Genomic DNA, 71,747 nt, shown 5'->3' with positions numbered 1-71,747 from the left:
GCATCTGCGCGCAATAAACACACCTACTGTGTAACCTTGCAGGTTGTAGAGTCTTTTCTGCACGTCATGTGTCACTTTCCTTATTATCATTTAAAAAAAAAACCAAACCCAAACAGGACTTGCTTATTGATGATCATGAAAGGGACTTAGCCCGGCATTGGCTACGAGCTGCCGTTCAGGACTGCCAGGAACTGCCCCCCCCCCCCAAGCCCCTCCCAGCTGTGAGTGAGCGCAGGTCTCACTGCTGCAAGCTGGGGTGCCCCTGGGGTAACAATGCACAGGCCCAGTGAGGGCAGAGCTCGCTTGCCCTGAGGAGGAGCGGGGGGACAAGGGGAAGGAAGCCAGTGCCTTCTGCCGGGCGAGAGGGTGGCATTTCCCAGCACCCACTGCACTGGAGAGCTGGAGCAGACACTGGCAGCAGCACTGAGCTTGCAGGTACTGCGGGAGTTCGGAAGACAGGTCAGCTTCAAAGTGCCCGTGAGGTGGAAGAAGAGTCTGAGCTGAGCTGTGCTGTGCTTCCTCCCCCATTGCTGAGAAGCTCGGAGCATGAACCTGTCCCCCTGTCTCCCCTGTCCTGGCTCATGAACATAGAAGAGCGGTTGGCAGAGCAGACTTTGGGGGCTGCTAATGCTGCTGCCTCTGAACTCCAAGGGGGAGAGAAAATCAGATGAGGAGGGAAGAAGAGTGGCCTGAGGCGAACTGCAGAGGAAGTCAAGCACCAAGTAAACCGACAGCCGCACTCTTAAAGCCAGCCCTCTGCTGTGTTTCACCACGGCAGGGATTCCAAAAGCACAACCTTTCACCTTGAAGATTCTTTTTTCTTAGATGACTAAAATAAGGTAATCTACCTCAGCTGTTTGATGGATTTTTCACTGACAGCTGAGGATTTGAAACCCCCCTCTAAACTACAGAGCACTGAACTAATAAACTGCTGCTTGAAAGTGGAAATGGGAAAAAGATTAGAAAAGGCTCCGATCGATTAACACTGTGTTGTAGCGCGGTGCTCGACTGCCTTGAGTCATCCATGCCAAGGTGTGAGGCAATGGATGAAGGTTCACAAAGCCTGAATGCTGCCTACAGCAAGGAATCACAGAACTAATTCAGCTCTTTACAAGGTGCTTGTGCCTGGGGCAGCGACAGCCCCAGTCGAGCGCTTGCTTGGGGGGGGGGGGGGGGCAGGAGTTTGGGGAGCACAAGGGGGACCCAGCATTCCCATGTCCTGGAGGTACCTACAAACCGGACGGAGCAGCCGCTCAGAACGGGGATTTATTCCCACCCCACGCAGCCAGCACTCCACCAGAGTGCAGTACAGCTCGGGGTCAGCTGGGAATATCACACTCCGTGGCTCAGCCCAAGAACGCCCAAGTTTCACCATCGATCCTTTTGGCACGATGACCCCACTCACAGAGGGGGAACCGGCCCACGCCCGGTGCCCCGACCCTGCAACCACTCACCGACGGGCGAGGGCTTGCTCACGGACAGAATCTGCGGGGTCTCCACTCACCCAAGGCCCCCGGGGGGTGAGGGCCCTCAGCCCCAGGCAGCGTCCTCGGGCACGTCCCAGCCCCCGGGAGAGTCCCTGGCCGCAGCCCTGCTGCTCCCCGGAGGCCCGGAGTGGCTCCCAGCACCTCTTGGTTGGGCTCCGGCTGCGCCCCCTCGGCTCGGGCTGGGGTCAGCTCTCATGTGCTGGGGCCAAGTGCCAAAACCGTGAGGTAAACGCCATGATCAGATCTTACCGGCCGAACTCCGATCGTTGTCTTTGGCAAGTCCCTGTCAATGTTGGCTCTTTGCCAGGGCGGGTGCATCTGCCACAACCCACCCATGACCACAGCCGTTACTCAACTGGTTTCCTGGGAGCGGTCGTGCAGCCACCTCTTGCCTCCAGCGTTAAAAGCGAGCGTGACCTCGGGGAGCTTTCGTGCTCGCTGTGGATCGTCATTCCTCAATTATCCTTCTGTCCAACACGGACAGAACAGGTTTCAAGGGGGTGCACTCTACCGTTAACAGGTTTCAGTACTGCACGCCTACTCTGGCTTATTACAATACAAATTACAATAATCATAACTGCAGTCACCTAGTAAAATCCAAACATTCCAAAACTTTCCCCGACCCATTAGTCCCTGGTACAGCAACAACTGCCTCCCAGCCTTTTACCACTTTCTTCATTTCGTTGCTCTGATCCCGAGGTGGCATCGATACATCTCGGATGTGGATGCAGCCCTATTCCACACACTCCTTCTCCTTTGGTCACACAGCATTGTGTTCCACTGAGCACCACACTCGGCTGTTGCCCTGGGAATGTTGAAACGCAGGGTAGTGCCATTCCAGTCCCCACCCCACGGTGTCATGAGCAGGTAGGAAGGAATAAGTTCATCGCTCAGGTGAATCCCACTGGCATTTTTGCCACCACATGGTCATCCAGGTCCTAGTTGTCACCATGGCCAGCAGGGACACCAGGGCGATCCACTGTCCCTGTGAGACAACACGGCTGGCCTCAGCTTGGAAACTGGGCTTCAGGGTTAGAAGTCAGGGATTATCCACCGGCACCAATACGGTGGATTTCCCACTCCCATCTAGGGCTTCCCAGGCAAATATGCCTCTGGGTTTCGCCAGGGTCATGGGCACAATGCCGAGGGAGGGCAGCCTCACCATTACAGGTTGGCCCACGTATGTCCACAGTGTCCCTTTTATCATCTGGTACAGGGGCGATGCCCATCAATGGTCCCATAGGACAAAACGCTCAAATTTTGGGGTTTCCATGACGCCCCCAGCGGTTCTTGTCAATAAAGACCGCCTGTGGTGGCTGTACATCCCAGTTACGGTGTCAGACATCGGCACATCTTTCAATCAAACCACGGGTTCATTCGACTGCATGGTCAGCCTGAGTATGAGACCGTGGATGAACACCCACCTGATGCCCTCCCCTCGAGCCCAGTGCTGCACCGCTGTGGCCATAAAGTGTGGCCCATTGTCACTTTGGATGCACTCAGGAGTGGGTAAAATACCGTGCCTTGCCGGGCACGTTCGATTGCGGCAGCGCAGGAGCGAGCTGCAGGAGCCTGATCCACCCCCAGTTCCCGAAACCCCAATGCTGAGAAAAAATGTGGATTAGAAGGAGAGATGTTAATGCCATGTGCGGAGGAAAAGGAGAAAAAGGAAAAGAAACATCTGCCTGGATGTTGGGGGGCGACAAACAAGAGGATGGGCAGTTGCGAGTCCCTTCTTCCCCTCCCCCGTGTGACCCCGGTCCAAAGGGGAAGAGAGGCAGGAAAACCCAGACAGAGCAGAAAGGACAGAGAAGAAATGGGGAGTTCGGGACTGTTTCAAGCGGCACTAGGGGGCACTCAGCACACACACACACCCCCACAGGTGCCGCTGAGCCAGGCTGTCGGGGTGGATGCTGTGGCATTTTTGTTTCTCCCATCCCTGCACCCCCAAATCTGGTTATATTCCCACCTGCACCCCCAAGTCCAGTTAAATCCCCCACCCTGCACCCCTAAATATGGTTAACTCCACAACTTGCACCCCCAAACCAGGGTGTATCTCTCATCCTGCACCCCCACATCCATGGGTGCCTTGGTGCTGGGGGACCACCCAGGCAGGGTGAGACACAAAAGATGACGCGGAGGCCACGGCCTCGCAGGACGCAGCGTTTATTGTTGGCAGGGGAAACTGAGGCACGGGGATGCGGACAGACCTGTGTCCCACCCCCTGCCACCCCAGCCCGGGGAATGCACCCGTGCCTCAGCAGGCAGGGCCACTGCCCCCTCGGGTTAAATAGCTTAAAAAACAACCAAACCAAAACAAGCCCAAAGAAAAAAAAAAAAAAAAAAAAAAAAAAAGGAGATTTTAAGGGAAATAAAAGGGTGAGAAGCCCCAGAGCTCAGTGGGGACCAAGGCCGGGGCTCCCAGGAGCCTCGCAGGGGAAACTGAGGCACGCGGCGGTTTCACAGCCAGCACCCCAAGGGATGCGGTACCACACCTTCCCTGAAAGCCTGTTTAGTGTTAAACTGGGCAGACCGGAGGCTGCTGGCTGGACCTCCTCAGAACTAGCCCTTGGGGTGGGGTCTGCCCCACGGTCAAGGGGAAACTGAGGCACGGGGTGGGAGGAAAAGTCAGTCCCTCATCCCTGCAAATGGGATCCTACTTTGCTGTCAGCAGGGGAAACTGAGGCACGGACTCATCCTCCACCTCTCCAAGGTGCCCCAAACCAGCTCCCAACTGGAGAAACTGAGGCACGGACCCACTGGTGCTCCCCCTCCCAAAACCCCAGCCCTGCTCAGCAGGGGAAACCAAGTCACGGATCCACCTCCCCCTCACCTCCCCGCCCCCTCCCCCAACAACTCCAGCAGCCCCACTTCTCCCAGTCGCGCCTTGGAGTGCTCCCCCCAGCCCCGGCTGGTTTTGGGGCTCGGGTGGGGGTGACCCCTCGCCGCGGAGGGCCGGGCCGGCGGCTGCCACTCGCCGTAACGCCCCCGCCCGCCCCCCGAACACCCCCGGCCCGGCCGCGTTGGGCGGGGGCAGGTTCGGGCCGCGGAGGCGAGCGGAGAGGCGGGGCGGGGGCCGCAGAAGGGGCGGTGCCGGCGGCGGGGGCGGTGGTCGCGGCAGAGGGTCTGGGCAGGGCGGGGCAGGGCCCGCACCGGGCGCTCGGGGGCGGCTTCTTCGCCCCGCGACGGCCCGCGGCCACCTCCGCGCGTGCCAGGCGCCGCCGGAGGGCACCGGCGGGACCGGGGGGGGGCGGGGGGACTGGTGGTCGCCCCCCCGGGCGCGGTTTCTCCTCCCTCATGAGCGGGGGGCAAGCGCCAAACGGGCTACTGAGCCCTGCGATCAGGCTTTTGCAGCCGAGGCCGGTTGGTGGGGGGGTTGGCCGCGCTGGGATGACCTGATCTCCGCCACACTTTGGCAACCCCTGGCCGCTGCCGGGGCTTTTCAGGGCAGGGCCACGAGCCACAGCGGGGGATTGGTGAAACCCCCCACTCGATCGCTCTTCCCTTCCGACCAAAGCTCCGGTCATGCCGCCGTGTGGGGGGCTGCTCCAGGCGCAGTGATTTGCCACAAGAGAGTAAAATCATTTTGGACGTTGATACAACGGGGAGGAGTCGGTGCAGCTCGGCAGTCAGGAGCGCTGACCAGGATGATGCTGGACTCCCAGTTCATGGGGAGCGTGTGAGCAACCACGCTCAGCTCAGTGTGGGCACTTGCATCATTTAAAGGTCAGGCTCGCTGAAACACTTCCCTGAACCGAAGCCGCACTGGGTTGTGCCCTAAAAATCCCCGGGACCGCCCAGCTGCACCAACCCCAGGCGTCTCCACCGGCGCGCAGTTCCTTGCAGGCTGGCCCGCTCCTGCCAGCGCAAGCCCCGATCCCTGCTGGCTCCTCGGGACGAGGCGGGTCACCCCGCTGCCGCCAGCAGCACCTGCCCCAGCAGCGGGGCCGTGTGCCCAAACCTGGTGTTTCCCCGGCCATGGAAGTGCAGCTGGAGTGAGGGCTGAGGGCCAGCGGGAACTGCCAGCGCTCACGACACCCCTCTCGTCCGAAGGGTCTTTGCTGGGGCAGTGCTGAGGGACAGGCTCTATTTAGACCATGCACAAGGTGTATTTATTTTTAATCAACTTCCTTGCTGACAGGTGCACATTTCAGTGAGAAAAGATCATTAAACAGCTTTCTGTACCACGGAAGTCTAACCATGCAAAAGAAAGATTATTCTGTTTTTCCCGGAAGAAAACATAAACTCCGAAAACAAGTCTCAGCACTGAAAGCAAATTATTAATTTAATAGCACTGTAAAACCAGATCACAAAACCACACATGCAAGACATACGATTAGGATGTCTAACTTGGAGCCTCTTTCCCTTGAGAATCAAGACAAAAACAATTTTACTAGAACGGATGGGTTATTTCTGTTACAGCAGCAGTATTTGGACAAGGCAGGTGTTACCATTCTTACAGCTACAAAAGCAGGGCCCTTCAGGCTTGACAGCTCCCCACTACTGTTAAGGCCAGAGGACAAGTTCATAGAAACCTCTAAATTGGGCATTACAAGAACTAAAAACCCTCAGATGTGTGATTTTCCCCCTATGCCTATGCAGAAGAATCAAAGCCCAGACAGCGACCATCAGAAACAGCAACCACATTAAACAAGACTTCGTGAGGAATTTGTGAAGTAAAATTCTTCACCTTTTTTTTTTTTTTTCTTTTGGCAGTATACAAAGAGCCAAACCAAACCAAACCTCAACAGACTTATTTTGAGACCTGACTCTAAGATCTTAAAGTAAAATCAATTATTTTTTCCATTCTCTTTTTTTTTCTTCTTTATTTTAATTTTGCAAGCAAAGGCCTGTAACGTTACACGAACAATCCCTTTTCGATGTGACATCACGTGGCTATGTACTTCCCAGACTAATGCTCAGGAGCAACCACAGCTCAAACACCACCCCGGGGTTTTGTTGGGTTGGTTTGTTTTCAAAAACATTTTATATTCCTCTCCGGTAAGAAAACAACAACAACTTGCCTGGGGTCCTGTGATCAAAACCCCCAAAATTCTGCCAGTGACACAGGGCTCGGAGCCAGGTATTCATCTGATGGCTGTTCCTGTCTCTTCCCTCGTCACTCCCTGCAACTGGAAGGAAAGGAGAACACTACTTGTGTTCCTGATCCCTTCACCGCTCCTCCCAAGACCCTGAAGTCTCTCTTGATTGCCCTTGGACTTCTGGTTACAACTTCATCGCTGCCTACCTGGAAAATCAATCCCGGATAATGTACAGGGTACTAACGGATAGGCACACCCTAGGCCATCCCCCCCCCCCCCCCCCCCCAATACTTATAGTCACGCGAATTGGTGGGGTGAATTTCTGTTAGGCCATGGTACTGAATTTAAAGCAATCACTTAGACGTAAAATACAACTGTAACAGGCAGAAAATGTTCACCTCACTCTACAATGTTCCAGTAATTTAACCTTTGAAGGACAAGGAAGAGATAAATCACCACTGTTCCACCAAGTGAAAATCCAATGACCTATTTTCTGATGATACAAGGTAAGCACCAGACTGCAGTACTGTCATTCTTAAAGTTATCTTTTCAGGGAAACGGTCAGTATTTCTCCGCCCTCACTGAAGAGGGTATTTCAAGCAAGAGTTCATGCAGACAGCTGCAGTGCACAACCATCTGCATCAACAACTCAGCAGCCTTTTGCCACCTTACCCACTGTTTTCTATCACCTAAAACTGTTAGCTGTCCCGCCCTTTTCACCAGCAGGGCGGGACTGCAACATTTCCTGACTGCAACAGATCCAAGATGTTCACAAAACGTACCTCCTCAGGGGACACCACATGGGTGACTCTGACAGGAAAGGGATCTCCTGGACCAGGTAGCGGTGGCAACAGGTACGAAGGCAAACCAGGAACGTCTTCTTCGAGTAGCTCCTAGACCAAGAGAGGTTTTGGTCAGGCATCATGTTTAGTAACAAAATGGAAACTAGCTTTGGTATGATTCCTGGCACAAAGGAGTTATCTGAGAATGTAACCAGCATGTCTTTGATGAAAAAGATATTAATCAACGTTTCCAACAAAAACTTAAGCTAAAAGATAACAGAAGAGAACTAGTTAATTAACACTTTTAAAATAGAAAGCATCTATCTTTGAAATGGTCCTAACACTGACTTGCTAACTTGGCTGCTGTTAATTCAAAAGTGCACTGAATATGGCATTCCCTTTAAAGAGAGAAAATATTTAGAAAGAAAAACGAAGATAACAGCAATTTACCTGCACGGATTAACCCGAATGCTGTGCCCAAGGCTACTGCAGTTTGCCAGAGCAAGCTATCCCTTACGAGAAAGGCAAAGGATAATTTGACTCCTTAGCCGCCAGCATCATCCCACGTTCAAAACAGATCACAGACTTTGCAGGGTACAGATGCCCATTGTCTGGGCAGCACAGCACGCTCCGGTCTGTCGTCTTCTAGACCCTCATATTGTACAGGTTCAGCTCTACGTGCCGTGCGCTCACTTGGCTCAGGACAAAATCAACCTTGGCACATTCCATTATGCCTTTAAAGTAAGGATGGATAGCACATAGCTCAGCTGGACCATAGCTCCGGGGTACAGCTCCTGTCCTCTCTCGTACTTTAATGTCATACGTAACAAAAGGCACAATTTCTCTGAAATAATTTATTTTTCACACATCTACTTCTGCCCAAAACAAAAAGTGGAAGCAATCAGATACCGATAACTGCAAAATAAAACAGCTTAAAAAACCCAACAAACCCATCTTGATAAATACCGGTAAAGAAAGGACATCTAACTAGATCACAGACACACACAAAGTGCCAGATTTCTGCCAAACCACCAGGAATATTGTGACGGGCCACCTGACTGCACCTGGCTCTGAAGATTCCTCTGAAATTCCTGCTTGTTCCCAACAGAGCACTGCACATCGCCCAGCCGGGCACCTTGGTCACCTCTCGTGCGCGTCTTTGAAAGAAAAACTGCCCTCACAGCTCTGCTGTTGTGTTACCAGCCCTTCCTCGCTGCCAGCAGGGTGCTTACTGCCAGATCTGCCACACCGGGGCGTGGACAGCCCAGTTGCAAACACTGACCCTAAAAAGGTGTCCTGCCAAGACCTCTCAAGGAGCTACCCATTTCAAACGGCTGTCCCTCTGCCTTTCCGCCTTTCCGCCTGTTCTTGAAACACCTGAAAAGGCCTCACATTCCTTAATGCATCTTTGAAGCCACAGCCAAACCCCTGAATGTTTAATAGATAATTCACACATCACCTAACACTGCACACTTAATAAGGCAACACAGGAGCGCTTTTCAGCACGAGGAATTCAATCCAAAGAAAGCAAAGGGCAGGCTGCAGGGCAGCGTGTCACCTCGTACCTCCTTCACCACACGCAAAGCTTTGGCCTTGAGCAGCCTACATGAGCCCAGCCAGTAGGCTGAGGCATTAAAGACGTCTTTAGGGTGAGGAAGATCGAAGTGACAGTCCGGCAAGTCTCAGATTCTGTACTTCCCCGACACGGACAGGGTACCGTAGACTTCCCTCTCCTGTTGACAAAAGGAAAGCAGAAAGGGCTTTCTACCCAGGTGTTTGCAGAACGCCTTTCCACTGGACTTGTTGCGAACATCAGCCACAGAACAGGTCTTCTTGGTGTCACAGATGGCGGGACCCACGACCCACACAGCTGGCCTTCAGCATACGGCCACAGTTACGTGACAGCCCCGTCCTTCATCCAGGCCTGGCCTGATAAATTTCTAACAAGGAAACAACAGCTCAGGGGATCGGGCAGGTCTTTCAGTCGTACAGATCACCGGTTCCAGAGGGAATTAACTGCCTGTGTAAAAGTGGGGAACAGGGACAGGAGGAATAAGCCTTCCTGCAAACCGCAGGGCCCAACCACCTCGCAGTCCCAGTGCTGGGATCTGCAACGCTGCCGGCAGTGCTGCAACACCAACTGCAGCATCTGCTCTCCTACCGTGGAAGCCCACGTGGAATCAGAGGAGAAGGAACCAGCCCTTCGCACGCTGCTGCTTCTGCCTAAAGGGTTCTCCCTCTGCCTGAGGAGACGCTGGTCCCTCCTAGAACGGCTGGTGGCTGAACAGCTCCTGGTGAGGCTGGAAGCGCTCAGACGACTACAAGTCAGTCCCATCACAAACGGCTGTGCGTCAAGTCTGTTCAGCACGGCCTTGGCTGTCATTCAGAAGGCAGGGGCTCACTGAATGAACGTGCCCAGGGTGTCAACAGCAGTTTGAAGCGCAGCTCTCCTCCGACCCGAGCTGACGGACTGTTCCAAAAGCCAGCATTGCCATTTCCAGGGGCAGATTACAAGGGACCAGGCTGGCCAAGGGCTCGCTCAGATCATGAGCTTAAAACCTGCAGACCTCAAGTACCTCCCTACGGAGGGGCTGACAGGCAGCGCGGTTAAATACAAAAACAGGCCGTAGGAGGAACTGGGGACTTATTTTGGCTCAGACGCTTGGAAAGGGTTTGTCGTCAACTGCTGTAGAAAAAGTAATTCTAGAAATGACGGTTAGTTAAACCTCAGCTCAGAACAAAGAGATTAAAAACTCGTCTGTCAAATGAAGCAAGGTCACAGTCCCCCAGGCCTGAATCTAGGAGCACAAGGCAGCACCTGTACCTACGCGTATGCACACGAAGACACGTTCACGTGCACACGTTCACCCAGAACGAGACGAGACTCACTGCCGTGAGCTCACCACGCCTGGGGTTCTGGGGTGCTCTCCAACACCCTACTGCCTGCCAGGGAATCTCCTGGCTAATGACTAAGCTGGGATGGTGCTACGGTAACAAAGACCAGCTCCTGAACTCGCCTGTCAGCTCAGCAGAAGCGCATCTCGCAGACAGGAACACACTCTGAAGCAAGACACCGGTGTAGCGGGCTCTGCATAAGCAGCTCATTACCACTGTTAACAGCACGACAACACTCCCAGAACAGACCACAGTCCTTACCAGGTTACCTACCCAAAAACACGCATGTGAAGCAAGGAAGTAAAGTTACTATAAAATAATAACATGGGTAATGGCTGTACTTTACATAGTAACGGTATCCTTCAGCCAACGCAGCGTAGCAGCTGGCTTGTGAGGATGGAGGGCTGCTGAGCCTCTCTGCAGCTAAACCCAGAGCTGATCGCGGCTGAACATTCTCAGAGCTGCAGGCTTCCCCCTTCTGCTGTTCCCGAGGCTCGGCTCCCGGAACCAGCTCGAGCTCTGGACGCCTTGCCCTTTTCTGGTCCACAAATGAACACCTCCAACACTCATTTTCTTACACAGTCTTCTGAACCGCTTATTTCTGGATCGGGTCTGCTTAATGCTACATGCCTTGCGGAGAGCATTCCGGGCTTTCCGAACGCTCCTTGCTTACAACCGCCTTACGCAGCTTGGTGGCTGTTTTCCAAATTTCATTTTTGTTCTAAGGGTACAATCCCATTTCAAGACAGTTTGCAGAAAGTCGCGTGTCACGTGCTGACTTTACCAAAACGCAACAAGAGACTGATTCACCATTGGGGTTTCACCGTTACTCAGTTCTAACGCACGCTGAGAGATTCTTCTAACTGCATCACTGCCATGCACGCCACGATTACATCAGCAGTGACAGCAGCGTCCTCTGAAGGGGAAAACGATCCTCTGAAGCAGAGACGAGCAACTGAGCAGTCTTTTTAATGTCAGAGGGACAGCAGCAAGAGACACACCTACACACACAAAAAAGCTCACCAGCTTTGTTATGTCCTGACCCTCTTCAGCAACACAGAACTTCTGACGTGCCATGAAGGAAGAAAGCGACGTTCCACCAAAACACAGGCTGACGGACAATTTGCCCCACGGGTTATCTGGTAATTCCTACTTACACAGGACAAAATAAGATTAGAACAGGCACAGTGTGACTGAGGTTTTAGAAACAGCGACCCGGAAGTTCCAACCTGTCAGTCCTACGCGCGCCCCACTCATTCGCCAACAGGACGAAACCCCCAAGGATGGTCGTTAACGTCAGGTAACGACACAAATGGGAACGTGCCCGTCCCTGGAACGGCAGCCCCGACCACTCGGTCCAACACCGAAACACCATCCCACGTTCGCTCACTCAGCGATAAACCCTTCTCTTCCACAATATACCATTAGAAATTAAATTATCTGAAATTGCAGGTTTTCAGACAATACAGATTATCTGTTTCCCTGTAGTGTCATACATTAATTTAAGCATGTCCATACTCGATTACGCCCAATTTTAATAACTTAAAATTGAATTGACAAGAATTTATGCTGTTGGTAGGTAGGTTGCTTGTCAGAACGACAACACAGAATACAAACAGCATCAAAAAGCATTTTTGACCTCTAAAGGACGCATTTCGGGCCTGAAAATTATAACAAAGGTAAAGTCACGGGAGAAAACTTTAGTTTGGGATTTTGATCTGTCTATGCAACACATTTACTGCTGTACTCCTTCACCTATTATTCCTGATGCAAGTTAAAAGGAAATTAAAGCAAGATAACAGAAAGTAAGCCTCATTCCACACCCGTGAATACATTAAGCTACCTGAACATGGATTTCAACCTCCTCATGTGTAAGTAGTTCTTGAAGGCAATCCACTGCACCTTGCTGCCAAAAGCTGCCGATCTGTTGGGTGAAAGCAAGAAATCGCCACACGTTAAGACGCTGACACTAAGCCCCACACCATCCTCAACACAGGGGCATGAAAATAGGCGACTACCATTGAAAAACTTGGTTGAAAACACCCATCACTGGTTTGATTTGTCTACAACAGTTTAAACGTTACCTGCTCTTTGGGACACTAAAACTTTCCGTGTGACAAAGCCCACCAGCCAGTTCAGACGCTGAAGTGGCTTAGAAAGAGACGCTGCTTGCCAAGGCTGACCTTTACCCCAGGCATAACAAGGTCTGTGCGCACAATCACCCAAAGCCGAACCCAAAGACACAGAATTACACTCGGAGATAACAGACAACAGGAAACACAGGACACTTTAAAGACTTCTGTGTTTCCCTGCAATATCTGTCTGCGTCCCAACCCGCAGGCCGATAAGCCTGTCTGTCTGAATCTATCCGTTGAACTGCTCCCAGCAATAAAAAGGTTTTCTTTAAGAACAAGTTCAAAAGTGACCCAGTCGTTTCAGTAATTCACCTTTACTAAATGCACCATTCAAATGGGACTAAGGTGTGATGACACCCGAGAACGTTGTTTACATACCAATTACCGACTAACAAAACCCCTAAACCACTCACTCCCATGAGCTGAGCAGCGGTAACAGAGGGTTTCCCTCACAGCTACCTGCAGAATGACAGAAACGCTTTCGCAGGACTTGAAGACTGACAATTTTCTGGCTATTTTGCATTAAGAAATCCAGGCCCCCCTTCTTCTCGCTGCTACTGCAAAACAAACTACCACTCCTGAGTATCATCCTGCCAACTACCGCAGCGCCCCCTCTCACAAAGATTTAATTCCAAGGACAGCTGCTCCTGAAGCACGGTCACTTCATAAAGTAATCCAGCAGCTCCTGGTAAAAGCCTCCCTTGCTGAAACCATCCTCCAGCTGTTCTCCCCATCCTCGCAGGCAAGAAAACACGCCAGCAACTAGCCTCAACCTTGGTGGGACTCAACAGCGTACCAGTTTCAGTAACTATCAGCTAAAACCTCTTCCAAGTAACCGTTGCTCACCGGTACTGTCTTGTGGAGCTCACAGGGTATGCAAAACGCAGGAACACCAGCATACAGCGCGGCTGGATACAGAAGACACGGAATAACCCTCTCCATGTAACCATGGTCTATGTACTGTACCTATAGGAAAAGAAAAGCTTTCCTGAAATAATTCAGTCAAGTTTACTCAGAGAACGCGTTCATTGACAGCATTCACTTCTCTGGGGGAAAAAATAACGGTCTGCTGAGAGCAGGTGATGTGATGAGGTGGAAATGAAGGAAAGGATTAAAAAACCGCTATGGCAGGTCAGAAGTTCACTTTCCAAACTTGTCTTGCAAGAGACCCCACGTGTTGTGCAATAACCCACAGCAGTTTAGAAGTGAAAGACATGAAGAATGCGTGAACCAGGCTGGAGTCAGACTTGCAAATCTACGTTGAAAGAGCGCAAGCAGACTCAAGAGTTTAGGTAGGATTAACTGCTCATTCGAAAAAGGAGCTCTGTACCTGTGCAGCAGAAAGCATTCAAAACACACAGCCAGCCCCGACTCTCTGGGTGGGGGGAAGCTAAACCCAAGTATTTTCAAAGCGTTCCCCACATGGTAACAACAACAGCAAAAGAAGAAAAAACCTGCAAGGGATTACTTACAGGGGATCAAGGGGAGCTTTTTACTTAAGAACATTTATCATCACCAGGAAAACTACGGGAAAGATTGTGACAACTGAGATAGGTACGTAGAATTCATCTTTAATAGAAACGTTAACATCCAGACAGTTACCACACTTTTAAGCAGAATGAGCATCTGGAAAGTCAAGTCAGCTGAATGAAAAAAAGGTGTGATCATAAACTGACGGTAGACGACTGGATTATTTGCCTTTTTTTTTTTTTTTTAACATACACGTGCGCCTGTTCATACGCACATGCCCCCTGCCCCCATATAATCAAACTTACCTGGAGATAGGCACTGCTGAGTCCTACAACTCTACCTCGATACCACATGGCATCTGGTCCTCTTACAACACAAGCTTCTCCCTTTGCCCAGCAGTACGGTTGCAGAAGACCAAGGCACTGGAAGTTACTTTGTATGTCAGTCATCAATTGGTTTAGTGCCGTTTCTGGGGGTGGGGGGAGGAATAAAAAAAATCAATTCAAAACAGTCTATAACATAGTAGTGCAAATGATTTCAGTCACCAAACCCCAGCAGATTCAGGTGAAGACCTGTATAAACAGAAACCACACGTGCTGCTCCAAAGAATATTTTCCAACACTGACACAATCTGTATGTTCGACGTCCAGCATATGCAAACACGCTACTGCTCAAAACAAAAAGCAAACTGCATTTCCAATTGGGGAGCCATTAGTATTTCTGGACTCTCATCTCAGAGAAGGAGAGTCTGTAAATTTTGCAATCGACACCTTGACAGCACTAGTACAAGAGCCTCTCCATGAGCAATGCAACAGATTGCCAGAGACAGCAGCAGGACACCATGAACCACCACCAAACACACGTCCGGACGACCCTCTGGAGACCGGGAAACTGGGTACTGAGCTCACGCAGAAAGGGGAAAGTCCAGCAGTAGCTGAGAACCAGGCTAACTCCCAAGCATCTTTAGGCCTGCACCTTCCTCAACAGCGGCAAAACGTACCACCAGCTCCGCGTTCCAAAGCCAAGCACTCGCTGCCGCACCCCAGACTGCCCAGAGAAGAGGTGAGTAACCCGCCTGTCGAAGCGCTTGGGCCTCCTGGATTTCTAGGGCGGGCGGAAGGAGGGGAGAGCCCGTTGGGGTGGGTGTCAGGGCACGGCAACTCCTCCGGGGATCAGGGTTTCCTCTGCCAGGGAGCTGCCGGAGCTCTCCCCACTGCTGCAGCGCAGGGGGTGCACGGGCATGCAGCCCTCGCCCCCCCTGCCAAAGGCCTCATCGCCTCCCAACAGCAATCCTCCCCAGCAGGAACCTTCCAGAGCCGGGCTCTGGCACAGAACGCGCACACCAGCACACAGAGCTGCCATGTTCCGGTGCACCCAAGCCAGCAGATTCACAGGCACAAACGTATTTTCTTCTCTGGAACCTTACCGGAGGATTTGGGTATTATATAAATAGTTCCATCGCATCCAACGCAACTCACTACAGCTTGAAAAGTCTTCGCTTCAGGTATAAAGGGGGGTTTATAGATTTCACCCATTCCTGAACGACGCTGTGACACACGTGTTTTACACGACTGTTCTTCACTCTCTGAAACAGCGATGTGGTCCTCCAGAGCAGCGCTGGTTTTCACACGTGCCGTTTCTGAACCGCAGCCGTCCAGTCGTGTGTTCCCTTGCTCTAAATGTACTTTAAGATGTTCCTTGGAGACTGAGCGAGCCACACCAGCTTTATGAGTTCTAGCAGATTCAATCAAAGCACATCAACACATTAACTGGCAAAGAACTTGAAAAGTGCAAAAGAACAAAATAACAGAAGTCAAAACCCAAACACACCAAGATGGCAAATGCTTGTTAAAATACTGCCCAACATCTCATCTACCAGCTGAGAGAACTGAAACGTGCACTGGGTACAACTACGAACGTTATAATCCAAGTAGTTCACTGCAGATGGAGTTCAGCTGCCACATGTGCTGTAGAGGACAGTGCAAACTTCTGGTTTACTCATTAGCTTATCACGATGCGAATATGAGAGTCAGAAAGAACATAAAAAGGAAAGTATCCAAACCTCCTGTTTTGAAAAGCCAAACCCTTTTTAACAAGCTGCTCTGCAATATCAATCAATTCTCCTGTTTCATCTTTGCAAAGAATTTTCACAGGCAATGCACCAGCCACATCCCTTTCCTGGAGAAAATGAGAGAGATCGACAACATATTACACTGTGCAGCTCCGCTAACTACCGGCGTTTTCCATTGTACTGGTACTGGCCGCCAGTCAGACGTCGTTGAACAACTGGTGCCCACATCAGAAGACAAAAACCATTTGATCTGAGTCACAGTTCCCATCGTTTTACCACCTGTTCTAAACAGGTCATTTAAAAAAAAAAAAAACAAATCACAGCACAAACCCTTGCTTAGTCCCTCAGCTCTGTCACTTGCATGAGCTGCCAAACACCAGTTTTCCTCCAGCAGGAGCTTTAAGCCCACTTGTAACCACCTGTGCTCACCAGTGCTGTCACTTCCAGACACACTGTAAAGCCTCGCTGGCAGCTGCCAACGGACACTGAATCCATCAACTCCCACAATAATTCCGTTTTGTTTTACCGGTGCAAGCACTCAGTGACTAACGATGCTCGTACAGCATCGGACTCGTTCTTTCCATTTCCGAGCAAACTTGAAAGCTAATAGAGTGGCTGCTGAGACTGTTCTCCTCAAGAACGTGAGCATCTTGCTCACCTGTCCATAAAAGCTGTCAGCATCCAGTGATCCCAAAGATGTAAATATTATTCTTCAGTAACTAAATGTAGCTCAGACTCTGTTCTTTCCGCCCCGGGGGCCAAACTGCTCTAACGCACCAGGGAATAACGAGAGTAAAGCAGAAAACAGAAAAAGCCCCTTTCTCCCCACAGCAAACACCACCTTTCTCCCCACAGCAAACACCACCTTTCTCCCCACAGCAAACACCACCTTTCTCCCCACAGCAAACACCACCATCTAAGCAAACTCCATTCAGGACTTTTTGAAGAGTAACAACATTCAGAAAAAAGAAATAAAAAATTAAGAGACAACCTGACAGAAAGTTTACAAATCCTGCTGGGTTTGGTTACAAACCTGTAGGATCACTTTGACTCGTGCCCCAGCTAGGTAAGAGGATAAACACTCGCATGCTGTTGCTGTCCACTGCGGGCTTCCACCTGCTGGTCTGACACAGAACAATCACGATCCCTTTAGTACAAGAGAAGTTGGCATCTCCTGAGCTTAACCACAAACCCTGCCCTTTACTCGGCTTTTGAATGTTTTTTGAAACTGCCTGAACTGTCAGGGGGAAAAAAGACAGTTTCCATTACAGTCAACAGGAAAAAGAAATGGTTATTCACCTCTGGATCTACACGACAGGAAGAATTCAAAAATCTAACCCCAAAACTTCAAAATGAGGAGCATCAGGAGGTCCAGAAGGATGACGCCTGTCTGAACAGAACAAAGGAAAATCCATATGTCATCTGCAAATTGGCTTTTTATAGTCATTCAGAGAACCGGTTTTACAAACATGATTATTTTTTCTTCACAGCACAGACGGCACATAAACAAAGGCACGGGACGATACCCCGGTTCTCTGACCTCCTGCATGTTTTCACGAGACCAGATTCATCTCAAACTCTGAGACAAGGAAAAAAGCACTCAGTGCAGTCAGAAAAACCTCTACCATCTGCCCACTATTTTAGAATTCATCCTATAAGTATGCTTTCTTGCTTTCTATAGCCCCGTTTCTGCTTTACTGGTAAGTAGCTCAACCCTTCGGAAAAAAAAAACCTTTTTATAGAGCAAATCACAGCTGCCATCCCGTTTCTTCTTTATTCAAAAAGCAAAGCCCATCCAAATCCCAAATAATCAGTGCTAACACAGAAAAATACTAAGTTATGGCATTATTAGGTGTCTAAGACTGCTACTCCGTATAAGCAAAGGCTACCTTATATCTGCCAAGGAACATTCTGTTGCCAATGGCCTAATGATCTTCAGATTTTCCTCGAGTCTTCTTAGACAGCTGATATCCACTGTTTTTTCAGCTCCAAAATCATAAAGCATTACCTGTTACAGATAAGAAACACAACAGAACAGAACAAAACCCCCCTCTCACTCTTTGCTGTAAGGAACAGAATTCAAAGCATGCCTGAAGAGGTGAACAAAATTCAAACAAACAGTACCAGGATTCACTGAGTGGCCTTTGTGCTGAAGTACTTCCTCACACAACACCGGTGACCACCGCAGCGGGCCGAGAGGACAAAACACACACAAACATGCTCAAAGGGGGTCCAACAACTTTACAGGGCCTGTGACTTGAGTAAGAAAAGTTCTTCTCCTGTGCTCCAGTTACGCGGGTGCATTTCAGTTTGTAAACCCAGGAACGGCGGAACAGCTCCTCTCCACCCCCCGCTTTTCACTCCGAGGTGGTTAAAGAGCTGCTCGAGGGCTCTTTGCCTCAGAAAGCAGGCGACACAAACCACAAGTAGAGAAGGTCGCACCGCTGCTCCCAACTACCACCACCCACGGGCATCAGCTGACGAGGGTGGAGAGAACCCATGGCAATCCAGCCCTGGATTATCTGCAGGATTAAAAAGCCACTCTGACTTTTGAGGCAAGTGGTTATCTATTCACAAAATGCCTCTTCTGGTGCTCCTCCCTCTTTTCAAATGAGCGCAACAACACGCCTGTTTAAAGCCGCCCTGTGGGAGAAGCTCCCGGGGAAAAGGTTACCCCTGCTCGGCCCAGGGCGTCACCGCCCGTTTAGGGCCCAAGCAACAGCAGGACGGCATGGGCGCTGGGGTGCTGCTCTCCCTTCAGTTGGCTCCCTCGTTTACTTTGGATGAAGCGTGAACTACTGGGACCCTCAGGCTCACGCAGCTGGAATCTAAGCTAAACCATTAGGCTGCAGCTTGGGAATCTGCCATGGTGCAAAGCATCGCGTAAACACCCGCACAGTCAACCTCCTGAGCCCTCCGCCACGGCCGGGCCCCTGCTACAGGCACCTGCGCTTTGATCAGACAGAAAGCTTGTCTGCAGCAACGCACAACAGAACCCGACCTCTCGACAAAAGCAGGAGGCTGGATGAGACTGTATTAACACAGAAGTAAGCAGCAGAGATTTGACATTATTTCAATCAGCGCACGCTTACAACCTTTAGAAATCAAAGCACGAACCCTCCCCCGGCAAGAGGCTTACCTCTGCACAGCTGTCAGGCACAGTCCTGCTTACTCGACCTCTCTGCCACTGTTTCACCTCACAGCTGTAAACAGCACAGTGCGTGCCACGTTCCCACTTCACGGGCTGGGGCTGGGATTCTCTGTAGGTGGTGGCCATCTTCTCCTGCAAACTAACATTCAAGGAAACCACGTTTCTAGTGGCCCAGTTTTGTCCGGCGAATGAAGGGGTATTTAGACCACCACTGCCCAACTAGCACACAGGACAGTCTCAGTGACCGTTTAACAGACACACAGTATTGTTGTTTTTCTTCATGACACGTTAGAAATACCTGAAGTGGAGCTCCCAAACACATGCCGTACCTAAACACCTGCCAAAGGCAGGCGGATGGATACACCATGTCTAGAAATGGCCTTCAGACTTTCCTAACAGCCTATTAGAAGCACCTGGAAAGAACGAACTTGACTGAAGCTCTACAATGCAAGATACCGGGATTCTTTAGCAAGATTTCTAACACGGGAACGTGGAGGAGAAAAGAAAGAGCAGAAAGATTTCATCTCTTTCTGGACAGTGTGGCATTTATCAGGCCCCAACATTTACTACACTAGAACTGACCAGAAATAGGAGTTCGACATGTGCTTAATTTGGAATCCCAAATATTTAATAAAACACAACATAGTGCCAATCTGCCTTCCGGCCCTAGACTTTCCCCAACAAAGCCAGGGGAGCCCACAGCACCAGAGTTTGCTCTAACTACACTTTACCAGCTTGTCCTAAGAATGCTTTGAGAAAATTCATTTGGATTTCAGTACCTTTTCAGTGTCCTTTCTGATGACAGCCACTGTAGAAAGATTTTACTGGGAGATACAACATGACTAATTCTCGCTTGTAGCTCCTGCTTAGAAAGGGATTTGAAATCTCCTCCGTCCATGGACTCCACGTCTCTAGGATTTAAAGCTTCCGAGGCTTCAGGAATTTCTAGAGGAACATCCCATATTTCATTGGGCCTTACACCAGTACTTTCAGGGCACCTGTAAAGAGCATAAAGTCATTGGAACGGGAAGTTTAAAGCCATTTGAGACAACACAAAAAAGAGCTCAATCAACAGTTCAACATGACGGGAATCACTCAACGCGGAGAAGAGCGAAGAACAAGTAACTTAGAAAAGCAGACAAAAAAAGGCAAAATCATTTCTAAGTGCTGAAACACTTGGGAGAGTACCTTGCTTTTATTCCCCTTCAGAAGGCATCCTTGCACATTCTGCTGAGAGATGGCAGCACTACACAGTCCAGGCTGCCAGCAGAAAAGCAAGCCTGGCACAAACGGGCTGCTGAACATTCACGTTTGCGTCTGGCTTAAAAGACATCAAATGACCGACATCAAGCTTCTGGGAGATCAGTGTTGTCTCCGAGTGAAAGCTGCAACATTCTGCTTCTAAGATGTGTAAGTATTCCTTCCAGACACGAAGATGACGAACGTCAGCCAAACATTTACCTTTCTAGCGGTCCCTGAGCATACAAACGCACCGCAACCGGTGCCAGCACTGTCCTCAGCAGAGTCCCGAGTGAAGTCTGGTCATGCAACACCTTGACGAAAACTTGTTTAAATGGCCTGAACCGGATAGAACAAAGCCCAGCAGCAACCCAGAGGTGGCTGGTAGGTACTTTGAGCCACAGCCCGGCTCAGGACAAGCCTGTGTGAGCTGCGCCAGCTAGAGCCGTAAGAGACTGCAGCTCCAACAAAAAGCTGTGAACACAAAAGAACTGGCTTCTGGTAACCACCGCTGACCAAAGGAGACGGCAAGCGTGAGTTTAACTGTGGGCACTGCTGGGCCACCAGGAAGAAGCTCTGTTCTCGGAGATCTACCACCCGTCTATGCCTTCCTTCACGGGAAGGAAACAAACTGCTCTGGCAGAGAGAAATTCCCTGAAGCTTTGACTCACCCGCTGCCCACTGCCCCACAGTTATTTCTGCAAACCTGCCTGGGGCAGGCGTTTGGAAACCAACGGGTAAAACAGCCGCCTTGTAGAACCAGGGAAGAAAGGAACACCAAAGCTCACAAGCAACGCTTGCCGTGTGTCCAACCAGCCTGAACTGGGAAACGGACAGAGGCAACGTGCCACAGAGAGCTCTCCCAAGTGAAGCACACGTTACGAGTCCTCCAACACCCTCTCTAGTAACTCCAGTACAGCAGTATCACTGCACACCCATCAGCAAAAACCATCTGTTTGGAATGAACTTCAGGCTCCAAGGTTGCTCCCCGGAATTCTGCATGGACTACTTCCTATCCCAACGCAAGAGCGAGGTGACTAAGGTTTGCTGGCCAGCAAGCCAGCTTCAGCGGAGCTGTGCTCTCCCGCTTAGAGTCTCTTCTACCAGTTCAGGGCTGGCCTGGGCATCCCCCAACAACAACCTTAAACACGGAAGAGTAATCCTAACGGGAGCCGGTGGCACCTCTCCTTTCCTGAAGGGCAGAAACGCCAGGGAGAGAGAGGAGGGAACAGAACAGAGGGAACAGAGGGAGAAGGAACCAAGGTCAGGAGAGCAGAGGGTATTGGGGGGGGCAGAGGCACACTCCTGAAGGGACCGAGGCCTGCGGAGGGCCCGCGCTGAAGCACGGGAAGCAAAGAGCACGGAGGAAGGAGCAGCGGGGAGAAACGGCTGGTCCTGGCCCCAGCCCCTGCCCTGCCCATGGCCTCACCGAAGGGACTGAGGGGAGCCGGGGCATCAGGGGAGGAGAGGGGCTTGGAGCAAACTTGCGCTGGGAAAGGGAGAGGGGGCTGCTGTAACTGTTTGGGTACAATGCTTGCACCAGTCTTGAAGGATTTATGCTAATTAGCAATAAACTAAGGTAAATTGAGTCTGTTTTGCCCACAACAGTAGTCGGTAAGCAACTTCCCTGTCTTCTGTCAAGTTGACCCATGAGATTTCTTGCTCCTCTTTCTTCTGTTTCCTCCCCAGTCCAACCAAGGAGGGGGCAGTGAGCGAGTGACCACAAAAATCCACATTAGGCAAGCCACCAACTTTAGACACTTACAGTAAAGTCACACGGCTGCTTGTTTGCAGCTGCCACACAATAAAACACCCCAGTGACAGTGACAAAACAACTCTGCTGTTCAGGTTTCAATAAAGCTCCTTCACTTGACAAAAACCTGACTGAAAAGCGTGACCGGTAAAGAAAAGTCTTCCTAGGACTTAGTCGTATTTCTGAGCTGAGAGACGAAAATCCACTTACTTGCTTCCTCCTGAAAAAAGCAAATTCAGAAATTCCCTTTCGGAATCAAAATTTTCTACACAGCAATCTTCTTATTCTCATCCCTATTCAAGAGTTATTCACGAGAGAGTAATGACTGTTTTTCACAAACACAGCCCACGGATTAGCCTTCCAAAAAGCCAACAAACTAAATGCAGCCCTGTCATCTCCTTATCAGCCCCATCTCCCCCAGCAGGCTTCCCAACCCTTCTGTCTGTGGCTGTCACAGCTGGTTACCTCAGTACTTCTTCTCCAACAACAGACCTTCCACAGAGACGACTCACCTCAGCTGCAGGTCCAACACACAAAAGGGGTATTTCTTTCCTTACTACAAGGGAAGGGGAACCTTCACGATAACCAGTTTGGGAGGACTGGGCACTTAAGCACACTACAAGTACGATGCAGACATTTCATCTCCACCTTCTCCATCAACTACAATTCCAATACATGACGTTGGTCAAGATTCAGCTGGAGAACTCGATCACGCCAAACTGCAGAGTTACACTCTGTACCTCACATCAGCTGAGGAATGTGACTTGTCATGAATTTATCACAAATGTGGTAAGTTACAGTCACTGGAGGCAACATATTAAAGCCAGAAACTTTACTACACAAATTCAGTATCTCCACATACTTTACGTTACGCACAGAGTACTTACCCCGTTATGTAGGACGCCAGGTCTTCTTTAACTAGCTGGCAGTTAATACTAAAGATTCTTCCAGGAGGAGCAGGGGAGTCCACGAGTTCAACAGACAAGATGTTCGCCTCTAAAATTTCTGTGAATGAATAATATAAACAGAACTAGAGCCACCCAATGACAGTATAAAGACTACTGACGGCTTTGGAGGCAAATGGTACTATAAAAGACAGAATTCTGTAAAATGACATTTTGTTTATAAAGCAATTGATTCTGAACATCAACAAAATGCAGAGGCTTAGCTTTGCACGTATCTACAAAATTTAACTTCAAATACACCAATAATTACACCATGTTTTTGTACAAAAAAGCCAACTGCTACATGTCATTTCATTTATGAGATGGGCTCCAAACCACCATCCCCCAGGCGCTGAAAAATAACGAGCTACAGGTTAACAATAAATGGTGTTGAGAAAAATCCTACTAAGGCATAGATGTGTTAGCTGAAATTCTTCTTGCTTGTTTCTTCTTTTTGCGATGCTTTACAGCCGCAGCGATCCCACTCCCAGCTACCAGTAAAGTCAGAAGAGTCAAGGACAGCGAGCACTTCTGGAAACAGGCCCCTCTTAATAAACCAAGACACTTATGTCCCTCAAGGCTGGTGTGGTCCGTAAGAGGAGCCATAACCAGAGCTTTTGTCAGCAGTCATCATCTGTTAGGTCTCCTCCAGCTGGCTCATGGTGAGAGACTCTCACTCCAGGCCACCTGTCACAAGTACGAGCACAAGCGCTTCCAACAAACACTATCTAAAACACGAGAGTGCATGTTTCAACGTTTGAGTCAATTCAATCATACTGAAACAGAAACTCGATAACTTACCAAAAATTGAACACAGCAGAATTTTACCTTCAGTCATTTCTCCAAATCTTGCCTTGGCTTCTCTGTTCCACTCGTCTGCCCCTTTGCAGGGCTCAATGCCAGCCAGCCTGCACCTGATCGCCTACAGGAGGACTCAAGTTATCAATCTCCCATCACGCACCAAGGCCGTCTCACCACAGCCCCGTCACAGCCTCTGCTTTGCGCTCACGCAGGACAGCGAGACAGCGTGACCTCGGCTTCTGCTGCCACGTCACCGCCATTTGATTGGATCTGAATTAAACACACACACACTATACAGACACCTCCTCACCCCAAGGCAGCCTCAGATTTCATTTAAAACTGGATGAAACTGGATGATCCAAAACCAATTAAACGGGTTTTCAATGTGACAAGGAACTGGCTTAACATTTTATTTACTTCTGAACGTTAACAACCCTCGCCTTCTTCTTCCATCCACCCAGATTCTGTTTATTTTGAGTATTTAATCCAGGCGAGCTCTAATTTACCTTTTCTGGAAAGCTCAGAAACTCCTTTTTGACTCTGCGTATGTCTTTAAGAGTTAAGGTGGCAACATTGCCAAAGTCAACATATTTCACCAAAACTGCTTGATGACTTGGCAGCCCTTCAAGAAAAACAGCCCAAGTTATTAAAACAAAAAAATGAGTATCTGATACAGGTTAAAGCACTCGAATTTCAGAGCAAACCCCACATTTACACCATACAATCATCAAATATCACAGCTTCAAGTGTCCTACAACCCAGTTCCAAAATTCTGTTCTTTGAGAGTCAGCTCTGTCACGTTCCTGCAACGACAGAGTTCGCAGTTTGGTCCCCTTCCATCTAACCACTTCATGAGACCCTGGCACATCAAGTATGTGCCCAGGAGACACGCGAGCACACAGGCAGGCGGCGCTGCCCACACAGGCAGCACAGGAGCCAGCACAAGAACGGCCAGTCCCCTTCGGAATTGCCATGGGGAATAAGCGACCCACGCGAGCTAGGCTCAGAGGTTGGCTTAACAGACAAACCTGTAGTGCAAACTGTAGCAGTAACAGAAAAATTATTTAAAATAATTAGATCATAGAATTTCAATAATATATAGAAAATGAAGTATACCGCTTCTCTTGATTTAAAGAAAAGTAAAAATGCATAACCCACTCCAGTAACAGCAAAAGGTCATAACATGCATTAGTACTACTGACTCTATGAACCTCCCGCCAGTCTAAGAACGCCCAGTGAAAACAACAGCTTTGTTACTGCTCACAGCCCGTGATCTAGAGCCACATCTGACTTCCCAACCCAGCGTTAGAGCGAAAGAACCAAGACTTCACCTAGAATCTGCGCTCTGTACCAATTCCCATCTTCCCACTTTGCCACGCAGGCTTGGCCTTCAACTGGGCAGAGCATCTCCACGTTTGTCCCATGCTCATGTCTATACACCTCCTGAATTTTCTTTGCAGGAGACAGAGAATCCAGGCTGTCTGTCTAAAATGAGAAAAACAAATCTCACACACACACACACACCCCCCCACACCCCCCGCACCCCTGCCCCGTGGTACTGTTGCTCTCTTAAGGGCCATTTTCTATAGCAATGTACTTCCTAGGCCTCCCCCAACATGACATAGCGGTTAGGAACACCTCACGTGAATCAAAGAGCCTGACAATTGTTGGATATTGCCCTGTCCAATCTCTGCTTGAAACAGTAAACCACTGCATGCCCGCATAGGAACTAACCATCTAACAAAACTGACCAAAATGTGTTAACCTTCCGGAATTCTAAGAATTCCTGGAATCAAGCTAGGATTGTAAGAATTCATCTCACCTACTAATTCCAGGAATCCTAAAACCGGTTACAAGCGACGGACAGTAGCTTATTTAAGGTGGACGACAAGTAGCCAAACGTTAAAAGGTTTGTTCAGAGTTTTATTTAAACAGACCTTATTTCTAAACTTACCCACTGCAGATAGAAATCACTCGGACTATTAATGTGAGAAACTACGACTGAGACTTCTCTCTCCTGTGGAATCCTAGGTGGGCTATACTGCAGGATGGTACTTCCTAACTGACGGGGAAGCTGTGCTCTAAACCTGAGGTAAATAAAATACAACTTGGAATAAATTCTCTCAAAATTAACTGAGAAGGAACCCTTTTCTATTCAAATGTCAAGCTGCCCGTTAAAAAAGTGCAAAATGATCTTATCAAAATAACTCGATTCGTGTTTGTATGAATAGCTTGACCTTCCCTTCCTGCAGCTGATGCAGCCAATTCTCTCTCATGCTTGTCCCATCACAAACAGAGCACACGAACGACACATGGCAGCTGGCTCCTCAAGACATTTTGTTATTTGGGATGCCCTAGCGCACATTTAAATTGTTAAAAGAAAGACAGTAAAAGGCTAGAATCCACTACCTTGCCAGAACCTTTGCCTTTTCCTCACTTAGGAGGAAAGGCAATTACCCGAGGAACACAGAGGCTGTAAAAAATGACCTCCTGCTGCTCTCATACGTCACACTTAGATGACGTGACTGCTGAAACAATAAACATCTCTATTACTTGTACTAAGAACGTGTAGATGCGGTGCTTAGGGACATGGCTCAGCAGCAAACTTGGCAGTGTTACTTTTACGGTTGGACCCGATGATTTTAAAGGTCTTTTCCAACCTCACCGATCCTAGGGAACAATCACAGGATCGTATCGTTAAACGCCAGCCACAGCTGAAAAGCACAGCACAGAAAAATCTCTTCAGCGACACGGGGAAACAGTTGGGTGAAGCACAAGTAAAACCGAGATGTCAGAACTGAAACACTAACTGGATGACCTGGAATGCCAACTGCAATACCAGTATCTGCAGCTTTGCTTTCTTTCATTACACTCTTAGACACCCACTAGCACACGCAGATTTTTTTTTTTCATTTTAAAATTTAATTTCCAATAAATATTTAACCATTAGAAGAACAGGTAAGTTACTGTACCTAGCCTCTTCATTAAAAAACAACAATACTTACTGCCCTGTTGTTCCCCATCCAATCATGCCCAAGTTTTTAAAAACAGATGTCACCTCATTGGTGTTCAGGAAGAACCTCGAGAGAAGAGAAGAAACGTTACAGAAGGTGATGTGAACACCTCATCACTCTGACAGTTTGCCATAGACCGTATTTTTCACCACAATATTCATCGAGGGACAAAGTAAGAGATTAATCACCTACTCCAGTTCCATTCCTCCCCTCCTATTAAGAACCGATTTGGTTGCTCATCTACCTTCACATTCAGACTTAAAAACTCTCTTGCCTTTTGCTTTCTCTCTCTCTCACGCGCCGAGTACTCCAAAATTCACTCGCTGAGTTTTCACCCCTACACCCAGTTCAATTCAACAGATCATTCTGCACGGAGAAAAGGAATTCCCCAACAGTCCTGAAGAACACCACCATAACTGAAGTCCAAAATCTACCTTCTCTTTGTTCTGCTTATCGCTACGCTCACGAACAGCCGCTTCTTTCACCGATGAAAGCCAGCAAAACCCTTTAAGTGCCTTCACAGTCAGACTGACAGAACTGCAAATGTAACTCCACTGAATCAAACCCTCGGCTCCGCTGTCCGGTTACAACAAGCAATTGGTGAAAACTGGAGCGTAAGCAGTACGGAACAGCCCACCTTCTCTTCTCCCCTCACCCCTTCAGGAACGCACCCACCCTTCGCTCTGCAGCACTTCATGTCTACAGAATGGGCCTCAACTCCTGCGCACCTCCTAGTTGTGACTTCTTTCACCTTTGCTGTTATTCGGGAGTAGCACCAGCATGTGAGGCCTCTACCAGATCTCTTTTTTTCCCCCCCTGTTCGAGTTCTTCAAAGGTCTTCCAATGCAAACGAGCTTGATTTTGTCATGTTTTAGCTTTCTTCTAGGTTGGGAGAGGTTGCCATTGTGCATTTCAATAGGCTTCTCCGACATTCTCATTCACCACTGACATCTTCAAAACAGCCCCTACCTACTAAGTCACCAAGTTCACTAGAAGATGATTATGAAGACTCCTTTATCCATATTCTAACGACTCAACTGACACAGCACAGGGGGAGTGGTAACCTTCTCAAGCACTGGAGCAGGCTGCCCAGGGAGGTGGCTGAGTCACCAGCCCTGGAGGCATTTGGCTGAGAGAACTGGGGTTGCTCAGCCTGGAGAGGAGAAGAGGCCGGGGAGTCCTTGCAGCCACCTTCCAGTGCTGAAAGGGGCTTATCCGGAAGATGGGGACAGACTTTTTAGCGGGGCCTGTCGCAATAGGACAAGGGGTAACGGTTTTAAACTATAAGAAGGCAGATTCAGACTAGATATGGGGAAGAAATTTTTTACCGTGAGGGTGGTGAAACACTGGCACCAGCTGCCCAGAGAGGTGGCAGAAGCCCCATCCCTGGAGACATCCAAGGTCAGGCTGGATGCGGCTCTGAGCAACCTGATGCAGCTAAAGATGTCCCTGCTCACTGCAGGGGGGCTGGACTGGATGGCCTCCAATGGTCCCTTCCAACCCAAACCACTGTATGATTCCACTTGTTTTTCAGCTGAAAAGCACCAAGAGTGGAGACTAACACGAGGGGGCTCCATCTGATGCCTTCGAGTTCAGCTGATGACAAAACCAGGACACAGCGCAGCTCTTTCACCTGCAGCCGCTTTGCGTTTTACCTGCAGAAGGTCCTGGGCAGACCCTCGCCTGCCCACGTCCACCTCCAGGCAGCAGCTCAAAAAGGCCTGAAACTCAGCACACAGTTGCTCGGGGTTCTGCAGCTCTGGTGTCCTGTTGGTCACTATCAGATCCATCGCCTAGAGAGACAAGAAACACGAGACTCCACCTGTTTCTTTCTTAGCCAGAGCTGCTCATAGGGAGCCTGTTTTTTAAGGTCCAGTCTCCAGGGCCAGTTTCTTCCCTGGCAGAGGGTTAGAGATGATTTTTCTATACCTACAAAACAAACCCCGATGCAGCCACAGCTACTCCAACATGAACGTGATCTTGCCTTGACAGCTGATTGCAGTGGCTGACCTCATTAGTAGGAACTACATCAGCAAAAGCACAGTTTGCTTCTCCATGCATCGACACCAGCTTTCCTGGCTATTTTAAAGAGTGAATTCGGGCCAGCTGTATTATTTCAAAGGATGATTACATAAAATGCATCCCTGCAGTGCTCACTGCTCCCTAAAGTACAGCTTCCTTAAAACAAACCTAGTCCAGATTTTTGCTCTATTCTAGATAGAAATGGTAAATGGATGAAATAAAAACTAGATCCATCAGCTTATTCCTTGGATAAACAGAAGCATTTGGAACCTCATTTCCAACACAGACATGTAAGCTGTATGCACAATTTTATTAGGAAGAAAAAACACTATTGGGCAGACAGGAGCCACCTGCAACTATGTCAGCAGTCTCCAAATTCCAGATCAGCAAGTCTTCCTGACAGACCTCAGGCCAAGGAATTAGAACAGAATTTTGCAAAACATGGGGCGAGCATTATCCGGGGCAGTTCACTTGGAACCAAGGTCTCACATGCTGAGAAGCTGGACAGATGAGTTCATTCTGCTTTTGTAAGACGTTCTTTAGAAACGCAAGACAAACGTTTTGAACTGTTTGCACCTAAACTTGCAGAATATGTCCCAAATATACAGCAATAATAATGGAAATAGGCCTAGGAGTCTTCCATACAAATGTCCACCATGACAAGAACAGCTCTGCACTACTGGCGTTTAAAGAGACGGTGGCCAAAGGGACTTTGCTCTTATCCTCTTAAACACAGAGGAAAAATTCCAGGCCTAAAAAGGCAAATGAACTATCCTAGAGTAAAAACAATAAAAGGAAGTTTCTCTACTTTTCCCACAAGAGAAGTGTCACAAAATCAGTCCTGTCCCGTCCCTCTGCAGCTGCCCTCAGGCACCGGGCACAGCGGTGAGCCGGAGGGCCTGTCCTCACTGCGGTTAAATGGTGCTGCCCCAGGGACATCCCTTCTCCTGCGGTAAAGGAACACAGCACCCATGGCAGCCTTGGGAATTTTATTCCGGCTCCATTCACCTGGCTGTGAAACAGGAGTGCCAGGACAAAGGGAGCTCTTTCAGCTGCTCCTTTCTTCACAGAACTCCAATCAGCAGAGTCATCTGTAGCTGGGTACTGCACCTTTTAAACAGTTCTACGACCACAGAAAAAGATCTAGGGGAAGCTGAAGCACCTTCTTGCCGTGTCTCTTTTGCTTTCCTGTGATCCAGCTGGCAGAGAAAAGCAAGGACAGTACAAAGGAAAGAAGTGTTTGCAGTAGCTGCAAAGGGGCAATAAGCTCATGGATTTCTTTAACGTACCAAGAAAGAAGAATGGATTTGGCATACAGCTGCAGTCTGTGAAAATGAGACCCTAAAGTCATCCGGGGCACCCAGATACATGACGGAACAACATATGGATGATTTAGAAGCCTGAAACTGTAGAAGATTCACAGCATTTGGAAAATATGTTATAGGTTTGAAGAAAATTGATGCAGTGTGGTTAATAAAGGAAAAAGCAAACAGAAATGCCTGGGATTTGGTTTGTTGGGTTTTCTTAAAACTGAAACTGGGGAGGTCCGACCGGCATTTCAAAGGATATTTATCGCACCAGTATTTGTCCCTCAGGCCCCAGGCATACGCCTGGTGGAAGGAAATCACAGTGAGAGAAAACAAACACTGTCACAGAAATATCCAGGCCACTCTTGGCTGGAAAATGGTTCATTCCTGTGAGTTCTGCATCGGCTGGGAAGAACTTGAGCAACAGGGGATGCGTTTGCTCTGCACATGGAAAACAATAAACGCATCGACATTAAGCCTGGTTTTAACTCTACGATTAGTGATCCTTTAATGCCCTTATAGTATATTTCGGTATTTCAATCCATGTCGGTAATGGAAGCTGCTGCGTGCCTTGCACTATTGAAACACGCAAAGTTTGAAAGAGCATCCTTTGGTTTCCAGGCTTCGCAGAACTCCCTGGATGGGGTCTAAATGTGACTATTAAACCCAACACCTACTGTGTGCCATCAGCTAAAAACCTGACCTGCAAACACAGGCCTTGCTTGTCAGCTCTCCTGTCTGGATGCAGCTGAGAGCTCTCACTGCACTCTGTGATTCCACACACAACAGCAGAGGGATCCTGTCCCTGCTGGGGATGATTCACCTTCATAAAAACAGCTGGGAACTGGGGAACTTCAGGCGGTCCATCACAAGCTGTTCACTGTTCCCAGCTCAGGGGCAACAGCCTCTGCCCAAGAGCCCAGGAAGTGAACACAGACGGGACCAACTCCAGGTGCCTGATTTTAACCTCCTGCAGGTTGACTCAGACACCTGAAGATGCCTTGAAGCTCCAAGTGCTGATCTCAACTCCCGCAGCAGACGAGGCATGTATGAAGAAAAAGAGCATCTCAAATAATCTGGGCAAGGGCAGGAATGGCTGAATGTGAATTTGATCAGAGATAAGAAATCCAGTTCCCTTCCTCACAGTCGACCTGAAGCTTCTCGAGGAGCCCTAATTAACAGTTGAGGTTAATGAAGCTTGGAATTTTCAGCCTCCAAACCAGGGACACAGGCCTACTGCCACCCTGCCAGCTGTGCTGCACTCAACTGACTCAGCATCAGGCTGAACCCAAACCTGTTTGCTTCTTCTCCCCCCTCACGAGGTGGCACAGCGCACGCTGCTCCTTCTGTGTGCACTGGAACGAAAAACCTTGGGGCACCTACCAAACCAAAAGAAGTCTTCCAAGAAAACTCAGGAACCTTTGTTCAGAGTGGAGGATTGACACTGGTGTAGCTGTTGTATTCCTTTCTTAAGTAGCCTGCCAGGGGGTATGTCCTGATCCTTCTGCTGTTTCTTCTCTCAGCCTGCAGCACGCACTCTGGGTGCTGTAGAGTAGGGAGAGTGCAGTCTTACTGCTGTGAGAAAAGCTACGCATCATGCTCTATTTTAATTCCAGCCTTAACAAAAATTCTGTGTCTATACACATGGGTCACAATTAATTTCCTCATAAATTCCTGCATCCCTATCAGGAATTAACTGTGCAGCATCTAAGTTTGTTCCAGCTACCAGTCATGAGGTTTTATCTTTATATACATTCCTCCACTATTACACACCCATTTGGGATAAGAGCTGGTCATTTCATGTTAAGAAATGAGGATGAAGCTGAAAACTTCAAATCATTAAAAATACATTCATTTACTACAAGTTTCTGTGCTAAAACACATTTTCAGGAAGTTATTTGCTAATGAATAATTATGGCATTTCTATAAGCAGTGACACCTCCTGAAAGGCTCAGGTGAGCCATCGGCACTGACCCGTTTGAAAAGACTTCTCTGTCTGCAGACACAGCTGGAATGCTTTTCAGAAAAACTCCCCAACTGGAGAAACTTGCCACTGAAAAATCGCTGTCACTCAGAGATACAGCTCAAAGAGAGTTCAAAAAACATACGAGGTATTTCAAGCCCCGTTGAAGGCAGAAATGGCATGTTTCTGAACTGGATACAAGTCACTGCTCTTTGGAGGTTCTCCCCTTGACGTCACCAAAGCTACAGTAGATGCTGCTGCGCTCCCTGACAGCTTTAGAAGTGGCCCATGGGGGAACTAGTTCCAGCTGATGCGGCTCGGGTTTTGTCTCATGGGGGACTAAACACGGGATAGATTTGAAAGACACTGGTATCTGATTTTATGTGCACCTTACCCTGAGAGGATCTTCACCTAAAGTAAGGAGGTTCTCCATCCACCATCTCTATAGCCATGACCCCAGGCGACCAGATGTCCACCTTGGGGCCATAGGCTTCTTTTCTCATCACTTCTGGTGCCATCCAGTATGGAGTCCTGAGCATTGTGCTCCGTCGACTCTGCTCAGGGATGATCCGAGCACAGAAGCCAAAATCAGCTGAGGAGAAAAACAAGTGGTGTTAAAGGCAGCTTGAATTAGGAAGGCGAGCAAAAGAAATCCCCACTCTATACCTGAGAACACGGTGTGGAATCTATCTGGAAAAGCTGCCATGCTCTGTTTACTCAGTGCTGTAGCCACAGAAATACTGATTTGGCCACTTAATAACACCCCTCAAGTTTTCTGCAGTGGCTTTTATTGACTTGAACCGTTAGACTGTAACTGCCTCCCTCTGGAAGGGCCACACACAAACCAAAGCCACTCTTGACACCTTTTTCCTTTCTATGCCTCTCTGCATGTTGGAACTGTCCTCGGAGCTGGCAGCAGTGGTCAGCGCACTGCCACAGGCATCCCTTTTTGGGAACTGGCCATCAGTCAAAAGCAGCCCCGTGCCACAGCCTGGGAAGGCTGTGCCTGACCAGGAATACCCACCCAATTTGACAGACCTGTCCATGCCAAGTAGAATGCTGTTGCTTTTGATGTCCCTGTGAATCACTTGCTTTAAATGAAGGAAATCCAGGGCTTGAAGGCACTGATACGTAAAAAACAAACATGAGGGTAAAAATTAATGACCTGATTTCACCACACAAGAAAGGAAATGCCTCTAAAAGATTTAATTTCTAGATTAATTGTGAGTAACGCCCAAATATTGCGCTGTCCAGAGGAATAGCTTGGTGCTTCAACTTACTATTAAAGTAATAACTTTCCAAATAAAGGCTTATCAGGTTTGGAAAGAGAAATGTCCATTACTGTCACAGACTAGCCCCTGAAAGCACAGGCAGGATGGCTGCTGCCCAATCAGTGTGCTATCTCCATCCGTATGACAAACTATGTTTTGCCAAAAATGAGAAAGTCCCTTCCTTCGGTTTGAAGTGGATCACTGTTGGGTGGGAGGTTGCAGGACAAAGATTTTATTGTCAGGCTCTATAGCAGGTTTGGAAATAGCACCTTAGTCATTTTTCAGAAGCAAATGCCATTTTGGGTCGAATGCTATCCTTTTAAGCTGAGGACTCTGACAAATGAGTCTCTATTTTTCTTTGCTGTTCTTTTAAAAATCTGCCACCAGCATGTTTGCTTTTACAGGCAAGGAATGCAGTACAGACATGCTCCAGGCACGTGTTTAAAGAGGTAGAGCTGAGAAGAGTAAAAAAAGAAAAAAAAAAAAAGAAAAGATAACACAGTAACAGTGTTTCAGAGTGTAATGACAGAGGACAGTAAGTGCAGCGATACTGGCAGGCAGTTCACTTAAGGTGCCCTTTCTTCTCCATATCATAAAGCAAGGCAGAAACAAAGCTCTCAAGATGAAATCCCTCATGTTCTTACCACCTGTTCACCAGTACCATCCTGTCCAAGGAAGAGGAAGCACACGCGGGATCCCTCACCTCCCTGCAGACAGCTGCCATCTGCTCTTCATCCATACAAAACTGGGTAACAACATCTCTTAAACAGCCACCAGCCATGTATTCCATCACCACCCGGAGCTCATCACCGACCAGGTGGCTGAAAGAAGAAAACAAGGGCACTGAGATGAACAGGCACAGCTAAATTACCTCATGGAAAAGACTGCTGGTGGCTTTTGTTTCCAGGTCATTTTCAAACGAAGACAGAATAAAATGACTAGACGTTCCTTCTAGGCTATACAGGACTTAGAATCTGTGCAGCCTAAATGAGAAAGGCATGCGAGTGAAAAATTACATGTCTTAGATGGCAAGCAAGTGAAAAATGCAGTTTACCAACAGCAAAGATAAATCTGGAACCAGGACATAGCACATCATCTGGTTCATCATCTTAACGCAAAGATTCCAGGATTAACTCCAGAAACAAGGCAACACAACTTTCATAGACATCCATGGTAGGAGGGTGTGTACCACTGAGGACAGAAATTGGTCCACAGTTTGGAAAACCTTACATAAAAAACACACAGAGAGAGGAAAAAAAAATTTAAAACTGGCAAATGATGTGTTTCTGGAAACAAGAACCTAGTCTTCCTGGCATCCACAGTAATGGAAAATAGTGGGAACAGCCCAACGGAAATAATTTCTGTGAGGACTTATCAGCACTTATCATAAGACAGAGAAAATATGATCAATTTAAAAAAAAAAGGAACAAAAAAACCCCAACAACAAAAACAACAACAAAACAACACAGAGGTAGTGAACTCATGGGCTGTTGTTTTAGTAAGACATGGCTGATGCACATTTTTAAAAACAGTCTTCAAACTATATATGCCAGAAAAGATTAACGCAGACAAAACACAATCTTCTCCCAGAAATTGTATATGAGTAGATAAATAATGAAGAGGTCAATCTTCTGCCAGAGACCAGAAGTTTTTTAATCTTTGGCTTGCAGTACGTAAATGAACATTCATGTGATAGTACCAGAACTACTTACCTGTCTAAACAGTTAACAATATTTGGATTCCTATTTTCCCTCATCACCAGGCTTTCGTTAAGAGCTCGTTCCTTTTTGTGCTGTTGTTGGAGATTCATTTGTTTTATGGCCACCTGAAATGACATTAAAAACCATTCATTTGAGCAGTCTGTGGTACGAGATCAGAATGAACACGAAGGGAGTGGGTTTGGAATGACATAGCAGAGCTCTGCCAAGCTGTCTTGTTATTAGACGTAAGAGGTCAGTAACTCACACTACAACGCCCTATTTCTTTGCTAGCTTGGGTGCTGCTTGCAGGACACATGGCCAAATACATTTTGCCTTGTAAATCTGTCAAAATGGTCTACCATTTTTAGGTCTACCTACGTTCTTTTCAAATGGCCTTAGTGTATCACGGTATTATTATTCGTGCACGCTTTCAAGCAGGAAGTGATTTTATTGCTGTGAAAACATAAAACCAGCTGGTAATGCTTTAGCAATCGTGATTTTTGATCATTATTTCAGCAATTGCTGGTGTTCTTGACTGCATAACTGAAACAAAACACAAATGCACGTTACGTGGCAAATGCTGTACTAAAAAGATTACTAAGGTTACACAAAAAGTACGACCCTAGCACTTCCTAATGCCTTGAATTTTTATTTTGCAACTCTGAATGCCATTCTTTAGCACAGTTTAGATTTGCAATTATTTTCTGGGTTAAAAAACAATAATCCATTCATCAGTATTTTATGGATACACCCAGGGTCATAAGCAGAGCTTAGGGCTTTTAGATCCCTTGCAGACCTCTGTCTCAGAGCAGCTGTAAAGTGCAGCACTGCAGGTGGATGAGACACTACCCGTGAGATTCAGATGTATCTGTTGACAGCCAGGAATGATAAATCAGAAAGCTGAAGCTGTAGCCCCAAAGAGCAAAGGGATTCTCTAAGACACCACCTTGTCTAATTATCACTAATATGACCACTTTTGCTCTGAACCGCTGTAGCCAGCCTGCCTCTGCCTCAGCCTGGCTCCTGCACCCAGTGCCACCTTCCCCCAGGCAGCCATGGGCCCTGCTCGAGCTTTTCGTCCTGGCCTCCTCGTGAGCCCACTTCTGCCAGCCCCGTCCCTCTGGGCTCAGCCCTGCTTCCCTCCCTGCCTTCCAGCTCAGCTCCGGCCAAGGGCTCCTACAAACCCACCCCAGAAGAGCCCCCCTACCCGACACGCGCCCGCTGGGGAGACGACGCCCCGGGGCTATTTCAAGTCTGCCTCTTGCTCCCCCGTAGTCTGGCCAGCCTCCCCCTCTGCCCAGTCCTGCTCTTGACATGGCCCAAAAGAGAGCACCCCTCCGCTCTCGGGCCTGGTTTTCCAGCCAGATTTTCAGGCAGTGTTTGCCCATATTCAAAAACGTTAAGATGCCACTTTAAAGGGGCCACTACAGGGACTGTCAGTGTTAACTCTCCTTCAAGAGCTGCTTCTCAACCCCCCGGCCCCCACTTCACTGCAACCACTCCATGGGCTGTAACAGGCTGTCACCGACACTGGACCTAAACACGGCTGTATTCTTTTGGAGAGAGCTTTGGTCTTGAGATACGTCTTCTCATCTGTCAGGTGTGTGTCAACCAGCTTCAGGATGACTAAAGCACAAAACTGAGTCCTAAACACGATCTCTCCTTCATTAGGTCTTGCATCACACTTTGGAGATGAAACACCTGATGGAAAAAATGCTAAACAGTATTACTGCCTGAAGCTGTGGTTAAGGTAAATTGGGACTGAATGACGGCAGCCTTCAGCAGCGAGTGGATGCATCAATATATTCAGTAACTAAGACAGAGCTAGTGTGGCCTTCTCTGAAAGGAGAAAGTGCCCTCCTTGCGTTCTTGCTGGTTGCTAATAAGGACAAAGTGTGTCCAAAATTAAGTGACGTAACAAAGCTATTTATTCCTCACAGCAACAGGGGAATCTGTGACCACCCCTGGGGTTCTCCCGAGGCCTCTCACTGTGACAGATCTTCAGATTTTACGATCTGTATTACTAACCAATCTATGGCCAGGTCCACAGGCAGTTTTACATGCTGTAAATGTACAGAGTTAAATTGTATATCGAGACCAACATTCTCTGTAAGAGCACAACTTCATGCACAGTGGGGAACAGAGATGTAACAATTTCTAAACCAACACATTCACATTGGCAGTAAAAACTATAGTTTTTAGCAGGCCCAAAGGCTTGCTGCGATTTCTTTACAGATTTCTCTCCATTCAAATGCCCAGTCAGGGATGATGTAACATGGTAGCAGCCGGGGACCAACAGCACTGTGGAGAGCACCAACCTGTCCTCAAGACACAGTAAGTAAAAAACCAGTTCTCTTACGATGGGCCTTGGAAGCGATGGGTGAAGCATCAGCCCAAGCACAGAAAGCACCAAGGCTCTTCCTGATGCCAGGGGGACCAGGACCTCCCCCCAGGAATTCGCAGGCACCTTTTCAGGCATTAATCAACCCCTCGGTGCAATGGCTGCTGGAAAGCGGATAGCCACAGGAAGCGTTCAGTTCCTGAGGCACAGAACCACGGTGCCCTTAAAGAGCTGTCCCTGAAAAGCTGAAGACAGCAGACAAGGTACGTTGCAGGCTGACGCCAGCCTGCGCTTCAGAGGAACAGCCTTTGCAGTAAAGATCTCCTGGCGATCCGAAAGCCCATCCGCTGTTCGCACCAGGGGGGAAAGCGCTGAACCCCTGCCAAATCTGCTGGGGCTGTTGACACCTACCTCTTGTCCCGTGCTGATGTCGAGTGCGGTATAGACAGTTCCAGACACCCCAGAAACAAAAGAGCAGCAGAGACATGAGAAGTGGTTTAGACCCTGGAAGTGAAAGCCCTGACAGGAGCTCTCTGTTGCCTGTAGTGTTTCCAAAACACCTTGGTTCCTCCACTCCTTCAGCCAGCAGTGCACAGCGCAGCAGCCCAGAAGCCCCCTGCCATGCAGGCTATCCAAGAGAAAACTTAGGTCCAAGAGGAAGAAAAAGGGCTGATGCAAATCTCCAGAGTTCATACTAAATTCTTTTAGTCCACAACTGAAAGGCGGGGTGCATATACAGACTGGAAAATAATAGATTTCATTCTTTTCCCTTTTTCTCCAGTTTTGCGCTGTTGGGTTTTATTTTTTCCCTTTTTTTTTTCCTGCGGTGTGTTTGTGTGGGTTTTTTCCGGAGAATGTAACACGCACACAGTCTAGCTGTGCCTTCTCAGATCTCTTCTTTGGATCTATCTGCAAAACTCAGGCAACACCACGCAGTCATTCTGAGAGCCCTGAACACACGTGCCAGACAACTGAGGAAAGGACAGTGCATTGACACTGCATGTATTACTGAATGGTTGGTTTTCACTACCTCTGCCAGAAAAGAGAGCTGAATATTTAACCTCTGGTTGCAGTTTCTAAACTATACCATTATAATCCTGATCACTAAATACTTTTTTAAAGCAAAAGAGTGGAAAGAAGTGTTCTTGAGAAGTGTTATTTATCTGACAGCTATCAGGTTCTAAGCTGCTCTTTCAGGCAATAAAGATTTTTCTCCTTTCTTTAGCGTGGCCGTATTATTTTGAGACACACAAAAATGATTTCCCCTAAGAAAACAAGCAAACGGGTGCCAGAAACTTGAGGGACAGTAGATCTTCCAGGTCCTGCCCCTCGCTGCAGACAAGACGTTGCCAGCATCAAGTGCTCTTTGACAACGCCTTCTGACCACAGGCACCAATTCTGATCAGTACTGAGAGACAGGAGAATCTAAGCCCAGGGTCTGAACACGTTTGGAGCTTGCCCGACTTCACGCTTGATATCACACCAGCAAAATACCTGGCGCGTGCTTTTGTGTAAGTAGCTGTGACTGGACTTACCCTTGCCCGACTTGTTCAAATCGAGTGTATTTCTGCTTAGGATCTGCCACGCTCACAGTGCTCCCTGAAAGAAACAACATTAAAAATGGAGACACCCCCTTCCAGCAGATCAGAAATGCCGCCCCACTGTCTGGGGTTGGGAGCCGTTTGTAGGCAGCTGGGTGACAACAATGATACAGGCAGCTCCGCAGCACAGAGAGTCTCCACGAAGACTGATTTTTACAGTCCTCTGGAGAGTCACCCGGACAGGAAACCAAGAACTTGGAGAAACATTCACAGGAGCCGCAGATCAGAAAAGAACAAGTACCAGTGCAAGTGCTTGTTGTCTCGAAACACTAAGGACAGCTGGAACAACAGAGCCTTCATCTTCTTAGCAAGAAATAGTCTGTGCGATTCCCCAGAAGGTTTAAGACTTCTGGAGGTTAACTGCCCCTTGGGTTCTGGAATCCATTCTGATGAACAGGTGCCACTTGCAGACAGGAAGAATATTGCAGAGTGTTCCCAGGAGGGGATCTTCTCAACGTTTCAGCGGCTTGCCAAAAGAATGCCGTCATGTTTTTACAGAACAGCGTCTCCTGTTACAAACAAGAGAGAAAAAGCATCTCAGGCAAGAAGCCAGAGAGATTGGGAACATCAAGGAGGAATGCAGATTGGGACAAAGAGGCAGTGAACGAAAAACCAGCCATGCGCTGCAGGACAGAGACAGAGGAAGGAAAAAAGAGGGGCAGGGAGCAGGACAGAGGGAGAGCAAGGAAAACCAAAGGGGCAGGTAGAATAGCAGAACAAGAGAGGGGCTTGGAAACCAGAGAGGGACGAAGAGGGAGCAGGGGACAAGAACAGACAGAAGAAGAAAGGTACAGGGAAGCAAAAGAGTGACGCCAGTGATGGAAGGTGGGAGGGCACAGGCACAGGGAGGCACCCGGAGCACAAGAGGGGTGACACGGCCCCAAGTGTGGACGGAGGGTCGCAATCACGACAAATTTATCTACACACTTGCAGATAAGCCGGCACATCTTTATTGCAGCGCTGGGAAGCACAGGGACAGCTCCACCCGATGGGCTTCAAAGTTACATCAAAAATTCAACATCTTATACCCTTTTTCTGCAAAGTCAGGATCTTTAACAGATTTTAACATAAGCATGCATGTTATGCCCACTATTAATTTTGACAGTTACAATGATTGGTCCGCCCTATTCTATAACTTTCTTAATAGTCCTATCCTAATCTAATCATTGGTTATTTTACTGATCAAAATCTCTGATATACAAATTAGGATGGGGAGGATGGGAGAGTCTTCACAGCAACATTCCTTTGTTTCAATGGTTTCATCACATAAGAGAACTAGCTGAGAACGTACAATTTCACCCCTTGTACCTGCCTCCCTCCCTTCTCGTTCTGTGTTCTGTACAGTTTCCCAATCCACAGCACCTTCAGCTTTGGCCATCTTCCTAAGGCCTGCATCTGCTGTCTCTTAGCATAAGTGAAGTTTTGTCTACTCCTTACCATAATGTAAATTATTTGAATCAGGAAATAATTAACTATAAGAAATTAGTTGTTTATTCAAAACAATTAATTATCAATGAAATTCAAAATTCAGATCTGATTATAACACAAGGGCCCAGGACTCACTGCCGCTCCCGCTCTTGGTGCTGCTGGGAGGATTTTACTGTTGAGACACTTCTGTCTCTGCCTCTCTCAGCTCTTACAATATGAGGCTTCCTACATACACAGCCTCACTGCGCACACACACACACCCCCCGCCCCCACGGCTATACCGTGCTTTGGTTACGCACACAGACCCCGCGGTGCATGTTGGTGACCAGCTCTGCTGAGGACTACTCACAGGGACCCTTCCTCACGCCGAGAGGCCGGCTGTCTCTTGTCTGCAGCTGGGGGCAGCTCGCAGCCGGATCCCCTTCGTGTCCTTCTCCGGCTGCTTTTCCTTTTGCCCATCTCCTCAGCTTCAGCCTGAGCTGGATGCAGCTGACGACATCCCCAGGGCAGGAACAGACCACCGAGCCCCTGGCACGGCCTCTGGCAGAGGGAAAGAACCCTGACTGTCACAGCCGGCCCCAGGCCGGAGCCTCTCCTGCTGCAGCCGCTCCTGCAGACTCCGCTCCTTCCCCGCACTGCTGCTGAAGGCCCCTGGGTTAACAGAGCCCTGGGCCTGCCCGAGGCCCCGCTCGCCGCTGCCAGGACAGGCCGTGGGGCAGCCTGGGGCTGCGGGACAGGCCTCAGGGGAGGGGCTGGGGACGGGGCAGCTGCAGGGGGGAGCGGGGCTGGGGGGGCTCAGGGGGGCTCTGAGAGTCGGCGTGTCCAGTGCCTGTGCTGGGGGGTCTGTCTCCCTTCTCCTTCCCCTCCCCAGCTCTCAGGTCACCCCCGGGGATGCCCCAACTGACCCGGCTCCGGCTTGGAGCTCCCACCCACCACCCCCGGGCAGCCAGCAGGCAGGAGACACCCCCTCCCCCGTGCAAGGCCCTCGCTCACCTCAGGGGCAGCCCAGCCCTCACCTCAGACGGGCCATGGCTGGAGCAGAGCCTGCACCTCCCGGCACCAGCCCCTGTCCCAGGACTACAGCTCCCAGCATGCCCCGGGGCCTCTTCCTGCTGCCTGCCCCTGCAGGGACACTTCCCCCGGCCCTGCCCCGCCCCCGCGGGCCCCATGGCCCCTCCCCCAAGCCAAGAGCAGGGCGGGAAACATCCCCCAGAGCCTGAGGGCCAGCGGGAGGGGGAGTGTGGGGCAGGGCGGCAGAGAGGGACCGAGCAACGGTGGCCGCCGGGGTGGGGGAGCAGGGGGAGCACGAGGGGCCGGGGCAGGCAGGGAGGAGGCTAAAAAAGATGGGGACAAGGAGCCAGAGTGAGGAAGGGGAAGAGAAGCAGCACAACAGGCTTTAAGGCAGAAAGAGAACAGCTGGAAACCAGGGAGCCAGAGCCTGGGAGAAGGGGAGAAAGATCAAAAATACCGGCTGTGGGCACTGCTGCCATTGCTTGAGCACTGTCCAGGAACTGCACGGCCAGGAGCCTCAAAATAGGGGTGGCCTGTGGAAGCCCTGCCCCGGGCCCGCTCCTGCACCCTGCTGGTGGTGGTGAATGTCGCCTGGCAGGGTGGCCAGGGCCTGGGGGAGACAACCAGTTGCAGGGTGGAATTGCCCAGCTTTTTTTTTGTTTGCTGGTTGCTTTTGCTTTTTTTAAAAAATAGCATTACAGCTCTGAATACAACCTGCAAGGAGAAAGGAACCAGGCGTACCGGGCTGGGCACATTGAAAGCCCAAACCCGCTCAACAGCCGCACAAACCACCGCTGGCTCCCGCTGTGCACACTCCACTGCCCGCCTGCAGGTACAGGCAGCCGCCGTTTCTTGAGCCTTCCCCAGGATCGGCACCACCGGGCAGCTCAACAAACCGGGTGGGCTGCAACCACAGGCCATCTGCACGACTGCAAGGGTCTCTCTCCTTTGCTCGTGAGCTAGTCCAGCTTCTGGTTTCCCTAGTGAATTGCACAAACACACAGCGCTCTGAACAGTAGCTGGCCCGAGACACTCGCTCTTGCCCACCGCTGGGTCGCCGTGGCCTGTGTTCCCTTCTGCCCTTGCTGGCCGCCAGCCCTCTGGACCCACCCGTGCCCTGTGTGCAGAGTGGGGCCGCACACGAAGGAGTGGGAATCGCTCTCCAAGAGGAGGTAGGACGCACTGCGGTGATCACCTGCAGGGCTCAGTCAAACAAGCACACCAACCAGCAGTTTGCCTCTGTGGGGTTGGCTCCTTGATCCCCCCCTCCCCTCCTTTTTCCATGCCTATACATGCCCCTCAAATGCCTTGACTCCCCTCTTTCTCCGCCCCTGTCTCCTCCCAAGCAAGGGACCTCCCCGCGGGTATTTTTTCCCCCTTGCTCCCAGGTTTGCCACAGCCGTCCACAGGTTTGGTGTTTCAGGCGCTGTTAGCTGGGTCACCTCGGACTTCCACGGCATTACCGATGCAGTTTTTTCCTGGGTACTGCTGTCCCTGCCAGACTTCTCTCCCCAAAACCACCCCAGCTCTTCCTTCAGTTATCTGTCAAGTGTGGCCACCTCCCACACCAATCCCCCTTAACTACCTGTGAAATCCGGCTCTTCCTCATGGCACTCTGACTCCCGTCAGCTTCGCACTCGCTTTGCTACAGGCAGCAATAGCTCTTGGCATGCTCAGGCGTTTCCCACGGTGTCTTCAGTAAGCGAAGGCTCCCGGCAGGCCCTAATCTTCAGCTTGCGTGCCTTAAGGCATACCCCCAACGCTGGCTGCGTGTCACATCATTTCCTCCTCTCCTCTTGCTAGCCTCCCTCTAGCCAGTCTTCTCCACTCCACGGTGGCTCTGAGCACCCTCGTCTCAGACCGGGCACGGTTTCAGCTTTTGGAGTGACTCTTTGCCCGTGTGACTGACTTGTCTGCCTGCAGCCTCGTTCTGCAGGTGCTGGGCATGGAAGTCCTTGCCTTGCACAGGAGACTGGACTGAAGCATGGTTAGCTGTGAAAATCGTCAACTTTATTTCAAGAACTAAGTCAAGAGCAGCAGTTGTGTGTGCCCTGAGAGGAGCGTGGGCAGGACCGAGCAGGCCACTGGCACTGAGGCTGCCTTTGGATCTCAGCAGGCATTGCCCCAGGAGGAAAGGGTGGTGCTACCCTACAGCCTGCACTGATCCTCTTCCTCTTGCTGCTCAAGCCTTTTTCCCCCTTAGCTCCTGCAGGAGCTCCTGCACCCGAGTAAAGAACTCCACCAGCTTCTGGAGTGGGAATGGGCAGGAGCTAAACGTGCCCGACTGTGTTGGGATCGGCCTTGGCCTCTGCACGGGGGTGGAGGCGGTGAGAAAATGACTCCATGCCCGCGCCGTTGGAGCAGCCCGAACTGCTGGGTGCAGTCCCATCTGTACCAGGATCCAGTCGTAAAAGTGCTGCGTGGAGGTGTAGACTCCGGGCCGCCTGGCTCTGGCGCAGCCTATCCCCCAGCTGGTCACCCCCACGAGCCAGAAGTAGTTGGCGTGCTTGTCTTGGCAGACGAGAGGACCACCGCTGTCACCCTGCAGCGGAGCGGAGGAGAGTCAGAGGGTTCTGGTGGTGTTGGGTGGCCCCTGTCAGCACTGTGGCTGGCTCCTTCTCTCTCCTGGCACCTGCCAGAGCTGTACCCAGTGCCCAGAAAGGCTCTGCTCAGGTGCTGGAGCCTGCAGGACCTTGTCTGGGAGGGGGTGGTGGGCCTGCAAGGTAGGGCACTCTCTCCTCTCTGCCCGCTGATCCTGGAGGTGTGGAAGGGGGACGTTCCAGGACTGGGATGCAGACCTCTGCGCTGGGGCAAGAGCACTGCGTGGCCTTTCTGGGCAGAGTGCCGGGGCTCTGGGACAAGAGGGGTGCTGGACAAGGGCCTGCAGACGGGGAAGGGAAGGCAAGCCCCGACAGCGGTGGGGACCCAGCGGCAGGAGGGTGACTCGGCAGGCGCAACACGCGCCGGAGGATGTTTGGGCGCTGGCGACAGGGCTGCCTGTGCTGCTGGGGGCTGGCGCGGAGCACGCTCCTACCTGGCAGGTGTCGATACCGCCCTGCGGATAGCCGGCACACACGTTGTGGGGGTGGACGGCCCCTCTGTACCAGCGGCTGCTGTTGCAGACCTTGACATCGATGAGGTGGACCTGGGCCTCCTGCAGGACAGCGGTCGATCCTCCAGCTGTGAGCACAGGAAGGAGTTAGCAGCCAGCAGCCCTTCTGTTCCCACTTCTCCTCCCCTGTGTGGGCGAAGCCCTTCCCTAGGGCCCGCCTTTGCCCCTGCAGAGGCCTTGTGCCGGGCTTGCCCTTCCCTCTCGCTTTGGCTAATGGCTCGGGCCCATCTCTCTGCGGCCGTACGTCCCCGCAGCCCGACTCTGGTTTTCGCCGCCACCGCTGCCCAGAAGCCCAGCCCGCCTCCCCAGCGTGCCGAGCTTACCCTCGGCACACGAATACTCTTTGGGAACTCACATCTTGCCATGGTGGCACCCCAACCGCTGACGTAGCAGCTCGTCAGCTCTGACACTCTCAGCGAGGCGTCGGGCACGCAGGCCAGCTGTACGTAGTAGCCGCACTGGACAGGCTGGTCCAGTTCCAGCAAGGCGATGTCGTTCCTCTCCGTGACGTTATCGTAGTGTTCATGAAGTATCAGCCGATAAATACCGCGCACTTGGGTCTCAGGGCCCGGCTGAGCCAAGTGGGTGGCCCCGATCACCACACGCCACATGGTGAGGTAACTGGAAGGCAGATGCAGAGAGGCCTCAGAGGGAGCGGAGCCACGTGCTGCAGCAGCCCCGCGGTTCCCTGCCTTCTGCTTCCCAAGGCAGGGAGGAAAGCAGCGCTGCGGAGGGTGCCACTGCCCTAGCATGCCTTGGGCACCAGGAACGTGGAGCTGGAGGCTGCTAGGAAGCGGTGGCACGAGCCCAGCCTTCTGCGGAGCAGTCTCTCAGCTGGGCTCGCCAGTGCCCTGGCACCGGGCATACTGCAAGGCAGCGGGATGGCAGGAGCTCGTGGGGCTGCGGACGGGGCGCCTGCTGGTGCTGTGGGGATAGCCCCCTTCCCTGCTCCTCCTTACCTGGCCGCGTTGAAGCAGTGGGCTGCTGTGAGGACCCACTGCGGGCTGATGAGGGACCCTCCGCACACGTGGCCCCAGGGGCTCTGGATGCTGACGATCCAGGGCCAGGCCCCTGGCTGGGCACCCGTGCCACCCACGACGCGCGACATGCCGTAGCGAGCCGCCATGGGCCGGAGCCCGCAGGTCCTGGTGTAAGAAGAAACTCATGAGTGTGCTGCTGGACGGCTGTGCTGCTGTTGAGGCTGAAGGTCAGCCGTCTTCCCTCCCCCCGAGGGGCTGCACGGACGGCAGGGCCAGGGAACCCCGTGGCTGTGCCTCCAGCCCTCTGTCCGCTGTAGCCCCGTAGACGGGTTGTGCCAGCAGCCTGGGTGCTGGCAAGGAGCTGAGGCTCCCACAGGGAGTTTGGGAAGCTGTGGAGTGGCCACAGGGGCCGCGCGGGCCCCCTCCAGTGAAGCCCGTCAAGGGCTGCCCGAGCTCCCTCCCAGAACCTCGGCCCACTTACCCACAGCTGTCCCACATGCCGTGCGCAGGCCGGCACACGGCCAGCAGGATGAGGAGGGCGAGCACTTTCATCGCTGCCAGCGGCACGCGTCAGCTGCAAGAACGAGGTCTTGTTGCCTCCAGCGCAGCCGCCGACGTACTGCCCGCAGCAGTCTCGCTGCCTCTGATGGTCTTGGCCCTGGGGCTGATGTCACAGAGCCGCCGTTTCTGGGCGTGGGGCACGGTGGCCTCTCAAGGGGGGGTGGAGGTGGGGGTGTCAGCAATACGGGGGGTTTCCAAGCAGGAGGGGAGGCGGAAGCTGGGATCGGACAGCCCTGACAAACCCCTGCTGAACACTCTGCCTGTGGGATGAGGGCGTGCAGGCCCCGTGGCTGGCAGCGGCAGAGGCTGGGCTTTCTTTAAAAATGGATGCTGCCCAAAGGAAAAAAAAAAAACAAACGAACCATTACTTTCCAAACTCAGTTACTGACGGGCTCAAGCAGTGTTCTGCTGGTTACCAGCAATATGCAGAAATGGGACATAGGGGACCACCTGCACCTGCGTCTGCAATTCCAGTCCCTTACTATCCCAGGCCAACATGGCCCGTCATTCGATTAATCCATTTATCAAGGTGTCTTCAGCTTGCTGGCAATTTTGCCCTGCCAGTGCTCTGGGAATGCTGCTTGCTGTCCCAGGGCCTTGTTCCTCTCAGGAACCTCAAAATGCTCACTTAGGTTCCTGTTTGCTACAGACACGGGCTCTTTTAGTGCTCAGAAAAGATGAGGGGCACAAGCCACACCTCAAGGAACTCCAGTACCTCTAGGAAATGTTTATCCCAGCAATATTTAGGCCCACGTGTTCTTCTGAAGGCCACTGAGGTCGAGAGAAGAGCAGGGAGACAAGAGACAGAGCGCTGATGCACTCAGATCTGGGTTGCAGGGACAGCAGTGTCTACCACCCCATGTCCTGCCCCTCCTGCGTTGGCTGGCACCTTCACAGCAGGGACAGCCAAGGGGCACACGGTGCCACCCCCTATCTGCCACAAAACCTAGCACCAAACCTGCAGCAGTTTTCATCTACTCGACTATGCCAGGCAACAGAAGGAGCTGTGACAAGTCCTGCTCAGCCATCCCCGTTTCGCTGGCAGAAACCTCCACAAGTGGGGCAGGAGGGACAAGCCGGGGCCCCTCTGATGCTCACAGGGAGCACCCGCAGCCCCTTCCTTCCCACCGCCAAACCTCTGTCCGCTTGGCTGGGACTGACTTCACCGCGTTCCTCCCTGCTCATCTCTCGGCATACACCAGTCCCCAACCCCATTTCAGGCCTCTGCGCCTGCTATCGTTCCACTGCAGTTATTTTGCCACCCTGTAAACCTGAACTTCCTACCAAAACACAAAAGAGGGCCACGAAAATGACCAGAGGGATGGAACACCTCTCCTGTGAGCACAAGCTGAGCGAGTTGGGGTTGTTCAGCCTGGAGAAGAGAAGGCTCTGGGAAGACCTTCTAGCACCCTTCCAGTGCTTAAAGGGGGCCTAGAAGAAAGATGGGGACAGACTTTTTAGCAGGGCCTGTTGCAATAGGACAAGGGGTAACGGTTTTAAACTAAAGAGGCCAGATTCGGACTAGATATAAGGAAGAAATTTTTTACGCTGAGGGTGGTGAAACACAGGCACAGGCTGCCCAGAGAGGTGGCAGAAGCCCCATCCCTGGAGACATCCAAGGTCAGGCTGGATGCGGCTCTGAGCAACCTGATGCAGCTAAAGATGTCCCTGCTCACTGCAGGGGGGCTGGACTGGATGGCCTCTAATGGTCCCTTCCAGCCCAAACCACTGTAGGATTCCACTGATTTTTCAGCTGAAAAGCACCGAGAGTGGAGACTAACACAAGGGGGCTCCATCTGATGCCTTCGAGTTCAGCTGATGACAAAACCAGGACACAGCGCAGCTCTTTCACCTGCAGCCGCTTCGCGTTTTACCTGCAGAAGGTCCTGGGCAGACCCTCGCCTGCCCACGTCCACCTCCAGGCAGCAGCTCCAAAAGGCCCGAAACTCAGCGGACAGTTGCTCGGGGTTCTGCAGCTCTGGTGTCCCGTTGGTCGCTATCAGATCCATCGCCTAGAGTGACAAGAAACACAAGACTCCACCTGTTTCATTCTTACCCAGAACTGCTCACAGAGAGCCCATTTTTTAAGGTCCAGCCTCCAGTGCCAGTTTCCTCCCTGGCAGAGGGTTAGAGATGATTTTTCTCTACCTACAAAAAACCTCTGATGCAGCCACAGCTACTCCAACATCAACGTGATCTTGCCTCGACAGCTGATTGCAGTGGCTGACCTAGTTAGGAGGAACTCCATCAGCAAAAGCACATTTGGCTTCTCTGTGCATCGACACCAGCTGTACTGGCTATTTTAAAGAGTGAACTTGGTCCAGCTGTATTATTTCAAAGGATTCGGACATAAAATGCATCCCTGCAGTGCTCACTGCTCCCTAAAGTACAGCTTCCTTAAAACAAAGGTAGTCCAGATTTTCCCTCTGTTCTAGATAAAAATGGTAACTAGAGGATAAAAAAGTAGATCCATCAGATTATTCCTAGGCTAAACAGAAACATTTGGAACCTCATTTTCAACACAGACACGTTAGCTGTGTGCACAAATATATTATGAAGAAAACACATAACTGGGCGGACAGGAGCCACCCGCAACTCTGTCTTTCAGCAGTCTCCAAATTCCAGATCAGCAAGTCTTCCTGACAGACCTCAGGCCAAGGAATTAGAACGTAATTTTGCAAAACATCGGGCGAGCATTATCCGGGACAGTTCACTTGGAACCAAGGTCTAACACGCTGCGAAGCTGGACAGATGAGTTCATTCTGCTTTTGTAAGACGTTCTTCAGAACGGCAAGACAAATGTTTTGAACTGTTTGAACCTAAACTTGCAGAATATGTCCCAAATATACAGCAATAATAATAGAAATAGGCCTAGGAGTCTTCCATACAAATGTCCGCCATGACAAGAACAGCTCTGTGCTACTGGCATTTACAGAGACGGTGGCCAAAGGGACTTTGCTCTTATCCTCTTAAAGGTAGAGGAAAATTTCCAGGCCTAAAAAGGCAAATGAACTATCCTAGAGGAAAAACAATAAAAGGAAGTTTCTCTACTTTTCCCACAAGAGAAGTGTCACAAAATCAGCCTTGTCCCACCCCTCTGCAGCTGCCCTCAGGCACCGGGCACAGCGGTGAGCCGGAGGGCCTGTCCTCACCGCGGTTAAATGGTGCTGCCCCAGGGACGTCCCTTCTCCTGCGATAAAGGAACACAGCACCCATGCCAGCCTTGGGAATTTTATTCCGGCTACATTCGCCTGGCTGTGAAACAGGAATGCCTAGGATTTGGTTTATTGGGTATTTTTAAAACTGAAACTGGGGAGGTCCAACCAGCGTTTCAAAGGACGTTTATCGCACCAATATTTGTCCCTCAGGCCCCAGGCCTACGCCTGGTGGAAGGAAATCCCAGTGAGAGAAAACAAACACTGTCACAGAAATATCCAGGCCACTCTTGGCTGGAAAATGGTTCATTCCTGTGAGTTCTGCATCGGCTGGAAAGAACGTGAGCAACAGGGGATGCATTTGCTCTACACGTGGAAAACAACAATCATATCTACATTCAGACTGGTGTTAACTCTTTGATCAATGATCCTTTAATGCCCTTAGAGTACATTTAGATATTTCAACTCCTGTCTGGAACGGAAGCTGCTGCGTGCCTTGCACTGTTAAAACAAGCATTCACGAAAATGTGAAAGAACATCCTTTGGTTTCCAGGCTTCGCAGAACTCCCTGGATGGGGTCTAAATGTGACTATTAAACCCAACAGCTACTGTGTGCCATCAGCTAAAAACCTGACCTGTAAAGACGGGTCTTGCTTATCAGCTCTCCTGTTTGGATGCAGCTGAGAGCTCTCGCTGCACTCTGTGATTCCACACACAAGAGCAGAAGGATCCTGTCCCTGTTGGGGCTGATTCACTTTCATAAAACCAGCTGGGAACTGGGGAACTTCAGGAGGTCCATCACAAGCTGTTCACTGTTCCCAGCTCAGGGGCAACAGCCCCTGCCCAAGAGCCCAGGAAGTGAACACAGACGGGACCAACTCCAGGTGCCTGATTTTAACCTCCTGCAGTTTTACTCAGGCACCTGAAGACACCGTGAAGCTCTGAGTGCTCAAGCTGATCTCAACTCCTGCAGCAGACGAGGCATGTAGGGAGAAAAAGAGCATCTCAAATAATCTGGGCAAGGGCAGGAATGGCTGAATGTGAATTTGATCAGAGAGAAAAAATCCAGTTCCCTGCCTCACAGTTGACCCGAGGCTTCTCCAGGAGCCCTAAGCAACCTTTGAGGTTAAGGAAGCTGGGAATTTTCAGCCCGCAAACCAGGGACACAGGCCTACTGCCACCCTGCCAGCTGCGGTGCACTCAGCTGACTCAGCATCAGGCTGAACCCAAACCTGTGAATCTCTTGCTTTGAATGAAGGAAATCCAGGGCTTGCAGGCACTGATAGGTAAAAAGGAAACATGAGGGTAAAAATCAATGACCAGATTTCATCACTCAAGAATGAAACGCCTCTAAAACATTTAATTTCCAGATGAATTGCGAGCAATGCCTGAATATTGCACTGTCAAGAGGAATAGCTTGCTGCTTCAACACTATTAAAGTAACAACTTTCCAAAGGAAGGCATATCAGGTTTGGGAAGAGAAATGTCCATTACTGTCACAGACTAGCCCCTGAAAGCACAGGCAGGACGGCTGCTGCCGCAATCAGTGTGCTATGTCCATCCATATGAGAAAGTATTGTTTGCCAGAAATGAGAAAGTCCCTTCCTTCCGTGTGAAGTAGATCACTGTTGGGTGGGAGGTTGCAGGACAAAGACTTTATTGTCAGGCTCTACAGCAGATTTGGAAATAGCACCTTAGTCATTTTTCAGGAGCAAACACCATTTTGGGTGGAATGCTATCCTTTTAAGCTGAGACTCTGACAAATGAGTCTCTCCTTTGCCTTGCTGTTCTTTTAAAATTCTGCCACCAGCATGTTTGCTTTTACAGGCAAGGAATGCAGTACAGACATGCTCCAGGCACGTGTTTAAAGAGGAAAAGTTGAGAAGAGTCAAACTAAAAAAAAAAAAAGTAAAAAAACGTAATGCAATAACGGTGTTTAAGAGTATAATCACAGAGTACAGAAAGTGCAGTGACACTGTCAGGCAGTTCACTTAAGATGCCCTTTCTTCTCCATATCATAAAGCAAGGCAGAAACAAAGCTCTCAAGATGAAATCCCTCCTGTTCTTGCCACCTGTTCACCAGTACCATCCCGTCCAAGGGAGAGGAAGCACACGCGGGATCCCTCACCTCCCTACAGACAGCTGCCATCTGCCCTTCCTCCATACAAAACTGGGTAACATCTTCGGTTAAAGCGCCTCCGGCCATGTATTCCGTCACCGCCCGGAGCTCATCACCGACCAGGTGGCTGAAAGAAGAAAACAAGGGCACTGAGATGAACAGGCACAGCTAAATTACCTCATGGAAAAGACAGCTGGTGATAGGGGGCCACATAGAAAATATATTTTATAACCAAAGATACATCGAAAATATTAATAGGGAGCTACATAGAAAAACAAAGCTAAAACTATTAAAACTTGCATCCCAGAACTAACACGCATGCAAGTAGGCAATTAGTCACTAACCCCTGCAAACTGCTCAAGAAAGAAGCTGATAAAGGAAACAGAAAAGACAGAAACAAGGACCTAATTCATGGCTCAAAGGCGTCAAAGGCAGGAGGAGATAAGAGCTAAGGAGGGCTCGCTAACATCCATCTCTAAACAAGAACAAAAAGGAGATAGCCAGGTGTGCACACAAGGACAGACCAGGCTGAAACCAGTCTGGTACTGCAAGCTCAGCCAAATTAGAGATTCCAGGGGAGAGGGGAGGAGTACAGAGGGAGGAAGACCTACGGCCTTCATCCCTGAAGACCCCTGCCCAGGACCACCAGGAGGAACTGCGCAAGCGCCCCGAGGAGGAGCCCGAGGCGGAGATTATGGAAATGGAGTGACAGGAAGGAATGGCCTTTTTGGGGACAGGTCATGAATATGTCTAGGCGTTTCGAAATAGGTGATGTTTTACCTGGGTAAATACTGGAGAAGCGGCCACAGTGGGGATGCACGTTTGTGGTGGAGCGATCCCCCGTGCATCTGCGCGCAATAAACACACCTACTGTGTAACCTTTCGGGTTGTAAAGTCTTTTCCCTACGTCAGTTTTGGCGAGCCAGCCAGAAGGCTCTCTGCTCGGCTGTGGGATCGCCTGGGGAACGGACGCCCCTGGGCGCACCCCAAGCACTTTCCTCGGAGGAGCCTCCGCTGCCAGCCGCTCACCGCGGGAGCAGACACCAACCTCCTGAAGCCGCGGATCAAACGGTATGTTTTGTGAGAGGGGCCTGTAAGTCGTACGCGTGGCCGGGGCAGCTGGTAAATCGAGCAGAGACATCTGGCGTGCAGCATAGTCCCCGTATGGGAGGAGGGTACCCTGCATGGTAACAGGGGGATTTGCTGACTGATAGGGCGGCCGCTAGCGATCTTGGCAGTAGATCGAGCAAATCCGAGGTTGCCGCTGCATCCCAACATCGGGAGCCAGGACGGACCTGCTAATGACTGGTACATAAGAAGCAGGAGAAGGGTAAGCGGGCCTCTCACGATCATGTCATCTTTCCAATATTTGCAGCTGCTTAGAAGGGTGTTCACTGGGAAGGCTAAATAACTAAACTTAAACCCCACAATCTTGCCAGGGGATGTTGGTTATGACTCTTGTCCAGGGAAGTCGGTTTGCCCGTGCCCTGGATGAGTAGGTGGACTCCATCACCTGGCAACAAAAGGGGAGGTAATTGTATGATTTGCCTGGGGATCAACATGAGTCGTTTGTGAATGGCTTTATATGTTAGTTGAAGCTTCCTGCAATTACAATTCCTGTCGTTACTATCAAAACTGTCCGGACATTCTGAGTGTATGCGTGAGTGAGACGTACGAAGTGAGTGAGGAGCTCTATCCGCGGTTCCGAGCTGGGGCGACTGAGGCGGCCGGAGAAGAGCGAAGCGAGTGTAATAATTTGAAGTATGAATAAGGAGTGCCGTGCCCATCCTTGATACGTCTGTGTAACACGTGGATATTGATAAGTAGTAATGTTGGTCCGTGGAAAGTAGAGTTGTGCGGAGAAGGAAGGAAAAGATAAGCGAAGGGTTCGGGTTTGAAAAACAAAAGATGGGGGGAGGAAAGAGTAAACCTCATGAAAAATCCCCTTTAGGATGTGTTCTGACACATTGGAAAGACAGAGCAGGACAAGGGGGCACAGAAAAGAAGAAAGAGTTAATTAAGTATTGCAATCAATGGTGGCCGCTTTATAAGCTGGAAGATGGGGCAAAATGGCCTAAGGAAGGCGGCACGTTGGACTATAACACGCTCTTGCAGTTAATGTTGTTTCTGAGGAGAGAAGGGAAATGGGATGAAGTAACATACGCTGATATGTTCTTTGTTCTCCGGGACAATCCTGAGTGGCAAACGGACTGCGGATTAGTACCCCCACGAGAACCCATTGTCCTTGCATTAGAAAAAGAAAACAAAAACAACAACAAAAATAAATTAAAAGGTGCTGTTCGGCTTGTAGCATTGGCCAAAGGTGTACAGAGAGAAGTCAAACTAACTGTGGATCAGAACAAGATCTAAGTGATCTATTTAGGCCCCCTCAGCAGCCACAAGGGCGAGATGAGGACTTAGAAAGGGTCCGTACCCCTCCACATCCTCCCTCCTCCCCACCAGATGGCCCGATATCTTCCCGAACCCGGGGAAGGCAGATAACAGAAACAGTTCTCCAAGCTCCTCTCCAGGACGCAGTTGGACCGGATGGAGAAACAGGAAAAGTCAAAATACCATTCTCTGGTAACGAGCTGAAGGAATGGAAAGATGCTGCCCAAAAATATCGCAGTGACCCAGTAGGCGTTACTCAAAATCTCCAGTTTATAATAAAACAGTACAGCCCCGATTGCAATGACATGTAACTGTTATTGGACTGCTTAACCGAAACAGAAACACAGTTGGTTATAAAAACTGCCGGGGATTTGGCAAAAGAATATTATGAGATAAAAAGGGGTGATGTTAAAGAATACTTCCCCTTGCAGGACCCAAACTGGGACCCTAATCGATCAGCTGATGTGGATACATTACGAGCAGACCAAGGATGGGTAGTGAAAGGAATGGAGAAGGCAATTCCAAAACCTATAAATCGAGCAGTGCTATATGCAGTGAAACAAGGTCCCTCCGAGTCCCCTTCCAAATTTCTGGATAGACTAAGGGACACGATGTGTTGTCATACACCACTGGACCCCGGGTCAGCAGTGGGAATACAACATCTGGTATCCCTATTTCTAGGACAATCTCAGAATGATATCAGACGTAAATGACAAAAATTACGTCCACCAAATAGTCGAAACTTGGAAGTGTTATTGGAAGAGGCTTGGAGGGTGTTTAGCAACAGAGAGGACAATTATAAGCAGAGTCTAGGCAAATTGGTGGCAGTAGTTAGAGAAGAGAGAGAATGGAAACCTAAATCCAGGATGAGACGTGGACCGGCGCCCCTGAGCAGGGATCAATATGCTATATGTAAAAAAACGGGTCTCTGGAAAAGGGAATGTCTGGAGCGACAGCGTCAGGGGAACAATAGGTGGCGGGATAACCCAAGAAAAACGATCGCACATGTAATGGACTGATTAGAAGATCCATTGATTACAACGAAATGAGGAGAAAAACAAAACCAAAAAAAAAATGGAGTTTCTAGTTGATACGGGGGCAACATACTCAGTTTTGAATCAAGCTTTAATGCCTTTAGGAAATGACTATGTCATGGTAAAGGGAGCAACTGGCCAGAGTGAAAAAGCTTGTTTTTTGGAACCATTAAAATATAAAATGGTCAAGCAGGTAGGCATCCATAAATTTTTGTCTATGCCAAATTCACCAAATTCCCTGTTGGGAAAAGACCTATTGGAACAGCTGGAGGCCACGATAAAATTCAAAAAGGGTGAGATTACTCTGGAGGTAAATGATGATCAATATGTACAAATAATGAGCTTGTCTTTGGTGAATATTCCCATAGAAGGACAAATCGACGAGGAGATCATTAATCAGGTCTGCCCCGGGGTTTGGGTGACTGATGCCCCAGGACGTGCCAAGAATGCCCAACCAATAATAAGAAATTTGAAGGATGGACAGAGAGCGGTAAGAATCAAACAATACCCACTTAAGAAAGAAGACAGGGAAAGGATTCAACCGAAAATAGAGCGATTCCTAGAATTGGGCTTATTGAGGGAATGTGAATTGGAGTTCAATACCCCCATTCTGCCGGTCCGAAAACCAGATGGGTCCTATCGAATAGTCCAAGATCTGAGGGCCATTAACAAAATAACAGAGGTTCTATACCCCGGGGTTGCCAATCCATATACCTTGCTAATCACCTTAACTCCTGATTTAATTTGGTGTACAGTTTTAGAAGTAAAGCCTTCTTTTGCCTCCCACTCCATGAAGCCAGTCAGAAAAGTTTTGCATTCAAGTGGGAAAACCCTAAGAGCGGTCGGAAGACCCAGCTCACAAGGACGGTGTTGTCACAAGGTTTCAAGAACAGCCCTACCATCTTTGGGAACCAACTAGCAAAAGATTTGGGATTATGGGAACCACCATCGGAAGAAGGAAAAATACTACAATACGTGGATGACATCCTCATTGCAACTAAACCCAGAGAAGCCTGTGTCACCTGGACTGTAAGTTTATTAACTTTTCTTGGGCTTCAGGGGTACTGAGTGTCCCAAACAAGGCACAAGTGACTTTGCAGCAGGTTACATACTTAGGGTATAAGATCAGTGCAGGGCAACGGTCCTTGGGGCAAGCCCGGAAAGAAGCCCTATGCCAGACCCCTCGGCCACAGACTGTAAAAGAACTGCGGACCTTCCTGGGAATGACGGCGTGGCACCGGCTCTGGATACATGACTATGGCCTGCTGGCCAAACCACTGTATTCCCTGATAAAATCCAGTCAAAGTCACCTCCAATGGGATGCTGAGTCAGATCGGGCATTCCATCAGCTGAAGAAGGCCCTGATGTCAGCACCTGCACTGGGACTCCCTGATGTGAGTAGACCATTTCTCCTGTTTTCCCATGAAAAGCAGGGAATAGCGTTAGGAGTACTGGCACAAGACCTGGGACCATACAGATGAGCTGTGGCGTACTTCTCCAAACAAGTGGACGCTGCTGCCAAAGGGTGGCCTGGCTGCCTAAGGGCGGTAGCAGCAGTCATCCTGAATGTCCAGGAACCTCAGAAGTCTACCCTGGGTCAGAAAATGACTGGTTTCCTATCTCACACAGTGTCTACAGTCCTTGAAGTGAAAGGGGGACATTGGCTCTCCCCACAGAGATTCCTGAAATATCAAGCTATCATGGTCGAGCAGGATGATGTTGAGATTGTGACCACTAACATTGTCAACCCAGCTTCATTTCTTAGTAGGAAGACTGGAGAACCAGTGGACCACGACTGCCTCGAGATGATTGAGGCCACGTACTCTAGCCGCATGGACCTAAAGGATACCCCCATGGATGGGGCAGAGCACTGGTTCACAGATGGGAGCAGCTATATCCTGGGCGGAAAACGACATTCTGGGTACGCCATCACCACTGCTGAAAAGGTAATAGAATCTGGACCACTACCGGCTGACACTTCAGCACAAAAGACTGAGATCATAGCCCTCACTCGGGCCCTGGAGAGGGCCGAAGGAAAGCCTGTGAATATTTGGACTGATTCTAAATACGCCTTTGGAGTGGTACATGCCCACGGAGCAATTTGGAAGGAGCAAGGACTGTTGAACTCCCAAGGAAAGACTATCAAGCACGTGAAGGAAATTTTAAGACTTTTGAATGCAATCCAACTTCCTGAAAAAGTGGCAATTATGCACATCAGGGCACACCAGAAAGCGAGCACTGAATTGGAAAGAGGAAACGAACTGGCGGACAGAGCGGCAGAACAGGCAGCTAAAGAAACAGTAAAGGTAGAGGGAGCACTAGTCCCAGACGGACAGATAACCCTAGAAGGTAAGCCAGAATACAGTAAGGAGGATCAAAAGTTAATCACAGATTTGGAAGGAACAGACAATGAGGACGGGTGGGCTGTAACATCACATGGGAAACTCATAGTCCCCTCTTATACGGTTTGGCCATTGGTCCGGGAGGAACACAAGAAGGGACACTGGGGGGCGGAGGCATTACACAAATACCTTATCAGACACGGGACAGCTCGATATTTATACATCACTCTCAGACAAGTGACTCAGCAAGGTGACCTTTGCCTCCAGACTAATCCAAAAATTGTCCCCAAACCAGAAATGGGCCAAATTGGGAAAGGGAATTGTCCGGGACAACACTGGCAAATTGATTTCTCAGAACTTCCTAGAAAAGGGGGGTATAAATACTTGCTTGTACCAACTGATACCTTTTCAGGCTGGCCAGAAGCCTTCCCATGCAGAACAGCTAAAGCTCGAGAGGTGACCAAGGTGTTGCTACAAGAAATCATACCCAGGTTTGGAGTCCCAGCGGTGATGTCCTCAGATAGAGGGCCGCACTTCATCTCCAAAGTTGTGCCAAAAATAAACCACCATCTAGGGACAGATTGGCAACTACACACTCCATACCGGCCACAATCCAGTGGCCAGGTGGAGAAAATGAATCACCTGATTAAACAACAGATTGTTACATTAGGACAAGAAACCAATTGGGCCTGGCCACAATCTCTACCCCTAGCAATGCTATGGATACCGAACTAGACCCCGAGCTAAGGAAGGGCTAAGCCCATTTGAAATCCTATATGGGCGACCCTATGGGGTACAAAAGGGAACCTCTTCACAAATTGGTGAAGAACTGATGACTTCCTATATGGTGGCATTAGGGAAACAGCTTCGTAAATTTGAAAAACAGGTGTTTGGAACCCGATGCAGGGGTTTGGATGGGCCAGTGCATAACATACAACCTGGAGACTAGGTGTATGTTAAGTCTCTTACAGAGAAAACTGTGGAGCCACAGTGGGAAGGACCATACCAAGTGCTTCTTACCTCTTTCACGGCAATCAAGATCAGGGAACAAAGCGCCTGGATTCACCACTCCTGAGTGAAGAAAGCTCCTAAAACTCCTTGGAAAGTAACACAGGGTGAGGATGAACTGAAACTAAAGCTTTCCCGAGCGAAATGAGTATATTGCACCCAGAAGTGTTTAGTAACTCGGCCTGCCAAGATTTAGTCAGGAAAATTGTTGTATTTGTAGTTATCGTAACCCAAGGGTCGAACAGTAACACCCCAGAATGGCCATGGACCCAAGCTCATATTGAATATACTGGGGATATGGGATCGCTCTCTGATAGAAAAAGCTTAAGCCTTACCACCGTGGTTATGCATAAAAATGAAGTGTACCCCAAAAATTATTGGAGCACAGACCTTCAGAGAATGATGCCTCAACTGCAGGGAATGCTGGGTCAAAACATAAGCGTAGGATGCCGAGGAATTAACAGAACTTCCTACAAAAGGGCATACCAGATAGGGGTATCCAATATAATAACAAACACAACAAATAGAAAGCCTTGCAGTATCTTGGATTGTTGGCATAATTTTACTCTAACACAACCTGTCTTTGTAACCTGGGTCTGGGCACCTGGTGAAATAGGATTACCATTGAAATCTTGTTGTCTATGCAGGAAAAGGTTGTGCTTGTTTAAGAACAACATGTCGCTTTGTGTCTGTAGAAGGAGTAGAAACAGACACCAGGAATCACTCGAACTTCTGTATTTGTAATTTTACCACCATCACAGGATGTGACTTTAGCTACTTTGCTCCTGTGGTTTCTCATCAAATCCTGAGATCAAACTATACACTGATTTCTGAACTAGAACCCACACCTACAGGGATGGATTTAGCAGTGACAAAAAGGTTGTTGAAACACCCAGACTTAATACGGATATTAGAGGAAGCCAAGAATAACGGACAGGAAACTCTAATAACTGTTCATCATGAGGCAAATGAGATAAGTAGGGTCTTGAAAAGGGTCAAAAAGGACGGAGAACACAAATGGTGGGATACACTTTTTGGGTGGTCACCTTCAGACACTGGACTTTTTTAACGTCCTAATGCATCCAATAGTAGCGTTGTTGATAGCTACCGCTATTTTATTATTTCTAGTAGGGACCCTATATATGTGGGTTTGGCGTATAGTTAGAAGAATAACTTCAATGTACGAAGCATTATACCAACCAGAATAGCCAAGTAAAAGAATTCACTTAACTCAATAGAAAAGGGGGGAATTGGTAGGGGGACATATAGAAAATATATTTTATAACCGAAGATATATCGAAAATATTAATAGGGAGCTACATAGAAAAAAGCTAAACCTATTAAAACTTGCTTCCCAGAACTAACATGCATGCAAGTAGGCAATTAGTCACTACCCCCTGCAAATTGCTTGAGAAAGAAGCTGATAAGGGAAACAGAAAAGACAGAAACAAGGACCTAATTCATGGCTCAAAGGCGTCAAAGGCAGGAGGAGCTAAGGGCTAAGGAGGGCTCGCTAACATCCATCTCTAACCAAGAACAAAAAAGAGACAGCCAGATGTGCACACAGGGACAGACCAGGCTGAAACCAGTCTGGTACTGCAAGCTCAGCCAAATTAGAGATTCCAGGGGAGAGGGGAGGAGACCAGAGCGAGGAAGACCTACGGCCTTCATCCCTGAAGACCCCTGCCCAGGACCACCAGGAGGAACTGCGCAAGCGCCCCGAGGAGGAGCCCGAGGCGGAGATTATGGAAATGACAAGTGACAGGAAGGAATGGCCTTTTTGGGGACAGGTCATGAATATGTCTAGGCGTTTCGAAATAGGTGATGTTTTAACTGGATAAATACTGGAGAAGTGGCCACGGTGGGGATGGACGTTTGTGGTGGAGCGATCCCCCGTGCATCTGCGCGCAATAAACACACCTACTGTGTAACCTTTCGGGTTGTAAAGTCTTTTCCGCACGTCAGGGTGTCACAGGCCTGGGGGACACAGGATCACCCCGGGGGCGGGGGGGTGGTGGTGGTGTGTGTGACAGGGCCTGGGGACACAGGATCACCCTGGGGGGGGGGGGGGGGGGGGGGGGCGCGCAGCAGGTGGCAGGGTGAGCATGAGGGGCACAACAACCGAGCTGGGGGTGCCCCCCCACCACACACCACTGTCCCAGTTGTGGGACCCCACGGTCACCCCACCATCCCCACCCCTCCTCCTGCCCCACACACAGCCCTGAGGGGGTTGGTCTAGCTGTGACCCCAGCCCCACAGGGCAGCCATCACCCCTTTCAAAAGCTCTCCCGTTTCTTCAAGCGCCCCAACCCCACCCTCAAAGCAGGGGGGGACCCCTGAGCCCCCTCAGATTCGCAGCGCAGTCACAGACCAGAGCCAAGGCTTTCCCTCCTCACAAAGTTATTAAACAGAAATGTTAAAAAAAAACAATAAAAACAAACAAGACATGGGGGCACAGGGGCCATTCCCCCCTCCCCAGCACGTGGTGCTCTGGCAGCAGCCACTCTGGGGTGGGGGTGAAGCCCCTCCCGCCCCCCCAAAGTTAACCAACAGGGTGGCAAAACACCACAACAACAAGGAACTCCCCAAATAGTCAGTGAGCAGTACAAGGGGCACCCCCCAGCCCCACCCCCTGCAGCACCCCCTGGCTGCAAAGGAGGTTTAAGTGCTTTTCTATAAGAGTTCTGCCAATAAAGCTTGGCTGACGGGGGGTCGCAGCCCTCATGGACGGGGTGGTGGTGGTGGTGTGTGTGACAGGGCCTGGGGACACAGGATCACCCTGGGGGGGGGGGGGGTGGGGGGGGTGTGATGTGCTGCAGCCCCGTGGCTTGCCCAAAGCTGGCAAAGCCACCCCCCACCCAGCCCAGGGTGCAAGGGGAAGGGGGGCACTGGCTTGGGGGGCTGCCCCACAGCCCCCGAGCACCATCCCTGATGCTGGGGAGGGGAGGTAGCCTGACCCCCACTCCCAGAGGAAGTTTGAACCTGGCAGGGATTGAGCCCCCCTAGGCATTCCCCACCCACATGCTACAGCCCCCAGCCACCATTTGGGGTAAAACCTAAACCCTGTTTAGGTTAAAAAAGGGGTAAAAACTCACAACCATACCCCCCGGTTCTCACGCTGCTGAGGGGGGCGATGCTGGGCAGGGCACCCAGCACAGAGCTGGGAAGGCTGGGGGGGGTGGGGGGAGGGGGGCAACCAGGTTTTGGGCTTGCTGTAGAGCTCCCGCTTGCTGCGCTCGCCCGCCCCGCTGCGGCTCTTCTGGCGGAACTTGCGCAGGTCCTCCTTGAAGTCCTCGTGGTCCATCGGCCGGTAGTCCTGGGGCTCGCAGTGCATCTGGGCACCCACAGCTCTGTCAGCACCTGCAGGCCCCCCTCCCCACCCCCTGGGGCAAACCCAGCACCCCCCAGGACCCTCAGCACAACCCCCTTCCCCTGGAGGTACCACCCTCATGGAGGATGCTCAGAGCCAGACCCTTTCCCCTCACAGGGCAGGGTTTTGGGGAGCGGAGAGGGGGATTTCCCCCCACCCAGCACTCTCACCCTCCTGCCAGGGACCTCCCCCCCTCCCACACAGGGGGTGAAAGTTAGGGGGGCTTACCTGGTACTGGGGGAAGAACTCCCGGTACCCCCCCTTCAGGACATAGAGCTCGGGGTAGTGGAGGTGGGGGTACTCGTTACAGGTTCGGTCCTTCTCCCTGATGAACCGGCACCTGCGGAACAGGGGACAGGATTGGCACCCAGATAGGATCCTGCCATGCCCAGGGGGTCCGGCAGAACCCAGCGTCCACCCCACCTCCCCCAACCCCCCCAAACTCACATCCTGGGCCCCCTCTCGGAGGAGAACTCGCAGTGGAAGATGACGATCACCCTCTTGCTGGCGTCGAAGGGCACGATGGGCTTCTTCAGCAGGAACTCCTCCACGTCCTGCTCCAGCGGCAGGTTGACGGCGCCCTGGCGAGGGAGAGGGGCCCCTTTCAGCCCCCCCCTCCCCCATCTCGGGGAGGGGGGGGGGGGCCTCCATACCCTGCCCCCCTTCTGCCCCATCTGTTGGGAATGTCATCACCCCCCTCCTCCTTCCAGCTGGGGCTCAGCACCTTTGGGGGGGGGGCATCAGCCCCTCTGAGGTTTGACAGGTTTGTGTCTCCCCCACCCATGACCACCCTGTCCCCAGCCCCGAGGGGCGCAGCAGCGGTTCTGACCTTGATGTGGCCTCCCTCGTACTCGTAGGGGTACCTGCAGTCCACGATCACGCAGCTCTCGATGAGGCTGCTGAACTGCCCCGTCAGCACTGCCACCATCTGTGGGGGGAGCCCGTCACCGAGGGGGGGGCGGGGCAGGGAGGCAGCCCTGTGGGGGTGTTTTTTTGGGGAAGAGGTCACTGCTCCCTTACCATTTCAGGAGAAATGTACTTCAGGTCCGGGTGCTTCCCCTCTACCGCCTGCAGAAGGTAAGGCTGGAGGAGAGGCGGGTGCTGGGTCAGGATCTGTCCCTGGGGAGACGTCCTGGCTGCCACCCGCTCCCCCCAGTCCAGAAGACCCCCCGCCTGCGACGTTTGCTCCCTCCCAAGAGGGACAGGGCTGCTGCACTGGAAGAGCAGTGGGTCAGGCTCTTCAGGCTGGAAAGTCTCAGCCCCAAGTCCCCTTGGTCCCAAACAAGGGCCACCAGCTGTATTGGGGCTCTGGCACCAGCGCAGGGCTCCACTGATGGTCCCCCTTTGTTTCAGGAGAGGGGGGCAGGCGGCACCCCCAAGCCTGCAGCACCCCCAGCAGCCCTACCTTGGAGAAGTCCCCGATGAGCTCCTGATGGTCGTTGGCCAGCAGGTTCTCCATCTCCTCGTGGCAGAAGGACCTGGAGCACAGCAGCCGCGCTTTCTGCGGGGACATGAACCAGAGACACCCCCCTCGGCGTTAGCGAGGGTGCCGGCAGAGCCGTGGCACCGGGCAGTCCCACCCGGGATGGGCAAGGACGCCTCACCCCGAGGATTCCCCATCACCCACCGGCTCCGCCGCTGCCGCCTCCTCGCCAGGGCTACCGGCCACGCTCCTCCGTCGCTTGGTCTTGACGGGGTTGTCCCGGTCCTGGGGTCGGTCTATCCGCTTCAGGATGGGCCTGGTGACGCTGCTGGGCATCGAGGGCGAGCGGAAGAGCTGCCGGCACCTGCCGCGCTTCACCGGACACTGTGTGGGGAGAGAGCCTGTGTCGCTGCCCAAGGGTCCAGCATTCCCCCCACATACCCCCCTCCCCCCAGCACCACGAGAACAAAGGCAAAAGGGTCCCTCTCTAGTGGCTGCACACCACCCAGGACAAGCCCAAAGCCCTGGGGGGTGAGTGCTGCTGGCCAACCAGTGACCCTCACCCCCAGACCCCACCTTGGAGACCCCAGGAAGGGGGAGCCTGGGGCCCCATCCACCCCCCGAGACACCCAACGTACCGGCTCAGCCTCCTCCTTCCTCACCAGGGGCGCAGTCAGTAGGTTCTCCATCCCCTGTGGCCCGTCGGTATCGCTCTTCTGGGGGGGCACCTGGGGGGGCCACAGGGGAGAGACAGAGGAGAGCATGAAGGGAACGAGACCCACTGCTGCTTCGCACCCCCCTGGGCAGGGACAGAGCCCCTGCCCAGGGTCCATCCAGCTGCGCAGATGGAGAAGCCCTCCCTACCTTCATCTCCTCCTCATCCAGGATCTCCACGAAGCCATCATCTTCCTCTTCAGACATGGAGGAGGTCAAGGAGCACCGGCGCAGGATGATGGAGCTCTCGCCCTGGGCGACGTTTTCCTTCTCGGGGGCATCAAACTGGGGAGGGGACATGACACAGCCCATGGCTCAGGAGTGGGGCCAGCCCCACACCAGCCCTGTTTGCAGACGCAGTGACCCCAATCCCCCCAGCTCCCACACCCACAGGTCTCCAGTGCAAACAGGGAGGCTGGAGCAGCAGGTCCCGGCTCAGCAGCCCCTGCAGCAGGACCACCCACCCCCGGTGCCCCCCTCTCAGCGCCCCCAGCCCCTCTCACCAGCAGGCCGGGTGCAGAGCCGAGTCTCTGGCTGAGGGGGTCCCTCCCCGCAGCCCCATCGTCGGCGGGCAGCCGGCTGCGCTGACTTGGCCTCTGCAGCTTCTTGAAGACAAACCCCTCCTGCAGCAGTGGGGGAGGGGGGGGTGGGCACGGCATCCCCCTGCCCCTTCCCCGGTCCTGCCTCCCTCTCCCCAGCCTTGCTGTCCCCCCTCACCTTGTCCTCAGGCTTCCTTGGGCCCCTCTGCTCCCTGGCCCCGTGGCTGTTGAACTCCCGGCAGTGGGAGATGTTCTTCAGGACCGGGCTGGCCCCCAGGAGCTGTGGCTGCGGGGCGGGTTGGGAGGGGTGAGAGGTGCTGCACAGCCCCTGCGCTCCCCAGCTCCATCCTCCTCCTTCTCCTACTCCTCCTCCCAGCTCAGCCAGGGGCACAGCAGGATCCAGCTCAGCTCAGCCCTGCAGAGCCCCCGGGACTTACCGGCAGTGAGTGGATCCTCCGGATAAGGAGCTTATTGCTGCAAAAAGAAAAGGATTGAATGAGGAGAGAAGATGCCCTGGACCAGCAGCGTCCCACCCCCCCCTGCCCCGAAGCTGGCATGGACCCCCTTGTCCCCTGGGTCCCCACAGTGGGGTGAGACCTCCCCGGAGAGGACCCCAGGGCAGCAATTCCTCCAGCCACTGAGCAACACCGACAGCTTGATCCAAACCCCAGGGAAGGGCAGACGGACAGCCTGGCTTTCGGGTCTGGGCACAGGGACAGAGCCCCTTCACTTACTCTTTGAGAGCTCTCCTGGATTCTGGGATTGCTGTCTCAAAGCTGCGGGAAGAGAGGAGCCAGGGTTAGGGGGGATGGCACCCCGTGCCCCAGCCTGAGCAGCCCAGGAGCCCCGGGGATGGGCAGCCGCAGCCCTTACAGGGACCCCACCCCACGCAGGGGTCATCAGCCCCCCCAAGGGGAGAGCAGCTGAGCGGCTTTCAGCCCCACAAAGGGTTAAAACCCCATCTGGAAATCACTGGTTTCAGACGGGGGACCCCAATCTGGGCTGGGGGGTTAAGCAGCACGCTGAGGTGGTCCAGGGCACCCCGCTGACCCCGCTCGGGGCCCAGATGTAGCTGGTGGCAGTGGCGCCCGCTCTCCACCTGTATGTAAATCCGGCAGCGGGGATGCTGGGGATGCTGGCCGTCGGCCATATGGCCATGCAGCTGCACACTGCGACAGGACGAAGGGGGCACTGGCGTGTCCCCTGCAGCCCAGCCCACCCAGCCCCAAGGCTGCCCCAGCATCACCATCTGCCCCCAGTTACTCAGTCACCCGACATCTGCCAGAGAGGGGCTCTGCCAACGGCCCCGGGAGTGGGCGAAGCCACTGGCGTGGCACCCAGAGCCCCTCAGCCCTGCAGAGCTCGGCTCTCAGTTGATCCCTACACCCCAAATCTGCCAGGCCTGGGCAGCAGCACCCCAAGGAGGCTGAGGCGGGGGTGCTGGGAGCCCAGGGAGGTGCTCAGCACCCTCACCCCGCTGCGTGGTGAGGCAGCGAGCCGTCTGCCGGCCGTCCCTGCCAGAGGAGGACTTGGCACAGCAGCACCGCAGAGGCTTCTTGCCTGCACCCGCTGCCAGACCCCTGCCTGCAGCAGGGCTGGGCCGAGCACCAGCACTGACACCCCCACTAGAGGTGGTTTCTCACACCACCCCCCACCAAAAATCAATTTTGGGGTGGAGGGCACAGCTAGAAGCACAGCCCCCCAGCAAGGCTGGGACAGGCTGAGCGTGGGCACTGCAGGCAGCCTGGGGAGGGTGAGCAGGGGGGACACAGTGGGCAAGGGTGGAGACCTCCCGGAGTGGGGGGACGCGGGGCGAGGGACACTCACACTTCCTCCAGTGCAGCGGGGTCCTCCAGCGTGGGGGAGTCCAGCCCCACTCCTGCGGGAACAAGGGGCAGGGGTAGCACCGGGGGGGGCGGGTGGGAGGCACGCCGTGCCCCCGGGACCCTGCTCCAGCACAGGTCCCCCCCCTGCTCCTGTGGGGCGCTGGCAGGGTGCAGGGGAGCCCCCCCCCCAGCTATGTTCCCTTCTAGCGCTGGGGAGGGGGCCACAGGGTGGGATCTGCTGTGTGCTCAGGCGGGACCCTCACCCCAAGCTCCCCCTGTCCTCCAGCATGGTAAAGGGACGACCCTGGGACCACCCATCCTGGCCAACATGTCCCACATCACCCTGCCCAGGGACCCCCACTGGGGTGGTCCACAGCCGAGCCCCCCCCGGGGTGCAGGCCTGGGCGGGTGGGGGGGCTCCCACCCATCATCCAGCACAGGGAAGGAAGCGCTGGGGAGGAAATCCCAGTTTAAAATCCCAGTCTGACTCAGAGCATGACCAGGAGCTGAGACAGAGCGAGGGCCCCGGCTCCCACGTGCACCCCCAGAAAGACCCTTCCCCACCCTCAAACCCCTCCCCTGCCTTCCCAGACCCCCCCCCCCCCCGCATGCAGTAACCCCCTGCCCAACGCCCACCCCCTCGGCACAGCTCCCCCTGCACACCCCCAGCCCAGGGGAGGAGGGGAATCGGGGCAGGGGCGGGTGTGGCAACAGCACCCATCGCTCACCCGCGTCCGAGGACTCGGAGGAGACGGAGCTGCGGGGGGAGCCCAAGGCTGCCGACCCCCGGCACGGGCTGGCCCGGCGCCTCTGCAAGGACAGCCCCGCCACCCGCCGCTTCGGGGTGTCCCAGTGGCTGCGGGCAGGGCGGGGGCGGCGATCAGCCCGTGGGGACCCACCGGTACCCCTCGGGGTGCCCCCCTCGGGTGGGGCGGTGGGTGGTGTCCCCCCCCTCCGCGCTCAGCACTGCCCTGAGCCGGCAGCATTCACGCGTGGGGGGGGGGGGGTGTGGTGTGGTGCGGGGCAGCCCCCCCGTCTCCACTCACCTTCCCAGTCCCACCAGCTTGTCCATATCCAGCGTCAGCGGGGTGACCGGCGACATGCCCGCTCGCCTCCTGGCCACTCCGGCTAGCCCACGGCCACCGGGGCCGCCCTGCGCCGCCATGGCGAGTGCAGGAAAGGAAGGGAGGCGTTAATGACACCCGTTGGAGCGACCGTTCCCGGCCCCGGCGGAGCGGAGCGGGGCCGCGCCGATGCTCCGCCGTCCGGTGCGCGAGGGGGGGGGGGCGCGCGCCCGCGGCCGCCCCTATTTATATTCGAAAACTACCAGGGGAGCGGCGCGGCGGGAGCCAATGGGGAGGGGCGGGGGGCGGGGCCACGGCCGGGGCGGGGGCGCGCGGGCAGGGGAGCGGAGCCCGGGGGTGCGGGCAAAGCACGGGGGGAGGGGCCAGCAGGGGTGCAGGGGCATGGCTGGAGGGGCTCAGGGGGCATCGCCCAAAATGGGGGGGGGCATGGCTGGGTGGGGGGACATGGCTGGGGAGCACAGGAGAGCTCGGCCCAAAGTGGGTGAGGGGCATGGCGGGGACACGGCTGAGGGGGTAAATGGAAATGGAGGGGTGCGTAGTTGGGGTCTTGGGGGGCATACGGCTGGGGGGGCACGGAATGGTGCGTGGGTGGGGAGACATCACTGGGGGGCTGCACGTCGGGCGTGTGGCTGGGCAGGATGAGGGGTGGGTGTCCGTCAGTGAATGTGCAGCCCAGGGGGGAGCCCAGTGTTCGGACACTGCCCCCACCCCCAGCCACAAGCCCCCAGCCATGTGGAAGTCTTTGCAGTAAAGATCTCCTGGCGATCCGAAAGCCCATCCGCTGTTCGCACCAGGGGGGAAAGCGCTGAACCCCTGCCAAATCTGCTGGGGCTGCTGACACCCACCTCTTGTCCTGTGGTGATGTCGAGTGCTGTATAGACAGTTCCAGACGCCCTAGAAACAAAAGAGCAGCAGAGACACGAGAAGTGGTTTAGACCCTGGAAGTGAAAGCCCTGACAGGAGCTCTCTGCTGCCTGTAGTGTTTCTAAAACACCTTGGTTCCTCCACTCCTTCAGCCAGCAGCGCACAGCGCAGCAGCCCACCAGCCCCCTGCCATGCAGGCTATCCAAGTGAAAACTTAGGTCCAAGAGGAAGAAAAAGGGCTGGTGCAAATCTCCAGAGTTCATACTAAATTCTTTCAGTCCAAAACTGAAGGGCAGGGTGCCTACAGAGACTGGAAAATAATAGATTTCATTCTTTTCCCCTTTTCTCCAGTTTTGCTCTGTTGGGGTTTAGGTTTTTTCCATTTTCTTTTTTTTTTCTTGCGGGGGTGTGTGTGGTTTTTTCCCAGAGAATGTAACACACGCACAGTCTAGCTGTGCCTTCTCAGATCTCTTCTTTGGATCTATCTGCAAAACTCAGGCAACACCATGCAGTCATTCTGAGAGCCCTGAACACACATGCCAGACAACTGAGGAAAGGACAGTGCATTGACACTGCATGTATTACTGAATGGTTGGTTTTCACTACCTCTGCCAGAAAAGACAGCTGAATATTTAACCTCTGGTTGCAGTTTCTAAACTATACCGTTATAATCCTGATCACTAAATACTTTTTTAAAGCAAAAGATTGGAAAGAAATGTTCTTGAGAAGTGTTATTTATCTGACAGCTATCAGGTTCTAAGTTGCTCTTTCAGGCAATAAAGATTTTTCTCCTTTCTTTAGCGTGGCCGTATTATTTTGAGATACACAAAAATGATTTCCCCTAAGAAAACAAGCAAACGGGTGCTACAAACTTGAGGGACAGTAGATCTTCCAGGTCCTGCCCCTCGCTGCAGACAAGACGTTGCCAGCATCAAGTGCTCTTTGACGACGCCTTCTGACCACAGGCACCAATTCTGATCAGTACTGAGAGACAGGAGAATCTAAGCCCAGGGTCTGAACACGTTTGGAGCTTGCCCGACTTCACGCTTGATATCACACCAGCAAAATACCTGGCCCGTGATTTTGTAGAAGTAACTGTGACTGGACTTACCCTTGCCCGACTTGTTCAAATCGAGTGTATTTCTGCTTAGGATCTGCCACGCTCACAGTGCTCCCTGAAAGAAACAACATTAAAAATGGAGACACCCCCTTCCAGCAGATCAGAAATGCCGCCCCACTGTCTGGGGTTGGGAGCCGTTTGTAGGCAGCTGGGTGACAACAACGATACAGGCAGCTCCGCAGCACAGAGAGTCTCCACGAAGACTGATTTTTACAGTCCTCTGGAGAGTCACCCGGACAGGAAACCAAGAACTTGGAGAAACATTCACAGGAGCCGCAGATCAGAAAAGAACAAGTACCAGTGCAAGTGCTTGTTGTCTCGAAACACTAAGGACAGCTGCAACAACAGAGCCTTCATCTTCTTAGCAAGAAATAGTCTGTGCGATTCCCCAGAAGGTTTAAGACTTCTGGAGGTTAACTGCCCCTTGGGTTCTGGAATCCATTCTGATGAACAGGTGCCACTTGCAGACAGGAAGAATATTGCAGAGTGTTCCCAGGAGGGGATCTTCTCAACATTTCAGCGGCTTGCCAAAAGAATGCCGTCATGTTTTTAGAGAACAGCGTCTCCTGTTACAAACAAGAGAGAAAAAGCAGCTCAGGCAAGAAGCCAGAGAGATTGGGAACATCAAGGAGGAATGCAGATTGGGACAAAGAGGCAGTGAATGAAAAACCAGCCATGCGCTGCAGGACAGAGACAGAGGAAGGAAAAAAGAGGGGCAGGGAGCAGGACAGAGGGAGAGCAAGGAAAACCAAAGGGGCAGGTAGAATAGCAGAACAAGAGAGGGGCTTGGAAAGCAGAGAGGGACGAAGAGGGAGCAGGGGACAAGAACAGACAGAAGAAGAAAGGTACAGGGAAGCAAAAGAGTGACGCCAGTGATGGAAGGTGGGAGGGCACAGGCACAGGGAGGCACCCGGAGCACAAGAGGGGTGACACGGCCCCAAGTGTGGACGGAGGGTCGCAATCACAACAAATTTATCTACACACTTGCAGATAAGCCGGCACGTCTTTATTGCAGCGCTGGGAAGCACGGGGACAGCTCCACCCGACGGGCTTCAAAGTTACATCAAAAATTCAACATCTTATACCCTTTTTCTGCAAAGTCAGGATCTTTAACAGATTTTAACATAAGCATGCATCTTATGCCCGCTATTAATTTTGACAGTTACAATGATTGGTCCGCCCTATTCTATAACTTTCTTAATAGTCCTATCCTAATCTAATCATTGGTTATTTTACTGATCAAAATCTCTGATATACAAATTAGGATGGGGAGGACGGGAGAGTCTTCACAGCAACATGCCTTTGTTTCGATGGTTTCATCACATAAGAGAACTAGCCGAGAATGTACAATTTCACCCCTTGTACCTGCCTCCCTCCCTCCTCGTTCTGTGTTCTGTACAGTTTCCCAATCCACAGCAGCTTCAGCTTTGGCCATCTTCCTAAGGCCTGCATCTGCTGTCTCTTAGCATAAGTGAGGTTTTGTCTACTCCTTACCATAATGTAAATTAATTGAATCAGGAAATAATTAACTATAAGAAATTAGTTGTTTATTCAAAACAATTAATTATCAGTGAAATTCAAAATTCAGATCTGATTATAACACAAGGGCCCAGGACTCACTGCCGCTCCCGCTCTTGGTGCTGCTGGGAGGATTTTACTGTTGAGACACTTCTGTCTCTGCCTCTCTCAGCTCTTACAATATGAGGCTTCCTACATACACAGCCTCACTGCGCACACACACACACACCCCGCCCCCACAGCTATACCGTGCTTTGGTTACGCACACAGACCCCGCGGTGCATGTTGGTGACCAGCTCTGCTCAGGACTACTCACAGGGACCCTTCCTCACGCCGAGAGGCCGGCTGTCTCTTGTCTGCAGCTGGGGGCAGCTTGCAGCCGGATCCCCTTCGTGTCCTTCTCCGGCTGCTTTTCCTTTTGCCCATCTCTTCAGCTTCAGCCTGAGCTGGATGCAGCTGACGACATCCCCAGGGCAGGAACAGACCACCGAGCCCTGGCACAGCCTCTGGCAGAGGGAAAGAACCCTGACTGTCACAGCAGGCCCCAGGCTGGAGCCCCTCCTGCTGCAGCAGCTCCTGCAGACCCCGCTCCTTCCCCGCACTGCTGCTGAAGGCCCCTGGGTTAACAGAGCCCTGGGCCTGCCTGAGGCCCCGCTCGCCGCTGCCAGGACAGGCCGTGGGGCAGCCTGGGGCTGCGGGACAGGCCTCAGGGGAGGGGCTGGGGACAGGGCAGCTGCAGGGGGGGAGCGGGGCTCGGGGGGCTCGGGGGGGGTCTGAGAGTCGGCGTGTCCAGTGCCTGTGCTGGGGGGTCTGTCTCCCTTCTCCTTCCCCTGCCCAGCTCTTGGGTCACCCTGGGGCTGCCCCAGCCGGCCTGGCTCCGGCTTGGAGCTCCCACCCACCACCCCCGGGCAGCCAGCAGGCAGAAGACACCCCGTCACCCACCCAAGGGCCTCACTCACCTCAGGGGCAGCCCCAGCCCTCACCTCAGACGGGCCACGGCTGGAGCAGAGCCTGCACCTCCCGGCACCAGCATGGCCGCCCGGCAGCCCCTGCCCCAGGACTACAGCTCCCAGCATGCCCCGGGGCCTCTTCCTGCTGCCTGCCCCTGTAGGGACACTTCCCCCGGCCCTGCCCCGCCCCCGCGGGCCCCATGGCCCC

General features: G+C 51.7%; 1 protein-coding gene across 1 annotated transcript; it reads right to left on the bottom strand.

Moving 5' to 3' along the window:
• Positions 1–21,337: 21,337 nt before the first annotated feature.
• LOC147413127 (M-phase inducer phosphatase 2-like) lies at positions 21,338–66,055 on the bottom strand (the record flags this gene model as incomplete). Its single annotated transcript, XM_086480618.1, has 13 exons — positions 21,338–21,413; positions 22,913–23,030; positions 61,344–61,464; positions 61,729–61,840; positions 61,948–62,081; positions 62,330–62,428; positions 62,521–62,583; positions 62,906–63,001; positions 63,128–63,307; positions 63,562–63,636; positions 63,788–63,922; positions 64,943–64,952; positions 66,004–66,055. Coding segments are annotated over 13 exons (1,271 nt in total), but the record flags the coding sequence as incomplete, so codon positions are not given.
• Between the last annotated feature and the right edge of the window lie 5,692 nt (positions 66,056–71,747).

The sequence above is a fragment of the Leptosomus discolor genome, unplaced genomic scaffold (genome assembly GCF_034619465.1).
Source record: "Leptosomus discolor isolate bLepDis1 unplaced genomic scaffold, bLepDis1.hap2 HAP2_SCAFFOLD_70, whole genome shotgun sequence".
Taxonomy (NCBI): Eukaryota; Metazoa; Chordata; class Aves; order Leptosomiformes; family Leptosomidae; genus Leptosomus; species Leptosomus discolor.
The sequence above is the reverse complement of the archived record's forward strand: the minus strand, read 5'-3'. Positions and strand labels throughout refer to the sequence as shown.